The sequence below is a fragment of the Leiobunum rupestre genome, chromosome 6 (assembly GCF_980474605.1).
Source record: "Leiobunum rupestre chromosome 6, qqLeiRupe1.1.hap1, whole genome shotgun sequence".
NCBI lineage: Eukaryota > Metazoa > Arthropoda > Arachnida > Opiliones > Sclerosomatidae > Leiobunum > Leiobunum rupestre.
This window is the reverse complement of record NC_143389.1, coordinates 34,487,692-34,557,526: the sequence shown is the minus strand read 5'-3', so window position 1 is coordinate 34,557,526 and position 69,835 is coordinate 34,487,692. Positions and strand designations below refer to the sequence as shown.

General features: G+C 37.0%; 7 protein-coding genes across 13 annotated transcripts; 4 read left to right on the top strand and 3 right to left on the bottom strand.

The window, feature by feature from the left end:
- Positions 1-1,080: 1,080 nt before the first annotated feature.
- LOC149940700 (uncharacterized) lies at positions 1,081-2,142 on the bottom strand. Its single transcript, XM_090179354.1, has one exon. The coding sequence runs from the start codon at positions 2,140-2,142 to the stop codon at positions 1,081-1,083; it is 1,062 nt and encodes a 353-aa protein (XP_090035480.1).
- Positions 2,143-11,599: 9,457 nt separating this feature from the next.
- Positions 11,600-21,891, top strand: LOC149940699 (cyclic nucleotide-gated channel alpha-3-like). Of its 6 annotated transcripts, XM_090176931.1 has the most exons (25): positions 11,600-12,034; positions 12,418-12,458; positions 13,215-13,557; positions 16,016-16,078; positions 16,474-16,551; positions 16,616-16,720; positions 16,805-16,910; positions 16,972-17,004; positions 17,084-17,144; positions 17,286-17,385; positions 17,840-17,904; positions 18,109-18,187; positions 18,432-18,550; positions 18,636-18,728; positions 18,795-18,891; positions 18,948-19,056; positions 19,125-19,162; positions 19,226-19,335; positions 19,409-19,478; positions 19,547-19,602; positions 19,979-20,127; positions 20,256-20,314; positions 20,381-20,449; positions 20,539-20,584; positions 21,211-21,291. In XM_090176931.1, the coding sequence occupies exons 1-24, from the start codon at positions 12,017-12,019 to the stop codon at positions 20,566-20,568; spliced, it is 2,091 nt and encodes a 696-aa protein (XP_090033057.1). In that variant the 5' UTR covers positions 11,600-12,016; the 3' UTR covers positions 20,569-20,584; positions 21,211-21,291. The 6 variants fall into 6 exon arrangements, with proteins under 6 accessions (XP_090033057.1, XP_090033053.1, XP_090033052.1 ...); XM_090176927.1 differs by lacking the exon at positions 20,539-20,584 and having other exon boundaries at positions 11,609-12,034; positions 20,015-20,127; positions 20,381-20,416; positions 21,211-21,891; XM_090176926.1 differs by lacking the exon at positions 20,539-20,584 and having other exon boundaries at positions 11,609-12,034; positions 20,381-20,416; positions 21,211-21,891.
- A 7-nt stretch (positions 21,892-21,898) lies between these two features.
- Lamtor5 (Late endosomal/lysosomal adaptor, MAPK and MTOR activator 5) lies at positions 21,899-23,317 on the bottom strand. 2 transcript variants are annotated; one of them, XM_090176935.1, is made up of 5 exons: positions 22,704-23,041; positions 22,457-22,611; positions 22,335-22,396; positions 22,157-22,271; positions 21,899-22,099 (listed from the first exon to the last, which is right to left on the bottom strand). In XM_090176935.1, coding segments are annotated over exons 2-5 (249 nt in total). In that variant the 5' UTR covers positions 22,459-22,611; positions 22,704-23,041; the 3' UTR covers positions 21,899-22,029. The 2 variants fall into 2 exon arrangements, with proteins under 2 accessions (XP_090033061.1, XP_090033060.1); XM_090176934.1 differs by lacking the exons at positions 22,457-22,611; positions 22,704-23,041 and adding an exon at positions 23,124-23,317.
- Positions 23,318-23,483: 166 nt separating this feature from the next.
- On the top strand, positions 23,484-24,854 carry LOC149940697 (uncharacterized). The gene is made up of 2 exons (XM_090176932.1): positions 23,484-24,181; positions 24,241-24,854. The coding sequence occupies exons 1-2, from the start codon at positions 23,839-23,841 to the stop codon at positions 24,786-24,788; spliced, it is 891 nt and encodes a 296-aa protein (XP_090033058.1). The 5' UTR covers positions 23,484-23,838; the 3' UTR covers positions 24,789-24,854.
- An 8,750-nt stretch (positions 24,855-33,604) lies between these two features.
- On the bottom strand, positions 33,605-34,958 carry LOC149940696 (E3 SUMO-protein ligase NSE2-like). The gene is made up of 6 exons (XM_090176909.1): positions 34,863-34,958; positions 34,466-34,799; positions 34,302-34,405; positions 34,079-34,229; positions 33,836-34,007; positions 33,605-33,775 (listed from the first exon to the last, which is right to left on the bottom strand). The coding sequence occupies exons 2-6, from the start codon at positions 34,584-34,586 to the stop codon at positions 33,661-33,663; spliced, it is 663 nt and encodes a 220-aa protein (XP_090033035.1). The 5' UTR covers positions 34,587-34,799; positions 34,863-34,958; the 3' UTR covers positions 33,605-33,660.
- A 95-nt stretch (positions 34,959-35,053) lies between these two features.
- On the top strand, positions 35,054-50,675 carry Asap (ArfGAP domain of ASAP). Its single transcript, XM_090176908.1, has 27 exons — positions 35,054-35,590; positions 42,840-42,912; positions 42,992-43,078; positions 43,151-43,212; positions 43,280-43,354; positions 43,426-43,475; positions 43,546-43,621; positions 43,702-43,755; positions 43,812-43,897; positions 44,015-44,177; positions 44,352-44,522; positions 44,957-45,004; positions 45,077-45,116; positions 45,196-45,423; positions 45,494-45,627; positions 45,700-45,788; positions 45,861-46,041; positions 46,194-46,279; positions 46,336-46,519; positions 46,588-46,704; positions 47,165-47,296; positions 48,439-48,607; positions 48,682-49,035; positions 49,100-49,151; positions 49,237-49,313; positions 49,370-49,488; positions 49,552-50,675. Exons 1-27 carry the CDS (start codon positions 35,465-35,467, stop codon positions 49,759-49,761), a joined length of 3,243 nt encoding a protein of 1,080 aa, XP_090033034.1. The 5' UTR covers positions 35,054-35,464; the 3' UTR covers positions 49,762-50,675.
- Positions 50,676-62,701: 12,026 nt separating this feature from the next.
- LOC149940694 (arfGAP with SH3 domain, ANK repeat and PH domain-containing protein-like) lies at positions 62,702-64,695 on the top strand. Its single transcript, XM_090177655.1, has 5 exons — positions 62,702-63,055; positions 63,120-63,171; positions 63,257-63,333; positions 63,390-63,508; positions 63,572-64,695. Exons 1-5 carry the CDS (start codon positions 62,728-62,730, stop codon positions 63,779-63,781), a joined length of 786 nt encoding a protein of 261 aa, XP_090033781.1. The 5' UTR covers positions 62,702-62,727; the 3' UTR covers positions 63,782-64,695.
- The last annotated feature ends 5,140 nt before the right edge of the window (positions 64,696-69,835 follow it).

Sequence of the window (69,835 nt, the reverse complement as noted above, 5' to 3'; positions counted from 1 at the left end):
CAGCGCTCTTAGATCTCTTCGCTAGCGATGATTTAATTGGGATACCGCTAGCGACGTCAGACACGACTTTCGCTCCAGTATCGAGAAATTTTCTTCCTAGAAACTGGGCTCCGCGCTTCAAAAGCGGCATGGCACGACGAAATGCCGAAGCAAGTATGTTACCCAATCCATAGCCTCTCTGGACACCCACGCCGCGATACACGGGGATTGATCCGTATCCAGCCTGATTTAAATAGTACCTCTCGTAATCGCTTACGGAGGAAATGTATTGCGGCCGTCTCATGATGTTCGTCATTCGTTACTTTTCATTAAACTGAGGACTACTTGTTCCCGACACTCGCTATTATAGAGCGAGCCAGGCCCTCCGCGGTCTAAAATGTAGAGTAACGTGCACCTTTCCACGTTCAAATTGCACGGGGTTCCCCAAGTCGTCCATAAGATTAATCTCGATAGTTTGTATGTTGGAAGAAGCGGCGGGTAGGTAATGTGGACGAGAAAATTCAGTATTCACAGTTTCCCCGTCTTTTCCTTTCACGTTAATAATTCTTAAAAGAGGGACGTTCCTGTCCCCCACGATCGTATTTTCAACGATGTCAGAATAGACAAACAATGAATGTAATCCTACGTCCATATCTACGGTATAAGGGGCTAACGAAGATTTTCTAATTTCAAATTCACCTTCTTGCTTAAGAGAAAATCCCAACATCATCGCTATATCGGGAGGGATGATACAGTAAAAACTCTTAGTTATATGAACCTCAACTCGTTTCAGATGTTTATGGTATTTGAACTCGACCCTTTTATTCTCAAATTTTAAAATTTCAAGTAAATCTTCGATAGAAGAAAAATTTGCTCTAGGTATATACCTAAAATCTTCCAGTTTGATATCATCCGAACCAACTCGCACTACCCGTTCTTCTTTGATATTATTCCACGTTCTAGGATAACTTATTTCCGCTAAACCTACTTCGTAAGGTCCATTCAGCTGAACATTCTCCGGAAGGTAAGCTCTGAATTTGCTCAGAGTATTACCCGGAAAGTAATTCAGCGAAGAATCGGATGGTAGAGTGATATAGAAACTCATTCTAAGTCTACTTCTTGAACCCAACTATCAAATTGCGGTCCGTACCCCTTCCAGCGTACGAGTAACTCGACTGAATGATCAGATTTCCGTCGCCTCCTGAGCACTTTTTCAATTTTGAACGCGCAAGTGTCAAGATCTTTCCCCACCTTTTGTACTTCTTCTTTGTAAAAAATTCCTAAAATGGGCTCCGAATCTAGCGCCTCCAGTTTATATACCGGCGGTTGTCTCGGTATCTGCTTAATCACTCGAAATAATTCTTCCGAATAATTCGGGAGATATCCTTTTTCGAATAGTCCCTTGTTTTTGCTTATTCTGACAATGTCTCCAATTTCGAAGTCGTACTTTATCGGAGGACTAAAGTCTATATCTCCGTACAAATTTTTCCAAGTTATTTTCGAATTTTCGGGATTTACATTGACGGGTTTACATTTAATTGCTCGGTGATAACTGTTATTATAGGCGCTAACTAATTCTTGAAGCACGTCAACGTACTTATAAGTATTTTTCCTTGTAAAATATCGATACATTCTCGATTTAAACGATCGAATAAACCGCTCAACGATGCTGGCTTTCACTTCAGAGTTCGTCGCGAAAAATTCTATTTCGCGGGAATTTAATTCGGATTGAACGGCTTTACAAACAAACTCATTCCCGTGGTCACTCTGCATTCGCTTTGGTTTCCTTTCACCATCTAATATCTTTTTTAGAGCGTTCACCGGTTCGACGTAAGCGTACTTACTAAAAATATCAATACACGCGAGAATATAGCGATACCCATTGTTTAGCCTGGAAAGTTTCTGGAGGTCAATGAGGTCGGCTTGCCATTGATCGTCAATGCCGTACACTATCGTTTTATTTCGTTTGTATCGCCACTTTGCATTTTTATGTAGAGTATAGGTATCTTGGTTTTGTAAAAATTCCCTCACATTTTTCAACGTAACTTTGATACCCTTTTCTCGAGCGGAACGATATAGTCCGCGAACGCCAACGTACCCGCCAGAGTCCGCTACGTCGTAATAGATCTTCTCTAGCTTATCCGTAATTAGTGTAATTTCCATGTGTGGGTGTCGTGTAGTACAATATTAAGAAATCGAATAATTCGACTATTACAAAAATTAATATAATTAAAACGACGGTTAATAGTTTTGGATTTTTCGAAAATGATATAGTTAATGTGGATACGATACTTTCAGCTACAACTTCCGTGCAACCATCCATTATGAGATATGGGATTGAACTAAATAACAGTAACTGGTGGTTAAATGTTTTATTGGTAAATACATTCAAATCGTCACCCACTGATTTTGTCTAGGTGGTGACGTGTTAAAAGATAACGATTTTAAAGAACTTATTCTAGTAGGATTCTTGATATATTTTTTTGGTACATTATTGTTTTGCAATACTTCGTAGAAGTTCTTGAATCCCGTAGGGTCGGAATTTGACTTGGTTTTTCTAACCGCGTCGTAAATTAAATCGATTACGTTTGATCCAGAAACGACTCGTCCTCCAAATATCATTTCACCGAGTTCGTTCCACGAAATAAAACGTAATGTCCAATTGTACAACGATATCGCGTCGGTAAGCATACTTGACGGAATAGACGTCGCAAATTCTTCGTACCACGTTTTGTTTTTAACAGTCTGTTGTTTTTCAACTGGTTGGCGATTAGATATTATGTGTCGCTGCAAAGATTGATTATATAACGTTAATTTTTCGGATTCTGTCATATTGGGATCGTCGAGGATCGTTTTCATTTCTTTATCCAAGGATGGTATTTCACTGGGAACATCTTCGGGAGTAGCATTCTTCATTCGACGTAAAGCGTCTTCAGACACTAAAATCATTTTTCGGGCCATTTATTTATTAATGGCGCGGCTTATCGCAGCGCCGGCGACTGAGCTAACGATAGAAAGAAGTGGAGCTAACAAAAACGGGAGAAATCCACCCTTCTGAACTAGAATCTGTTTTCTTTTAGCGAGAGGAATTTTTGCGCAAAGATGATGTAAGGCTTTACGATGTTTCTTCAATCGACTCTTTTGTCCATCTGTTAACTGAATGTTCCCGCGTAGTACATTTATACAACATTCGACCAGCGCTAAGATGGCGTCGCGATTCGCTAGTTTAATGATAGCTTTCCTCTGTTTCACATTACACGTGCTCAAATATTTTAAAAAATCCAAGTTTTTACACACACGTTTTGACGTTGCTATAGTCATTTTGATTTTATTTCGGGATGAAAATCGCGGCTTCTTCTCCCGGTATGATCCCCGTTCGCAGCCGATATTCATCTGCGGTATTTGGTTTCAAGTCGATGAATAAATAACCGTATGGTTTCACCACGGCTTGACGAAACGCGTCAACAACGAATTTGGTATTAGCCGGTGAAATTTGTTTAGCGATATTTAGCACGCTGGAAACGTCTCTAGCCGAACGGAAAATGACGAGGTACTGTGAATTCAAATTGAGAGTTCTAACTTCTTTCCCGTGATAAAACAAATTTTGCATTAAAATCAGTACGGACGTGTTACGATGATGCGAACCTCGTATAAATAAATTTGTGACGTCTTTGTTATTCGCTATTTCACATAAGAGATCATCGAGAATTACAAAATTTCTAATCGTCGGATTTAAATTGTTTGGGTCTAATAAACCCTCGTGAAACTCTACGGTAGGATTATGCTCCAATACCGAATTAAATAATTTCTCTTGGTACTCAGTATAACACCAAACTATTCTTTGAGGTGGAGGAGCAATGCACGACTCATTATGTTTAATTAATTTAGCAAGGAAGTGGGACTTTCCACATTGCGTGGGCCCAGCGACGAGCCCGGTGAACGGATGTTTCATTACTGGTTCCATGTCTCTAAATGAGCTACAAAATAAAGAGCCCAGTTTTTAATACTCAAGTTTTTTATTGACAAATTCAAAAGTCTTCAGTTTTATACAACATTTTTTTAGCGTTGCACATTATGAAAGTCAATATAGTATCGCGAAAGTCCTCGCTTAAAAACGTGTCAAGTTTTAAAGTGATTTCGGAATAACTAATTCTATCCATCGCGTCAAACAAATGTATATCTAAACGAGAGTTCCAATCAATCATCAGACAATCGTGCTGCCTTTGTGAGGGATGATCAATTTTGCAACCTTCGCATTGCTTATTCACGTAGTCTGTAATCGCGGTCAGAACGACTCCTTTAATATCATTGAAGACGCGTTTTACTTCGTTGTGATACGTCATCACTTCGTCGTATTTATCCATCAACGTCTTCCAGGGGTATTGCGTGACAGTAAAGCCCTGTTTGGTTAAGATGCGCTTTCCGTAGTTGGTCCCAGTTCCAAGGATTATTTCTCTCACGTCCACTACCTTCCGCGTCTGGAAAATGCATAGCTCGACTCGTCTCGTTTCTGATCCTTCAAAGAACCACGTAGAATTTGGGATCGAATCGTCTTCCAAGAACGTAGTAATTTGACCGCTCGCTCTCCGTAGTTGCTTGAACTGACTTTCCGTCAACTCAATTCCAACACTACCATCCAAAGTACCGACGTGAATATGACAGTCTGGGGTTACCGATACCCCCTTCGTAGTAGAAATAGGGAAAACCTTACCGACGTTCCTAAAAGGGGTATCGAAATCGTTAGAAATCACTTAAAGTAATTTAATGTGGAAAGGTTTATACTTACATCTTCTGAGTATTCGAATTCTAAGGTGTAAGAGACTCAGGGATCCTAATTCCGAATGATATTTTAAAGGAAAATTCTGGCTTTTATAGTAAACTTTGTTGCACTTTGTACCACGCCTTAAACAATTAGGATTATACCACCACGTTCGAAACAGCAGATTAAGCAGGCTTTGTAAATTAAGGGTATATCCACGCAATACGCGATTGAACAATTCACGGTCAATATTCAAATCCTTGTCTCCATGTATTTTCTATGAGATACGGTACTCACAGCTCTCTCGCAGTACAATTACGACCGGTGTACGCATCAAATACCGTCAATATAATTCCCCATGTTAATTCTATGCGGCATGGTGGTCGTGAGATACCGTTAAATAATACTTCATGTTAATTCTATGAGGATTTACGGTCGGCGAACGCGTCGATGTTGAGCCGGTCCTTTTTTCTAGACACCGTCAAATAGTGCCCCATGTTATTTCTAGACACCGTCAAAAAGTGTCCCATGTTATTTCTATGAGGCACGGTGCCGGTCACCGTCAAATGGTGCCCCATGTTATTTCTATGAGGCACGGTGCCGGTGTCCCGGTGCCTCATTAGGTGTCTCAAACGCGTCGATGTTGAACCGGTACTTTTTTTTCTAGACACCGTCAAATAGTGCCCCATGTTATTTCTGTGACGTACGGTGCCCGGCGCCCAGATACCTCATTAGTGCCTCATAGATCGTTCTCTCATTTATAACACTACTCTAGCCTGTGGTTCAATTGAACCTTACGTAGAACCACTTTACTCGATCAAATTTAATTTTCTCGTCTGGCCGTCTAGGTTACGAAATTCTAACTAATTAATTATCAGGGTTACATCCATTAACTAGTTACTTTTTTATTGAAAAAAAAAGCGCATTACCGCGTTTACGAGCAATATGTCACCTAAAGATTAATTACGGGTAAACAGATAGCCTACGAAAAGTCAGATTTTTTTCTGAAAAACCTGATTTTGTCTACCTTTAAATTAATGTCGATGAAAATAACGTTTTATGGAAAATAACGAAAATAATTGAAAAAATGATCCGCGGTTGGTACCGACGATGGAAAGAAACGCGGTTCTTTGACACCAATTATTTTTAATTTTCAGATTTTTATCTTTGGTTTTTACGTTGTAACTGCTCTCGGTCTATTTTGACAGTCAAACTTGTTTTTGTACTGTACGTGTGTTTAACTTATTTTCTTCGACAATGCTCCGCTCTTACCTAAACGGAATTTTAATCCGAAAGAGTTGTTAGAATCTCCGTGGTTTGTGGATATCGAAATGAATATCAAAATACAATATAGGTATACCGGTTTTATATAGCTTATATAGTCTTTGGTTTCGATAGCGCATGCGCTGAAGATTGTATCTTTACTGACTCACAGAATTAAAATGGACGCCGAACGCCGAAAAGGTGGCCGGGAGTAGTGGCTCACTCCTGTAATCCCAGGCGTCCGGGAGGCAGAGTTTGTGGATGGTCGTGTGAGGACGACTACCAATTCCCCAACGGGTGGTCGGAATACTTCCGCCACGGGTGTCCCCACCCCTGTCCCCTCGTATCCCCCCGTTGGCGTGGCCCTGATTAATCAGATGGTGTTTCGCCGGGCTCGCGGTCTTCTCAGACTCAATCAGCCCTTTCTTCCTTGAATAAAAGAAAAAAAAGCCGAAGAGGTGCAACAAGTCGAACTTAATGCTTATATTTTCGCGTATATTCAACTAGTTAATGGTATTTTAGCATTTAATTTGTGGAGAAAATATGCAAAAACTATCTACGAAAGACGGTTCTGGGTAAGGGGAATATTTTGAGACGCGAGGAAAAGGGCTACTACAAAAATTTAATATAAGAACTGAGGGAATCTGACACCACATGTAAGCCTTGGCCATTTGTTATGATTGTACAAAGATTAAAGATTTAACAAACTCAAACTAGGTTTTTCGTATGTCCAAGGAACAATTCAACCACATATTAAGTCTCGTCAGGGAGAAAATAACTTAGAAGAAGACCAATTTCAGAAAACCGATATACAATAACAATGTTTATAAACTGAACGCGTCGCTTTTTAGGCCTAACAAATTGAATCAAACCGAGAGTAGTGAGCTAGTGACGTCAACGCATGATATTTACTGATAGGTTAGCACATTGCGTTGCGTTTTAAAAATTCGGAAAAATAGAACTTCCATTCCGCGCTTGTTCGCGGAATTTCGCAAGCTTTCCGAAAATATTTTTCCGCAAACGACGCGGAAACCCAATTCCGCTGTTTTTTAGCCCAGTGAAAACCAGGCTTAAATCGATCTGTATAGCCGCCAAAATTTTTCCGCAAACGACGCGGAAACCCAATTCCGCTGTTTTTTAGCCCAGTGAAAACCAGGTGAAAACCAGGCTTAAATTGATCTGTATAGCCGCCAAAAGGTTTCCGCAAACGACGCGGAAACCCAATTCCGCTGTTTTTTAGCCCAGTGAAAACCAGGCTTAAATCGATCTGTATAGCCGCCAAAAGGGGCTATACAGAAAGCGATGCGATATCTCTTTACAAGGAACTTTTGGAATTTCGCCCCGCCAAAAAGGGGCTATACCGAGGGGTCGGTCATTTGGCCAAATCCCGTACAAAATTTGGAAATAAATCCACAAATCCAAAATCCAAGAATTTTGCTCCCATAGACTTTGTATGACAAATCCACAATAACAAATCCTGGATTTTTAAAAAATCCAAAATCCCGTACACAAAACAGGCAAATGTCCGACCCCTCGGGCTATACGGAGAGCGATGCGATATCTCTTTGCAAGGAACTTTTGTCTTTCCAAGCAGATCATCCTCTTTTTTAAAACGAAAATATTAGTTATTCATTCTCGGGTAATTTGAAAAACGGAATGAACCTTAACTGAAATAAATTTACTCACCTGAAAATATCACAACCTTGTAAAGTCAAAATACGGATACAGAAGCTAGAAGCCTGCTTGATTTTGACGCTTCAAAAACTTTAAATCACGTAATCCCTATTATCATATGTAACATAATCACTCATAAGTAGGCCTATGCCATAAAAGCTTTTTCGTTAATGAAACCTTGTTCACGGGGTATGACGTAAATTACGTCACTTACAACTCCGTGACGAAATACACGTCATCAACTTTACTGATGGGAAACGGAAGTTAGTGAGAATTCCTCGCGCGTTTCTGGCTTTGCCCATGTCAAGTTTAGCTCGTGCCTCGCCATCACATGATTTCATTTCCATGGTAACCTTTTCAATAGCGCAAGGATTATAAAAAATTTCGCACTTTTGGGTCCGCTCATTGTATGTTCCGCGTGAAACAAGGTCTCATTGAATTTTTTTCAATGGAAATGTTATACAGAGGCATACTTATGAGTAATTATGTTACATATGCTATTATGGTATAACATTTTTCTATTCTTTTTCGTGTTCTTAGCGACATTTAAACAATCAACGGGGGGGGGGGGGTAATTCTTTTAACAATGTTACACTCAATATGCATTTGGATTATTTTGGCTACGGCTTGTTTTGAGTCAGGTGAGGGAGGATTTGGATTATTTTGGCTACGGCTTGTTTTGAGTCAGGTGAGGGAGGGTTTTATGATAGGTTTCTGTTACGGTTGTACTTTGGATTATTTCTGGCGTTGTTGGGTTTATCTCTAGATAATGTTATGCTATAATTCAGCGGTTCCCAAAAGGTGTATCGCGGAACCCTGGGGTTCCTTGGAAGGGTCACAGGAGTTCCGAGAATTCGCAGTGAGGCCATCTTTGTTTGTGTCAAGAGTCTTTTAAAGGAAAAGTCCAGGTTGGGTCAAACTTGGGTTTATTTGAAAGATCATGTTTAAATATACTCAAAAATATCAGTCGTAAAATTGTATCTTTTTTAATGACGATAAATTAATTTTTAAACGAGCCTAATTTACCCGCCAAGCGAGCTGCCATTTTATTTATTAAATAATACAAAATTTATTAAAATAGTTTGATGTCGGATATTTATTCTTATACATCAATATACATATCGGGGGGACGTGTTCCACACGATACTTAAACTGATTGAAAAAGTTCCTTTGTTGCCCCCTCAAATGTACGCTTGGAAGCCACCATTCAAACCTAAAATTTTCGTTATTGCCATTTTAAGGTCACGCCGCTGTTCCCTCCTAACACCTTTAGAGCGTCTCAGAGCTTTAATCACTCTTTCTCGCACTGCAGATGCGTTATCTCTAAGAATGAATTCAGGCAAATATAATATAGACCTCGAATTCTAAGAGCTTTACGCTTGACGACGGCCCCCTAATTGTGTAATTTTAAGGTTATAATTTCTTTCCGTAATCTTTAAATTACTTATTAATAAATAAGTAAAATACGTTTGGATATTTTTTAAGTCAAAATATGTCATACTAAGGTTTAATAAGTAACTTATGGTATAATTAAAACTTGGAAAACTAAACTTAAGTAACAAATCAATAATTCTGGTAATTAGAATGAACCAACGTTAGGTTTAATGATTTAAAAGTAATATTGATGTAATGTTTGAAATTTGTAGTAATCGCAAGAATTAAAAATACATTAAAACGTGCACTTTGAAAAAATAGAAAACCTCATGTGAATAAAAAAACTTGTGCATGTGAAGTACCCCTTAACGCATTTTGGTCACCAAAGAAAAGCTATAATATACTAAAAATACATTTAGGTTGTTGCCTTAATACTTTACCTTCGTGATAATCTGATTCCTTAAAATGCAAACCACAAACCACTCTTCCATGTGAAGTGTAGTGTATGCTTCGTTGACTCCAAAATCCTTCCTAGAGATGCATACATTTTCATCTTCTTAAAAGTAGATGAACACAATGGAACAGAACAATTTGCTGGCCTTTTTTTAATTAACTAAGTTTGAAGAATATGACAAAAATTATGAGTAGTTATCATAATTATAGTCTTAAATAAGTAGAAAATACAGTTTTAATAACTTGAAAACTCATTGCCTGTACAAAATTTTAACCATTTATGGTTAGGCTTAGCAATAAAATTTTACCACTCAAAATATTGAAATATTTATTAAAAAATTTTTTTTTGAAATGAACACTCACCTACTTAAAAGGTGTAATTATTTATTGTTTGTTGCAAACTTCTCCAAATTTGATAAAACAGTTGAAAAAAACTTCACTAATGCAAATTCATCGCCATTGAAACGTATGTTGAACTTCCCGCCTCTTTGATATATTCTGGTTGTTACACCAGCGCTCCAAGCGACGGGAAATCGCCCTCGCGAAAATACATGGGGAGGAAATTCTTTGCCGGGGCCGCTATCGTCGCGAGCAGCGTGAGCGCGTGCAGGGGGCCGTGGGCTGGCAACGAAAGTTACGCCGGGGCCGCTATCGTCGCGATGATGTTTCGCAAACAGCGCGTCCTTAAAGTTGGTCGTAGTCTTATCTATAGTTGGTTATCATGGTAGCTATGGAGCTAATTGTTTCGGAGTTCAGGCAGGAAGTGGGTAAACGCTATTGACTACGGGCAGGAATCCATAACGCTACTTGCAATGAGTATCTCCCCATATCTCCTGTGGTATTTTGTGGCGGAACATTGTGGGAGGGGCTAAAAACGCTTATACCGCCTTAAATGACGTCAAATTCAGTGACAAACAAAGGCTTATAAGCTCCGCCTACTATGTTCCGCCACAACGAAGCCGTTATTCATTCCAAGTAGCGTTATGGATTCCTGCTACGGGCGAGGCAGTTATTTCGAATCTAGGGTATACGAGGTTGATATTATCTTTGATTCAGGTACCATGAATATGGGGAGGTAGTGATTCTTAATTCCATCTTCGCATACTTTGTAGTAAAAGTGCGTCCGTTTCACATTTTTTGTGGTATTCTTTCGGCAGACGATCATCATCTAGTTTTATTTCTTGTGATTAACAAACAGACGAACTTAGGATACAATTAAAGAAAAAGTAGATATATGCAGCTTTGCTATATTCCCATATAATTTAGTACCCGAATGCATTCCTATTTATCACTAATCGTTGGTTAGCCCACTATAATACTCATTTCATTACACTGATAACACCCGCAGCTCACCTTTTGTCTACTACCATACGGCGGTAGTATATGCTCTCGCAAAACCTACCGATTTGGTCTCTTATTGCCTACAAACGCCTGTAGAAGTGTTCTACAAGCAATACATCCGCGTTCAAGGAAAAGTCAACATTCATAACCCACAAATATAAACACGCCCAAACCAAAATATCAAACTAAACTTAACCAACCACCGGATTTCCCGAGAAGAAGGCCTATACGCAATATTTATCATTTTTTTTCTTAATTCATTAATTATACACGGAACACTATCGTAATTTCCTTTTGATAAGGATAGAGAGAGATGAAACCCATATAATGGTCCAATCATAAAGCGGTCGATGTTACTATAAATAAGAGTGTTGGGGGTCGGAATCATTATTACGAGACGGAAACTTCAAAGCGTCAATAATGCTATGAACCGGCTTTAAAGAGGAAAGCGTTTGTTCTATATTCAAACGAATAAAGGTTCTTCCGTCCTACCGCGGAAACTCTTTCGGACGGCATAATCTTATCAAGATTATCTCGAAATAAACAAACGTAGATAGTGATTAATATAATAAGCCCTCGCTCTTCTTGAGGATGCTTTTAATATAGAGACATCCGCGACCAATTGGCCAGAATAGTCGGCGAATGATGGCAGACGACAACCCTTCCCGAAAGCGATCCTTGACGCGAGTTCCCGGGTTCGATTTCGACGACAGCGTCGTCCTCGAATCGGATTCGACCACCGTCATACAACCTGACGATTTGACGGCATCTTTTCGCAAGTATTTTTTCTATTGAATAAGCATCTCCTCTTTGCGTTTTCCTCCGCTGTTCCTCGTTGCGTACGTAAGTTTCCAAGTTCCCCTTTCCCCTCAGATCTCTCTCTCTCGTTTTCTCGATCCTCAGTGACGATCACTATAGTAACGGAGAGTTAGCCCGGTTGCGGTAGCGATCCTTCTCGCTTGTCGCCGTCATCCTCAAGCTGTGCTCAGATTTATTTGAAGCGACCGCGAAGGAAAACGTCTCATTATTTCGCTCGTTCCGCGTATATTTTATATCCGACTAGACAAAGGAAGATCGCCGGACCTCCGAGACCATTGGGGCCACTGGGCTGCCGTGACCGGCGCTGTAAACATCCGGTCGAGAAGCGGAAACGATGATGCAGGCCAGAAAACGATGGAGCCGAGCGTACAGGTAAAAGACACAGCACTCGTTAAAAATTCATAAAATATACCAGCGAGCTCTTCTTTCTCGGTTGCCTCCCGTTTTTATTAGTTTCGCGTGAAGAACTGAAATCGTGCGCTTGTACGAGTGGATCATGACTACTAAGTTAGAGCTTTAGTTTCGGTTAAACGTCTTTTATCAATATTAGATTTAAAAAAAATTTAATCCACTGTTAAGGCCAAAATTAAAATGAATAGGTCAGATTATTACATAATAAAATTATTTCGCGATAATTTCGATCGAGATGGTGGCCATGGCTAAAAGGCAGGTTATACCGAGGGAAATTGGGAAAACGCTCGACTTCGTCACGTGAAAGCGAGTTGTACTTCATTAAAATCGTATTTTTTTTCCAGACACGTTGTGTACCCTCAACTATGGAGACAATTAGCGAGAAGTAAGCCCGTATTCATTTAATCCACTTTGAATATAACCCCCGTTCCTCCCTTAAAACACTTTCCCGTCATTTTTGACTCGCGGCCACATCGAATTATTATCTCCTCTCTCTTCTCAAAAATTTTCAATTTTGCTTTTGATACGAGCGCGACTTTATATAGGGGAAGAGATTTTTTGTTTCGGTTTCTCGAATATTAATTATCCGCGATATGGAACGTGTTATGAAATAGGCGTCGAAGTGTTTGCCCAAGATCTTAAGCGGATCTCGTTATCAAACCTCTCTCAGACTTTGCCGACGCTTTTATCGAGTACGAGTATAGAAAGTACCAAACTGAATACCGCTTCTAATCCTAAAATGAACGAGATGAAAAAATAGGGAAGGCTATGTTGTGGTCGTCCGCGCGAAGGGACCCGACAGATAAAAATAGCGCGCTGGGAGCCTTCGCTGAGAGGTCTGAGAGTATCGCGGAAAAGATGAGCGGAGAATCTCCGCGCCGATTTATTTCAAAACCAAACGACGCGACTTTCACAGCTGAGTCTCTATCTATCTCGACTCTCCTCTTCACGTCACATCTGTCTCTTTCTCCTTCGCTTTTTTGATCTTTCTCGCACTCTTATTATTTTACGTTTACACTCGATGCATTTCTTCGTAGTCTTTAGTTTCGTTAATTAACACTTTGATCATGAACCCCCGGTACTTGTTATTGGACTGATTGCACGTTTGGTCTGGGCTGCGTGATGCGATGATGGTTATCAGAAGTTGCACGTCGCTCAATTTGGGCAATCCGTTCGTGACTAATCCCGTTCCCGGAACGAGCTCCCTGCCCTCCTCCTCCTCTTGGCCACCGTCCTCCGCCGACATTAGCGTAAAATTACCACAACAAGGACGACAAGTTGGTTCTCCCGAGAATGATCACCTGCAGCGCGACCTTCTTCCTTCTTCTCGCACCTCCTCCTCCCCCTTCCCTCGTCACGTTCAAGGGTCATCCTCGACGGTGTTGACCGGAAGTTCCAGCGGCTTCTCGCCGGCTTATTCAAGTACCAGCCCCACGAGACTGCGATCCAGGCTAGTGCCACAAGCGTCTTTGGCCGCGCCCAAAGTAAGTTGTTTTTTTCAACGATGTAAACACCGAACGTACGTCTAGCCAAGGACTTTACCCCGAAGGTCCTTACGGAAATGTAAGATTTAGAATACAAAATTGATCTCCTTCATTTGTCTTATAGGTTAGATACTCACTCGATAATGCCGATTTTAAAACAACTATTTGGTGATTCTAAACAACCTGCATTTTTTCGAGCCAACTTTGCCCGATATATCACCATTTTAATTAATACTTTATCTAAAAATCTTTTAGGGTTTACGAATTAAATTTCTTATCAATAATTATCTAAGGGAAATCAATTTAGAAGTATAGCAAAAGTTTAACCATTACGTAAAGTGCAGTTTATCGATAAATGCACATATCATGTTTTCATTCGGGTAACCAGAGTTGACCTTTAAAGATGATTTCTCCCCTAACACGGTAGAACATCGATACAAGCATTTGTAGAATACCAAGAAGGCACAGGCCATAATAAGTAGAATGAGGCAACCTGACGCGCACTACTCAAAATTCGATAAGTCCCAGTCGCCCAGACAAACTTTAAAAAAAAACACTTTATCAAATGTACCAAATTTCCAATTTTAATGCTATGTATTAAAGGAAAAAGAAATACCACATAAAACATTCTAAGCCATGGTTGAATTGTGGAAAATCATGTATGAGAAACATGTAATATTCAATGTAATATCCCAAAGTAGACCGAACAACCAAATAAAGATTTCACGTCTCCATCTCAAGTTAAGCAACAATAATTTACAATTTTTATCCAAACGGTTTTGAAGAAATCAAATACCCAATTTTATGGGCCTCAATTGCCGAAATTTATATTGTAACCGCGAGGATTAGATAGTTAATATAGATAAATCATTATTATTGTTACCCATAATAGTTTCAGATGCTCAATTTTGTTGGACTCCGACTGCCTAAAATGGTATTCCGATCGTCAGAGCACGGTATTTCCTATCGTTATCATTTCTTGCCCTTATGGCTTAATTTTATGGGACCCTGATTGCTAATCAAATGGAACGACGTCTCAATCGCATTATGATTTGGGGAGCGAAAAATCCCCATTGATCCCATCGACAGCATAGTTAGAAAAAGGGAAGACGATAGCTGAAATCACGAATGTATTCATTTCAACCATCTGATAGAAAGGGTAATCTGCTTTTTACTTAATAACTTAAGCCAATCAGGAGAAAGACGCTGGTCGTTGACTTTATCTACAAAACTTTTCGGGGATTACGCGTTTTACCGGTGAAGAAAATTACTTGTAATTCTTAGACAAATTCCTGTACTAAAACAAAATAAGTTGATAACCATAAATAAAGGTAGATCATGTTAATATTTTTACTTATTTTCTTTCCATCGAAAAGATGAGTATAAAAAATTTACTAAATAAATTGTGAGCTAAGCCTTGACAAGTTTCGCAACATTTCCTTTAAAAACTATTTTTGAGCGACGGCGCGTTACCATCGTCATAATAATGAAGCTCCTCCCTTCCTAGCGGGATTGAGGGTAGACTACCTAATGCAGATCATTATTGAAATTAATACATTCACGCTGTAATATTTTAATTAAATAGTTTCTAATCGATTTCTACGATCATGAGACCGAGATCCAAATAAGTTGCCGAGCAACGTAATTGAAACTAATTTTTTTGCGCACTGGTTAGCTATGAACGTGAAGAGTGGTCAGCTTGCTAGTTTTCTGGATAAACCAGGATACATTGGATGATAAAACCGCAGTCGTAAAACCCCATAGAACTCCAGTCCATTTTAAATATTTAGTGGTGGCGTACACTGCTCGAGCAAAAAAAAATAATTATAAAAAGCCATTTTGAAGATTTCTGGTGGTTTTCTGAGGGTCATATTAACTATTTTGAAATAGTTTTCAATCGCTATAGTTTTAAACGCAGTGTGACCGTGGCTCAATAACAATGGAACAATGAAATGTTTATCAATTGCCTTTAAATGTTTCGCGAGAAACTGTACGTTGTATTTATAATCTTAGGTACGAAACTCCCTTTGATAAATAAGCGTGGCTCCAGAATGGCACGGTTAAATAGAGGGAACTCAAAGCGACCGAACGACGCACCAATTAAATTTTTATCAAGTACCGTTGACGAAAAAGTTACGATTCACGGGGAACCATTCCGATCTAGCGCCACGGTGCATTCACCATCAACACCATCGTCAAAATAATCAGCTTCTTACTCCTCTCTATCTAGAGGGAATGAGGCTAGAAATAGGTCAGATCACCTGATAATGTTATAAATGTCTTATAGTTGGGTTCCAAATCGATAGAAATTTTGGGGGTTTACTTGGTTTTGGTCATATTGCGCTGAAAGGTCGAACCTACCACAACTTAGAAAAATCTTAACATACGAATTCATATTGCGTAAGAATCTCGAATTTCCGCGAAACTTCTTAAATTTAAACCTCTATATATAAAACAGGAAGAAGATATTTCTTCAAAATTCTTGTTACATCCGGATGGGAATGCCATTTTTTATTGGACGGTACGTATATCCATCGTACCAAAAGTAGCATCAAAAGACCATTTTGATGGTACTGTTAAGACTCAAGAATGTATTAAAGGTCACCGATAATATGGAGCCGCAACTATGGCCTTTGTTTTAATGACTACTGCAAGGATCCCCCCCCTTTACCAGGAGAAAGGGGGAAAGATAACACCAGGAAAGGCGGAGCGGCGTGGTTTTTCACACAGTGGCGCAGCTACATCCCGGTCGACTGGTTAATTTGCCGCCCGAGGTGTCCCGTCCCCTCTACTCCCCTGCTAAGCTACCGTGGTATCACGATGCGAGCAGGGTGCTGCCCACATATTCACCTGAATACATTCTTGGTACAGTATATACAGGTAGATTCGGATACTTACCCACGTATCTCCACGTAGGGCGTAGTGGCGATGGCAACTGTCTTTAACACGTGGACCGTTTTGTTGAGAATAGCCTTTCCGGAGGTCATAGACGAGGTTAGGTCGAGTACAAAGCACGTGGGTTCAACCGGTAGTTATAAATTAAGTAACACTTGTACAGGCCGAAATGGACCTCTTGTACTGGTGCGATATTCTGTCCGACGCAGTCTACTTGTGCGACATCAGCGTACAAATGAGGACGGCCTTCATGAGAGACGGCATTCCCGTAAGACACCTCACTCGCCATCGACTTCCTCCAACCTTTTCCGTACACCAACCTTAAACAAACTAGAAATACTTTCATTAACAGGTGTACGACTCGGAAATAATTCGTCACAATTACGTCAGACAAGCCGTCTTTATCCGCGACGTCATTGCCATTTTTCCGACCGAAACGATTTCCATCATATTGCCTTGTGAGAACAAAACACGCGTAATTCTCCAAACTCTTTAGTAATTTGTTATTTTCCCCCGCAGATTTTTCACCTTACAACATACCTGAGAGAGCGGGTAAGCCTACCAAAACAAACCGATAACAAAAAAGCGAAGTATAAGCCTAATAATTTAAAATATTTTGATAAATCTTCAGCCCGTCTGAACCGTCTACTGAAATTGCACTCAATTTATAAATTTTACGACTTGGCCGACAGGTAATGAGAAAAACGGGTCGTTTTTCTATAGGCGCCCTTCCCACTCGCCATCCTCCCCGAACCTCCATCCCGCATCGGTCTCCTTTGGAAAGATCTCTCTCCCATACAGATCTATAGTGTCAAAGCTCTTTGTCGTTGCAGCCGAACGAGTAATCCCAACGGGATTCGGGCTTTCCGGCTGACTCTCTCCTTAGCTACTGTCATACACTGGATCGGATGTTTGTATTACGTCGTATCCGAGGTAAGCCTGCCTCCGCCCGCGATTTTGCTATTTCTGTCCAACCCTAATAGACATCAAGCGCAAATATTTATACCAGGGGGAGGGAGAGCGGCCAAGAATCCGCTATCTATTCACTGGACTAATCGCGAAAGCCGAAATTCCCCAAAGGGAAGACGACGGAGAGCGCTTTCAATAGCCGACAATTTGTCGAAAGTCAACATCGCCTTATAAATTCGAGTATACGTGTCTAAGTTTAACCGTCAAAGGCGGGGTTCCTACGTTAGGTAGCCACCTGCCTCTCGCTTAATCTTCGGGCGGATTTTATAATGAAAAAGGTTTTATATTCGAGGTGGAAAAAAGGGCTTTAGAGCGAAAAATCCGCGTACAATTTTTCTTTTCATTCCGAACGCGTACAAAAATTATATTTGACAAAGTTGCGATCAATTTGTATAATACGCAAATTTAAATTTTCCAGTACGAAGGTTTGGGGATTAATCAATGGGTTTACACCAACAATACCGAGAAACAACGTTTCCTAAGGTCTGGGACTACTATTACATTGAACCAGAAGTAAATGAACCGCTGTAAGGCGTTTGCCCCATCAGCGCCTTTACAATCGAATCTTTTCTGAACGGGAGCTTGGAATTTTCTTCGACCCGAGAGATCCGTGCTAGGGTTCATTTACTTTCGAATGAGCTTCGGTTGACTTTTGGAATGATTTTGATTAGATTAAATGGTTTTTAGGAAATACGTGGTCTGTCTCTATTGGTCCGCCATGACTCTGACCACAATAGGAGACTGCAGTCCACCGGAAACGGATCTGGTAATAATTTAAACTTCGCAGAGAGTTTATAGTATCTCCTTGGGACTTTGGCGAAGTGCCATTATTAAAGGGAATATAACGTCAAATCTTTCCTAAGGTTTTTCACATTTTCGGCTTTGTTGAACGTTTTGTTTCAGAGATAATCCCAAAATCGTTGGTTTCTTCCGTAAAGAACGCTTTGGCGGTTATATTCCTTTTAAAGGGAGTTAAAACCATGCTACAGCGCTAATTTAATGAAAACTAGGAGTACATCTTCACCGGACTGACATTTCTGATCGGCGTGTTCGTCTTCGCGACGGTGGTGGGCAACGTGGGAGACGTCATCGCTAATATGAACGCGACGCGTCAAGAGTTTCAATCCAAGTGCGTCAATAAATCTTTTTTACCTCATTTGACACCGCGAGACAGTTTTGGAAAAAGAACCCCTACCGCTAATTTGACGTTTTAGGATGGACCAAATCAAGCTGTATTTGACACATCGCAAAGTGCCGGCTTCCTTGCAAATTAAAGTCAAGAAATGGGCCGAATATTCCTGGTCAAGGTAAATAATGATTATACGAAACCAATTCGAATACGGCTTACTATGAAAAGGCGTTGTTATTCCAAGGACTCAAGCGACGGACGAGTACAGGCTTCTACACATGCTACCCGAGAGACTGAGGGCCGAAATCGCCGTACACGTACATTTGGACACACTTTGCAAGGTCAGCTTCGCTTTTACGCCAAATTTCACTATTCCTACATTTTCGCAAATTAACAGGTAAAGATATTTCAAAATTGCGAACAAGAGTTCCTGTGCGAGCTCGTTCTGAAACTCAGGTCCCAAATTTACTCCCCGGGTGATTTCATCTGCCGCGCTGGGGAAACAGGTATTTTACAAGTAAACGAACTAAACACGCTTGCCTGGGTACTTATAAGTTTCTCTCATCTTTGGCAGGACGCGAAATGTACATTATTAATCATGGCAAAGTTGAGGTACAAAGCACCTTTTTGCGCCGAAATTTACGGTTTGGGAACTATACCTTTCCCCTTACGTAGGTAGTCGTGGCCAATCCAATTAGTGGCGAAGAAGTAGTCGTTGCTGTTCTAACGGAGGGTAATTACTTTGGCGAAATTAGCTTGCTTCGGTTGGACGGGGTCCCAAACAAGTAAGTCTGATAACAATGGGTAAAAACCGCTCAAAGGTTTTCGAGATAACAATCGTTTTTGGGTCAAAATTAGGAGAACCGCGGACGTTCGATCGGTGGGCTATTCGGAACTGTTATGCTTATCTCGAAAGGATCTCATGGCGGTAAGAAGATTACGCCACTTAACAAGAGCGGCAATTATAACGGAGCATTTTTCGCATTCTTATAATAGGCTCTTGTGGAGTACCCAGAAGCTAAAACGGTTCTGGAACAACAGGCCAGAGAAAGGTCAGATTGTTAAACTTACTATCACCGGGAGTATATAATATATCTATTACGAGAGAAGCATTCATCTATCTATCATAGTAATGCTTGAAACAAACATCAGCTCCCATTGAAAAGTGTCTCGCGAAGGTACGCATTGGATACTTCTCTCGTAATATATACATGTATACGATAAACTTCCGCTATCACTAATGATATAACCGTTATTCATTATGATTTTATACTTTATCCGTTTTTCACGCGAATTACGAAGTCGATATTATTAACGGTAAAGACCATAATTATAAATCAACTCGCGAAAACCAACCCTTTTTCATTTCCCTCCGTTCATTTTGATTTGGTTAGTTTATTGATTGGGAAATTAATATTTTGATCGCAGAATTAAGACTAATTTACAAGCGAAACGCACTTTTAGCGTGGACAATCTGATGGGAGTGACGGCCGATTTGATGGGCGAGCCCAGACCGGACAACCCTAACGAAGGCCTGATCCCCCAGGACCGCGTCAAATGCAATGACGATCAAAAAGGTTCATTTTTATTTTGCCATATTGAATAGATCGTCATTTAATACAATATCTAACCGTCCCACGATTCCTACGCCCCTTTCGCCTTCGACATTGATTCTTGTTTTCGGCCATTCATGCTCTCTTTGCAGGTATAGATTTGGTCGAAATACGCGCCCTCATCGAAAATTTGAGGCAGTCACAGAACGAGGTATTCGAGGTTACCTTCAAGTTGAACTTAAACGTGGCTAACTTACTAACAATAGTTATTATTTAGGGTCCAATTCAAAAACTCCACGAATTACAATTGGAGGTGAGTTTCTGGTTTTACAATTTTGCTGCGAGCGTAAGCATGACACTTCTCGTTTTCCCCAATCTACTTTTTTAATAATGGTCTGTTTCGGCAATGACCATAAAAATCATTACGTGGCTAAGAACCGAGAACTTTCCGAGAGCTGTCACTAGTCTTTGGACGTTTCAGGTAAAGGTACCCGAGAAATCGCCACCAAGCACCAACAGTAATCTGACGGGTAAGCTAAGGCTTACTGAAAATTAAAACGATTTGAACAGTAAAAATAACTTTAGCAAAGCTCCTTCCGAATCTTCGGATTTCGCAATAGCTCATCGACAAACAATCATAAACCGAAATCGTACAGTGTCATACTTATATTTATTACGTTACTTACGCTACGTGCAAAAGTGACATAATTACCAAAAGTGTGACAATCCCTGTACTTTCGTATGCTAAAGGTTTAATGAATGCTCGACTCGAGATCGACCACATAAAAGACTATTTATTGTCGCCTTTCTGGATCTTTTTTTAGTCTATGGTATTATATCGTAGGTAGATGGCGATAGAATCTCCACAGAACGACGAAATATCAAAAAATACACTAACTTTGACCAGTGCTACTTAGTTCCTCCGTTCCTCGCAACGAGGCGTTATTTGTTGGTTTTAACTTCCTTCCCTCCCAACTTGTATTTCGCTCGTAACATTCATTAAGAAATAGGTCCGATTGACACACTTTTGGTAATTATGTCACTTTTGGCTACGTGGTATATACACCTTCATTTCACTAAATATCGTCGTATTCTTCCAAATTTCAGTGCCTGTTCAAAGACGAGGAACTGAGGAAGGCGAAACGAAAAATAGTTGCTCTCGAAGCCACAGTGTCCGAACTACTGAGACGCCAAGGTTTGTCCTACGAGGGCATGAATCAGAACTCAGGAAACGGAGAACCCGGGAATTTGACGCTATCCCCGGAAGTGACGCGAACGGCTAGAGAGGAATTGTCGGGGAACGAACCTTGGGGTCACGAGAGAACAATACCGACGTCCCAAGAAGTCGGGGAAGTGGTAGAAATACTTTCAGTTCCCGGCATTACCATCAACGACACGTTGATCGAACAAATGCCTCGGTTCGCCGAGACGCGTCGCTCTTTCTATCGCGGGACCGGTCCGTTCTATTCGTTGGACGAATCGCTGAGCACCGCCGAGGACCCATTCCTGAGCGCGCCGCGACATCGACAGTCTTTCGGTCGGAGGGGATCACTCAGCAGCATAGCCTCTGACCTCTCAGACAACCAATCCAGAAAAAGTAGCCTTCGCAGTGACGTGACCGGTGATGAAGACGAAGATCCTGACAACAGCGACTACGATTTCTGATGCGTTAATTCGGGACACTGCTAATAATTCAACTGTTACAAGATAAAATATTTATTCTTGTCAAAAATACTTTCCCATTTTTCCATTATATTTATTATGGCGTTGTCTGTTTAAATAAAATGTTGTAAACTCATCGAAAGATGATTTATTTTTGGTCATATTGCGTTATTTAAACTACTTTTTATATTAAGACATTATCAGGTACATATTCTTAAAATAAAATTTACGTAATAAGAAAACATTGTAAAGAATAGAGAAAAATTAGATATTTGCGGAGGGTATTTTATAGATAGCCAGTGTAATTTCATCTTTTGTTTGAACCATGACATTGCTAAAAGATAGGAAATTAACTATTTGCAATAGCGAAGAAACCATTTTAGTGCATTACCAACGATCCGATTCCAAGTATATAATGGGAGTAGAATTATTGGGTTCTAGTAAAGCAGCCTGTTGGGCTATAGCTGAAAATATGCCAGCTGATTTTGCCAGGGCTTTTCCTTTTGCTGAAAAGAAATTACTCTTTCTCAATCATTATTCCTAAAATGGGGCCTAATCCTATTATTTACATGCGAGACACAATCCTTGTTTATCTGCGCATAATGCTCCCGTAACTCCTGGCGTTTTACACCTAACAAATAAAATTCTATAAGTAAATTAATAGTACCACATTAACAATATACATTTATACATCAATTATGTTTCAAATCATTGATGAGCTAATGCATTGTAGCTAATTAGCTACCAATTTTTCATTTGTCATTTAAAAGAATGAGAACTGGTAACAAAAACTTTGCACCAAATTGATGTGTTTTCTTCATAGCCAGTTTCATAACACTACCAGCGCTTTTAAAATAATGAAAAAGTTGTGGATAAATCTGCTACTCCTACTTACCCTAACTTTGATAAGTAAGTTTTTAGAGTATCACTTTACATACATGTGGAAGAGAGAAATTTCAAACTATGAAGATAGAGTAGTTCCCAGATTTCCACAGCTTTCTCCAGTGACACAAGCTAGAATAAAACCTAACTTCGTCTTGCTGCTTAAATTGTAAATTCTACAAGATAATGTGGCCTTCTAGCTTTAATGTAAATTTACACCACTGTCTTACTTTTACAATTCTATGGGACTGAGCTAGTTGCGAGGAATTAATGATTTTCAAGCAGGAGTGCCAAGACTCTTCTAATAAACCTCTGCCTTGTGACGTTTAGAGAACCATAATATATTTTTACTTTTATTAATCCAAGCTCTAAGTAAGACTAACTTCTTAAGAGTTGAGAAGATAAATTGAAAATTCTAAAGTAAAAGGGAGTTTTTCTGGATTTACCGATACTTAACAAATAATAAAAATACTTACAGCTCTGTTAGACATACATCCAGAGCTTTCTCCATTTTATATAAATAATTTCAAATAAAGTTACTATTTAAAAAAAAATAACATTAAAAAACTGTTCGCACTTCTCCGCCTACTTGCCAAGGCATCCGCAATGTAATGTCTCTTCAAGTTGTCGTTGTAGGCTGGGCCCTGGGGGCGGACGACTCGGCGGACGAGCTAGCAGAAAGTGGGTACGTTCAGTAGAGCTCATCGACTAAAAAGCGCTGTTTCTTTAAAACTGTAACCGCTGAGCTCTGTCGTCATAATGACGTAGAAATTTGTTGAACGGGTATTGTTTAGTAATCGATTCTTTTTAAAATGGCGGCAAATAATTTTTCCGGGCAAGAAAATCGAAAAAAACGAAAACTTCTGTATTTGATCGTAAATGAACTTGTTACCGATGAAATAATTGAAAATGGTGGTGTTAATATTTGTTACACTCCTAACTATTCTAAAAAAACTAAAAATTGCGCCGCATTAATTGCAACAACATTCACTAATTCTAAGCCTCGGTCTAGACCTGTAAGAATAACAGACTATGTGGAAAGTGTAGTACCATATTATACAGAAAAAGATTTTAAATCTCATTTTCGAATGAGCAGGACCGCTGTTGATGAATAAAAGTAAACAAAACTAATTTCAATTTGTGCATTAGGAATTAATCAATATTTATGGAGGAGCTGTTGCTAATGAAAAAATGTGCGTTGCCATACCAATAGAGAAACGGGTGTTAGGTTCGTTGTGGCTTCTGTCAACACCTGAGTCATTCAGGAGCATTGGAGATCGTTTCGATCTATCAAAGGGAAACGCACATTATGTGTTCATTGAATTCGTTCGAATAGTGTCAAAATTAACACAACAATACATTACATGGCCTACTACAGAAAAAATGAACCAAACAATGACAGTCTGTGAAACAAAATATGGTTTCCCTATGACAGTTGGTGCAGTTGATGGCTGTCACATCGACATAAAGGAGCCAAATGAAGATAAAAATGCGTACTATAATCGTAAGAAGAGAACATCGATATTATTACAAGGTAATTTAATTTGGATGTGAACTTTTGTTAAAAATATTATAAATATTTATTTTTCATAGGCATTTGTAATGAAACATTAATATTCATTGATTGTTGCTGTGGATGGCCTGGTTCTGTCCACGATGCGAGAATGTGGCGTTTGAGTGCGATTTACCAGTTCCTCAAAAATGGCTTAAGGAGTGATGATAATGGGCACATTCTGGGTGACAGCGCGTACCCGCTAGACAAATTCGTAATGACTCCTTTCAAAGAAAATGGACATCGTACAATTCAGGAAAGAGCGTACAATACTTGCCATAGTTCAGCTCGCCAGATGATAGAAAGGGCATTTGCGTTGTTAAAGGGCCGTTTCCGCAGACTAAAATACTTAGACATGTCTTTAGTAGCTGAAATTTCAGAAGTGATTATGACTGCATGCATTTTGCATAATTTTATTTTGAGGCACGATGGAGATGATGATGTGGGTGATTATATAGATGAAAATTTTGAACATGTAACAGCTGAAATAATGGAAGAGGCTGATAATACTAATTCAGAAGCTGCAAAGATGAAAAGAAATGATATTGCAAGAAATATAAGGCTTCCCAGACAATTGCAAGACATTTAAAGCTGTCTTAACACCTATGTAAAATTTGGTTATGCATTTGCGAAATAAATTTTATTATTTCTTGAAGTTATTTGAGCTTTGTTAAAAATTACTTAATAAAGATAGTTATCATTTCTACATTTTCATTAACGAATCAACCATTTTAGACAAAACTTCATTTTTTTTATCTAATCTTTTCAAAAGTTCATTTTGAAAAGTTTGGGTTTGTATACCAATTGTTTTTGCTTGTTCTAAGCAAAATCTTGCAAAACTTTCGTCTAAAAAATAAAACAAAATTAATTATAACGTAGTTCCTTTCTACATCCATGATAAAATTAACCACGTGAAAGCATGCCCTATGACAGTAAACAATAACAAACGCCAAGGCTTAAAGATATACGATGGATTACATTAAAAAGACAAGTGTTATAATTAATATATCAAACAATAGAATACCTCTTAATATCCTTGCGTGATCTCCGGGTCTCACGGCAATCATATAACAATTTTTATCATTGTCAAGGAGCGCTACTTCAATTAACTGCTCTTCAGAAGAAGTCGCCATTTTCTTAGATTGGCTACGCGTTTTACGTCACACTAACTAAAAAACCGACTCTTCGAGCCGATGACTTGATGGCTCATCGATGAGCCATCGTGACGTCAAACTGGAAACGCAAAAAAGCGTACAGTGAAAAATCGATGTCAGCGCTTACTCATCGGTGTCAGCGCTGAGCTCTGCTGAACGTACCCAGTAGTTCAGTTCAGTGATGCCAGGTCGCGAAAATGAAGTTTTCCTTTCCAACCCTGGAAATTTTCCTTTTTGGACTAAAATTTTCCTAGTGTTCCAAAACACTAAAAACAATAGGCGCTTAAATAAAACATCTTCCCAGAAATTGCCAAGAAGTAATATTTCCGACAGCCAGGACTCATAAGTTATTATTTATATAGTGCTTGGTGAAATATTAGAAAGCTGGAAACTTTCTCGAACGTAACATCGGTTTTATGCTAAGCCTTAACATGCCAAAAAAGTTACCTGGTTAAAAGGAAACCCTTGTTGCATACCGTACTGCAAAAGTAATATGTTTAGTTCTAAAGGAATGAGTTTTCATCTTTTTCCAAAAGATAATTTTATACGAAATGAATTAACTCTGCCTCCATGAGAAGCAGATTGCCCGGTATTATAAAAATATTACATATAATTTTAATTATTTATACCATAAGAGGATGATAATAATAATAATAATATTATCTTCTTATACTTAGTTTTAAAAACATTATATATGTTACCTTAAAATATATTATCGAAAATAAACATTAGTATGTTCCTTATACACGTGAGCCGACGCGTTTCTTATCTGACGCAAAATTCTCATGAGGGCAAAAACGCGTCTTCAATTGACTTAAATATGACTTTGTGGCTAGCCATTCTAACCGTTTAACCGACCGACCGGAAATAGCTCCTTCCCAGAAGAATTTGGAGAGGGGAGTAGAAACCGAGTATCTTTTATTGAAGCGTCCATTATATTTACGTAAAATAAAAATAACCAATGTACTGAAGAAAATAATACTTTTATTTTCATCTCGCAATGAATAAAACTAGGAACAATTTTACCAGTATAGGGATAGAGCGGATAGACGTTCGGAACTTCAGACTTGTTCCTGTTCCTGTGGGCCAGTTGGGCCAGTTATTTAGCAGACGACTTTCCAAATTTCGTTAAAAAAAGGAAATTGCAGGGGTGTCGGCTAATTTTTGGTCAGATTTCCCCTGTCCCTTTTTACCATTTTTAGGGGTCAACATTTTCCTAGATTTGGAAAATTTCCCTCAATCTGGCATTACTGATTGCCAACGCAAGGCTCGTAGAGAAAAATACAACGGGGGCGCATTCGGGAAAAAATGTAGCTCTTCCTGCGCAGTCGCGAGTGACGTCTCTGGAGTTCGTGTTTTCGACAGATCGAATTAGAGGGTGCTTTTAGTTTACTTCCATTTGTCTGTCGTTTCTTTTTTCTTTTTAAATATTCCCAAACGTTAAAGGCGGGTTTATAAAGGAGCGAGAAAATCCAAAGAATCTTGTGCATGAAGCTGAAAGCTGATCGACGCTATCGGAAAAAGCTTTCGGAATCTGCCTCTGTGCAGTAAGCTACTGTTTACAAAAGCGCTTGTCGTACTGAGCCCGTTCCTGAACTTTACGTGATCACGTGGTTTGTTTAGAATAAATGGCAGCTACGAAAAAAAAGTCGAAATATTGCTGTGCTGAATTAAATTTTTTTATTATTGCTTCAAAAACGAAAATTGCTAATTTTAAAAAAAATTAATTAATTAAATTAAAAAATGCAAGAAATCCACGAAGGTCATAAAAAGGCTTGCATTATTATTGGTTAAATACGACCACGTGATTTCAAGCGAGAGCCGAGACCCCAGAAAAACACGCGAGAATATCAAACGGAGTTTGATGCCGCCAGCGTCGGAATTCGGCGTAAGCTGTCTGCTACAGCAAGTAGGAAATTGGCTCTCGCTTCTTTGTAAACGCTTACGCGAGAGCCGACGCCGACAAAAACGTTTCAGTTTCTACAAAAAGCTTCGGCTTTTCGCTCGCTTATAAACCCGCCTACATTGAAGTAAAAGTCGCTCAATTTTAAATTAGATAAACCAGCAATTTTCAATTTCAGTTTAATTTAATTTTATATCCTTTTACTTTTCATTATTTTTGTAATCTATTATATTATATTGTATTATATTATATTATATTTAATTTAATTATGGAACGACGAACCGTGGTTCGAAACGTCTCTATAATAAAAAAAATATCTAAAGATCCGTAGGGCCCGCGAGGGTGGGGGGCATGAAATATTAACTAAATAGGGGCCCTTTCGTTTTAAGTATTAGTTTTTAAATAAATTTAAAAGTTAATCTTCAATTATTGGTAAATATGTAGAAATCTGGCACGTACCCCCAATATTTTCGGAGAACTTGTGCTCAACCTCACTCAATATCCTACTGCGGGGGGGGGGGGAATTTGGTCGTTACGCCACTGAAAGTATCTTCTTTTGAAATTTTTATATGTTTCTTAAAATTATACAAAAAAGTCTTTATTCTGTATTCATTAATGTTGCTAAAATAGAGAAGGGGCAGAGGATATTTTCGAGGGGGCAGCGGGGGAAAATCGCAATTTCATTTGGGGGAGTAGGTTGTTTTTAGAAGGCAGGCTACGGGCCTGATCACGATTAAAATGATTTCAAATTGATCTGCCATGGATCCACTCAGGGGCGTATGAACCGCGAGGGGCAGGGGGGGGGGGCAATGCCCCTCCCTAGAATTATGTTGGGAGGGGCAACTAATGTTATTGCCCCCTCCAACATTTTGGTCAGTTGAAATTTTCAAAAGGCTCAAATTATCATTTTAAAAGCATATACAGTTTATAGAACCAGAAATACATGAACCGAAAATATCAACGTCCTATTCCTCTAACACGGTAGGCAAGTTCCTATTCCCCCACTCTATTTAGTAAGGAGGAGAAAACCCCCCTTGAAATTCAGCCTCTCCCGATTTCACCAAGGCTACTTGAGTACGCCACCTGGCTATTGATCTTTCCTCTCACTAGATGTCGAAGTAATCTACCCGTGATGCACTAGAATTTTTCCTCTCCCGCGGGCGGGCTGAAATCCGTTCGGTTTTTATTTCCTCCCTCTCCTTGTACTATGGGAAAATGCCCTCCAATAAAAAGGAGGTCGTTGATAATTTCGGTTCATGTATTTCTGATAGAACCTCAACTGTGTTTAAATTTCAGTCTTTTTCCACCAATTTACATAGTAGTAAACAGTACACATGCATTCGAAGAAGCTACACCCCATTAAAAATTCAAAACCATTCTCCAGACCACTTTTCGTTTATCTTTGCCCCCTCCAACTTCTAGAACGTTCCTACGCCCCTGGATCCACTATAATAGAGAAAGTTATCAATACCTCAAAATTGTTATTAGGAAAATTAATACTTACCAAAACATCAATTATTTCTTGAACAATATATTTCGTTTGGTTTTTTTTGATTTCATAACGGCGACAATTTACATTTGTCGTTGTTTTTTATCGCGACCAGTTAGAAGAAAATCCTAAAAAGGAGTGTATTTTTTTTTTCGTTTCTCAACTTTCCTCGGTCTTCACAATAAAAAACGAGTTTTTCTCTAAATTTCAATACGTGGTTAGCGTATGCGGAAGTAAATCTTACTGCCAGGTGACTTAAGCTAGAGGTATCCTAAACCCATCACAAGAGTATCCCACCTGATAATAGATATTAAGTGCGGTGCATGGCTGGCGCTAGGATTTTTACTCCAAAATTTGTTTTTTTTTGGAAATAGTCAGATAGTTTTAGTTAGGCACCCGTTCCGGCGGGCTCCTTTCGGAGGCCCGGGCCCGGGGTACTTTTTGCCCCGCTTACCCCCCCCCCCCCCTAATGCCGGCCCTGGTGCGGTGTGCCTTCATTCCTTACTGAGTAAACAAATGAAACAAAATAAAACTCCAGCGATGTCACTGGCGTTTGGGCAGTGAGATACATTTTTATACTCGATTCTCACGACAAAAGGGAGAGCGACGACTTGTTGCCTGACATCCAGTGACGTGTTTTTAGGGGGGAAACGGGATATCTTTCCCCGTTTTTTTTAACGGGAGTGTTTGTTTTTTTTGTATGAAAAGAGACTGTATGCGCCAACCTATATAACAGATTTTTCTAGGAACCTTGAGTTATGCCTAGAGTGCTAAAAACCTACGAAAAATTTCTACCTGCCAGCTTTCTACTTTTTGTAGTAATTCGTAATTGGATACCATGTTAAACAAGCTAAATAATTGATTTTTAAAAAACCACAATTTATTCCAAGGATCTTTATACGATAATTTTCAATAAAAGAAAAACCAGGAAACTATATAGGTATACACTTGGAATGTCTAAGGAAGATTTTTACGGCCGTGATGAAGCTCGTAGAAACGGGCGTGTCTTAAAGCGGGAAAACTTACAAGAAAAACAGTTACTCTCGCACCTCGCTACCCTAATAGCATATGTAACATAATTACTTATAAGTATGCCACTATAGCTCTATTTCTTCACTAACGGTTTGTTTCACAGATATTGCGTCACCCGTACCCTACTTAATATTTGACGTAATATTTGATGTCATCTAATCTCAAATGCCGATAATTCCGTCGTATAATTAGCTCTACGTCTAACCGACGGCCATTATTTTAGTAAAAAACCGGTTTGAACAACCAAGGCTTAGGAGCTAAAATGAACTACAATATAGTGTCAAGTTCTGTTAATGTAATTAATTTGCAAATTAATGAAATTCTCGGAGACTCACGTTCTAAAATAAATTTGCATTGTCAAATAAAAGAAGCAAGTTTATTGGAAAGAATAGTTGAAATTCAGGTTGAGCTTTTCTGGCGCATCTACAAGATTGGAGTCTTTGCAGATTCTTTTGAGCCTAGGCCTAATTCTTCTAGGCTTGATATGGGTTTTAATCTTGGATAAAGGAATTCCTTTATCCAAGTTTTAATAACGCTGGTGGAAAATTCCACTTCGACGACTTCGACTTGTTCCATTTTCGGAAAGCGATCACTTATTGGTCATTTTCCCAAGGAGGATAGGAAGGGAGGCGAAGTAAGAGGGATGAACGCACCAGCATCCTTGTAAGAAGCTTAGCTCGCCAGATTGCGGCCGCTACGCTATGTGTTGCCGCCATTTTCCCGAAATTTTCGAGCCGAGCGCGCGCTTAACTTCTTACAAGGATGCTGGCGCGTTCATCCCTCCTACTTCGCCTCCCTTCCTATCCTCCTTGATTTTCCCCAACCTTTTATTTTTCTAAATTACTCATAATTTAACTTCATCCGCACAAACCGAGCGAGTTTATAAATTTCAATAAAGCTACATTGGGCTGACTAAAATTCCGACGCAAAAAATTCCTTCTCAATTTCGAGGTTTTCCATTGGCTTAAATAAATATGTTACTAGCCAATAGTGTGACTCCCGAAATTACTATGATGAATAAAAAGGTTCGTGGTGAAACAAACCGTTAGTGAAGATTTTTGAATGGAATAAAGGTACAGTGGCATACTTATGAGTAATTATGTTACATATGGTAATAGTAACAAAGTCGATACGTTGTCTGCTAGAAGGAGCCAACGGTTAAGTGACATCGTGCCCTCTCAACTGGCTGTCAGCCTATCTTAGTGACCGGAAGTTCCACGTAGTTTTCCCTTGAGCTGCTTCTGTTTGGCTCCCTGCTTCCTCCGGGGTCCCTCAGGGATCGGTCCTTGGGCCGCTCCTCTTCATAATTTACATCAACGACATTGGGGATAATGTTGTCTCAACCCTCTACATTTTCGCTGATGATGTGGCCCTATCCCGGGCGATCTTTTCATCCCATGACTATCAACTCCTGCAAGGGGATCTCGACCCCATCACTACATGGAGCAAACAATGGACGCTCCCTCTGAACACTGCAAAATACGCCATGCTCTGCCATCGTCGCTCCGGTCAACCACCCGTGGTGCCCGTCTATCGCATCGATGGTGTCGCGCTCAAGGTTGTCACTTCTCAGAAATATTTGGGCGTCACCATCACCGACACCCTGGAGTGGGCTACCCACGTTGCACGGGTCACCTCCCAAGCCGCTCGCGCGCTGGGCTTCATTAAGCGCCATCTGGCCCATTGCTCTTTTTCCACTAAATTAAGACTCTGGGTATAAAAACTTATGTCCTTCCTATCCTGGAGTACTGCTCGGCGGTCTGGGCCCCCAACTCGGCAAGCGGGATCCATTCTAGCTTATCCAGCGTCGTGCTCTTCGTTTCGCGGCGAGCGTTGGCTTTTCGTGGGACACTTGTATGACAAACGTTCTAACTAATTTCAAATGGAACAAGCTCGCTTCACGCCACCGTTTTAGGCGCCTAGTTCTGGTAAACTCTGTCGTTCACTGCCACGGAGGTGCCCTTACGCCTCTTTCCGCGGTGGCCTCTCAGTGGTTTCGTAAACCCCGTGGTCTCCGCACGGTGTCTGTGGTGCCTCCGGGATTCCGTATTGCGTGCCGCAAGGACTCATTCCTTACCTCGTTAATTCGGTACTGGAATTCCTTGCCAGATCATCTTAAGGGCTTTCCCGTGCAAACTCAATTCCGGAAGGAGTTGGCGAACTATCTCGAACTCTATGACTAAGTGTCCATAATCTCTCAAGCTATTTTATTTCACAATTTTATTACCCTTTTTCGTTGTATGTATATTGTTTTTGCTTATTGCCTGTACATATCTCATTTCTCACTGTCTTGACGTGATGGGTCTCTGACCTTTTGTTGAGCTAATAAAGAACTAAAGAACTAAAGAACGGAACAAGTACGATTTTAGCGCCATCTATCCTCCCTGATCTCAGCCTACTCTCTGCATTCAGCCATTTCAAATCTTTATTTGTGTAGATGGCGCTAAAATCGTACTTGTTCCGTATTGGGTCCTCCATGATTTTACCCCCATTTCACCCCCCTGGAGTCTCGGTTCCCCTGCTTGGACACATTTAGCGCGTAAATTACGACTCCCTTTCTCCCTGGTAAAAGCCTCACGAAAAAACGCGCTATCGAGAAACGCCGTGATTTCGAATCTAGGGTACGTAGTTATATTATCTTTGGCACGAGAGATCAAAGTTGGCCGTGGTAATATAGACGGCGCTTAAGTACTAAATCCTTTTGATAAAAATCATTGAGTTTGGAATAAATAGAGGTACAACTAAATCTGGCTGGCGCGGGACCAATTTTGTTCAATAAGGAGACTTTATCAACTTTATCATTCTACCGTGCGGTATCTGTCTCTAGTGATGGCCACTATATGGCAATTGAATTTTTGCGCGAATCTGACGCGAAATTGAAATGTATGATTTCTCCTAACAAACAAACCTTTGAAGTTGTTTAAAAATAATTTTATTCTGTCAAAACGATCCTTTTTAACACAAGCTACGGTGAGTTAGCTAATAATTATTTATTTTTAGCCATATAACTTTACAAAATATAGATGGCGCTACCGCCTAATTATAAAGATGAATTTCGTAGTCTTCTCAGAATAGGTCCCGCGTAACCATGGCAACCGAAATCTTAATTGTAATTCTAGCAGTATTATTCCCAATTCAATGGATAAAATTATATAATGTAAACTGCAGTAACTGCTTCTCCAAAGAACTACACTGAACTGAACTGAGTTAAGAATATCGTCGTCTGCCTAAAGGAAGTTCCTTATTTATTTATTTATTTATTTATTAACAGAAAAATATCTACCAAGCCAGCAAGGCTTTTGTGTAGATTTCAAATACATATGCGTGAAACAGATACAATAGGATAAACTATACAGAAGGTGAGATCATAACGCGCGGTTAAAATGCTCATTTAAAAGTGCACGGAATTTAGGGAGGGAGGGTTCCGATACAATAGATTGGGGAAGGGCATTCCAGTCATTGATTACAGAATTAGAGAATGAGTTTAAAGGAACAGTTGTGCTTGAAAACAAATTTAAGTTTTATTTATGCAAATTTTCCTACTTGTGTCTATATTATTAAAGATAATACTCCTATAATTTGAATGTTGAATTTCCTATAAATTTTTTTGGGTTTATAACAGAGCTGTTAAGGAAAACAGGAGCAAAAAAAAAAAAGTGATCATCCTGCCTCTGCTAACTTTTAACAAGTGCTTAGTTTGCCACGTAATTAATCATTTAAGCTTTTTTGTGCCAAACTTTTAGTAAAAAATATAGAAATTTCAATTCCTATTTCTTTGGTCTAACAAGCACCTGACGAAATAATCATAAACATTTTAATAAAATATGTTATTAATTGTTAAACACTTTTTACATGTTTTTATTTTTGTTTCAATATAAATCCATCAAACATTTTGGTTTCCTTTATTTTTTCGATCAATCAAGATTTGCATTTCTAAATCTGGAATAAGATCTTCAATTTTTAACTCATGAGTATTTTTGCAACCACCATAAGGACACCTGAAAAAATAAATTTTAGCATTAATGCTTATTGTATGTAATTATCTAGAAATTATTTACTTTCTCCTGGGGCGATTGGCATAATTGAAAATAACATCCTTTTCATATATGTGGTTACAATAACGATTTTTAACAACAGTTTTGATTTCCTGCTGAGTGATAGGATCTTTAGTATTACGTGTTACATCAGTTACTGTCATTTCTTCATCAGCTTGTTCTGTATTATCATTGCCTATATAAAATTTGCATTATTCCATTAAATTCAAAGGTTTGAATAATAAAAGTTAGAGAAGCAAAAAGAACCTTTAAGTTGCCTATTGATAAAATTGAGAAGTTCATTGCAGCCAATTTTAATTTGGGTATCAGAAGAAATATGTTTTTCTGCGTCTATAATATTGGCTGCCAGTGTTTCTTTTAAATCAATGTCTTTATCATCTGCATTGATATTTTTAAGCTGCAAGTAATTTTACAGTTTAATTCCTAATTGATTATAAAGTGACTCACAAGTTCACAACTGGTGAAATACATTTGTGGCTGTGTTCTTGGCTGCTTGGATATGCAATTTAACTTCATAATCCAGAGATGCAATTTCTTCCGCTATTTCTCTCAATTCATTAATTTCCGTAACATCTGAAGATTAGTAGAAAGAAATTAATTTCGTCAGATGTCCATTTTTTGGAGGAGAATTACTTTGATTTTCTTTTTCAGAATTAATGTTTTCCTTAGCTATAGTAGTGATCAGCTCAAAACCAGCTACAAATTCATCTTCTAATCTTTCAAGTAAACTAATTTCTCTTGTAAAGCCAGACATCTTCGACTCTTCCTAAAATGATTTCAGACTTCTGTCTTTGTTCAAGAATCAGGATTCAAGAACGCTCACAATAATTATTTTCCCGCGACAACTTGTCATTAATTTTGAAAGCCGTGTTAAAGTCCCCACAGCCAGCTTTTTACGTTCAGTCTCAGCAAAAGTGTACCGTAAGCCGCTGGAAAGCAGGACCATGTAATATTCGACTGGTGTTAGCTGTTAAGTATTTGAGGAAAATTATTTATGACGATTCTATTAACTTTTAAATTATATTCTTACTTTATAAATTTAAAATGCTTGAAAAGACATTTTATTCAAATAATTTTATATACTTTGCTCTTCACAAAATATTTTTCGAAATATTGTTCGTGCTTATCGTCCACAGACGGCAGCAGAGAGCTGCCAGAGACTAAAAAATATCGTAAGGAAAGTAACTTTTTAGCCCCGCCCTTAATGTACAGTAAGTAAAGAAATTTTGTCATTATAGGTGCCTATCCGCGGTCGGTGACTCCGGGAGTCTGAATTATACAATATCTTCGTTTTGTATTTCTCAATTACTTCGGCGAAATGTTTTGGAAAATGGTAAATATTTCGATCTTAGTGGTTTTTCTAGCCAAGTGACAATGATGTAGTTACGTGTACGCGTACGTTTTAGTCCGTGTATCGGTTTAAGAGGCTGTGTGAACTTGCTTGCACTTGGTAAACGATTTGACTTAGCCTTGGCTTCCGAATTTTCGAAAGATTCAAATTTGTGGTAAACTAATATTGACTCGCTGGAGTCACTGAAGTGTTTCCTAAATTCAACTTCGGCTTTAGCCTTAGTTAGCTAAATTTATAGTAAGTTGTCTTCTTTTGAGACGCCCGTATAAAAATTCCCGATCATGCCTGGGTTAATGAGTGTGGCGGAATTTGTGGCCGAGACGCAGGAAGACTACAACTCTCCAACAACTTCAACCTTTGTTGGAAAATTACCACAATGTCGTCAAACAGTCAATCTTCTGGAGGAGGTGAGCGTCATTGACCAATTACCTATTTTTTACAGTGAATCTTTTAATAACCTTTAGTTTTCAATGTATGGTGATATTAAGCTGATTTTGGTTAGAAAAGTTGAGTTTTCATTGTAACCGTTGGTCAATATCTTTCTAAGAGACTTATGCTTCGGAAAGTACATTGTCACGAGTATGTAATTGTATTTGTGATCTAAACTTATTTCCTTTACAATTTTGTCATTGTATAAAAATAGGTAAAAAATATGGTTTAATGTATCCACTAAGGATAAATGAAAACTAATTGTTTTTAAGAAACTTAATTTCCCATGATTTTCTTATTGTTACTATAAATCGGTAAAATTATCCCAGATAAATATACCAGTACGTCCCTACCCTTGTAAGATAGGTTGATATGTCATTCTCAAAGGAAATAGCTTTAAGCTATGGGTCTAGGACTACTTCTGGTAATTCTTTTGGGAATGCCTTTAGGCATTGAGGAAGCGCTAATAATATTACTTTAAACAGGTTTCCCGATACCGTTGCGTAACTGATTAGCGTCTTTTCCTCCCCTCTGCTTTAAAAGAGAATATAATACATTCCTCAAGGCCTATGTGGGAACCTCTGTTTCTCTATTTAGCTGGTAATCAATCTCTGTAATAGCCATTATAACATTTCAAAGTTGTTAAATCTTAACTGCTTGGTATATAAGCATATATCCCACCTAGATAGACCAAAACATTACTCCTTTTTCCGTTTTCGATAATGTCTTTAAACATTGAGTCACTTGTTTAAAAACGATAAAAAGAGGATTACGCGGCTACTTACTGATTCCCTAGAAATTAAGTTCCCAATCCAGTTCCGTTTTGTTCAGAGTAACAGTTATCTCGTTTTCAGATTAATCTTTTTACCTAGTTTTATTTTGGGCTACCTTATCAAGTGGGGCTTGTCTCTCTTTTCTTTAATAGCCAAAACCCAAGTACTAAAAACGTTTAATGACTTGGACACCGATTTCAGTGTATACACACATTTAAAAAAAGGAAAATGTGAGGACCGAGTTCAAAAGCTGACCTTTGATTATACGTGACTTCGGCACCAATAACGTGACAGCGTTCGCGAAGCCTGGAACAGGTTAATTTTATAGCAATTGCAGATAAAAAGACCAGAATGTAGTTTAACCTTGAATTTACTTATAAAATAAATTCATGGTCTTACCAAGTCTTCCCAATTAACCTTTTAGTTAAACAAATTATTAATGGGTAGTCTCTATTTGGTGAAAAACCAGTATCGTTTGCTTACGTCACAACACAATTGGCTCATGAGAAAAAAATCACAATGTTTATTGTCAAAGAAAATTTTCAAAAGTAATTGCAACTAAATAATATGACTGTCAATATAAATTCTACATCCAGTAACGGTAATCTAAAACGCTTAATTTTCTATGAAGGTGCTGTTTTTTTTTTCTCAGGACGTCAATTGCGAGTCGTTATTAAATAAAATAAAAGATATCAGAAACTAAAATAGAAATTATCAGCTGTCGAAGTTGAAAACGATCTTCTCCAAACGGGGGAGGGGTAAACAAATCGTAGCGTTTTCTTTGTCGAGGGTTGTTGTTTATTCAAAGGCTAATGTAATGACTGAGCTCTCCCTGCCGTCGCCCCTTAGAAAAACCCAAGGTTCGTATGACTTTGGAGGTGGGATAAAATAAGCTCTTGACGTCACAAAACTATCTGAGAGAAAAGCGCGACTCTAAACGAAGGGAAGGGATAACTCGACACCTTGTGACGTATATCGCATTTGTGCCGTTTGTTTCCCTCTCTTGGTCAAAAAAATCCTAATTCTATATAATATTGTTCCATAAGTATGACACTTCATTTTTTACGTGCCAATCTGAGAGTACAACACAAGCCGCCTTAACAAAGCTCTCGCTAGAGCTCAGAAGCTGATTTGGCTCCTGTGATGACGTCACTCCGAGAACAGCTCTCAGTAAAATACTTACCAAAGAACCGCTAATTATAGATATATATACTTATCGGAAAGTTAAAGAACTATAGAGAAACAATTTCCTCATCCTGGTTGTAACCGTGAATTATCCAGGTTTAAAAATAAAAGTGCTCAAATTATAATAGTTCATATTTGCGAATGTGAAGCACGTATTGTTGCTAAGCAGGCTTGTTTTTCTCACGGAGGGTTTCTCGTCTTTTTTCCCCAAATTTCCTGATAGGAAACTATGAAATCCGAATTTAACGCCTTTTCTTTAGCGTTCGTTTTCGGCCAGGGTGTTTTTTTTTTCTTGTCTCGGATCTTGAATCTAGCTTGACCTTATTTTCCCCCCAATTCTTTACAGCTTTTTTTCGTATCGCGCCCCAGGTGTGTTTGTTAATTTTTATCGATGTTAAATAGACATTAGCCCGAAATTCGCGGTCGCTTTTAATTATGAGAATGACCGCAATTTTTTTTAAGTGAATCACTGCCGATCGGGAGATACTACCTAAATATTGGATAGTGCTCGCTGTCAAGTCCCGGTTCGATAGTAAGACGGGTTAAGCCCGCGATCGAAAACGTATACGAGGAACGTGAATTAGTGAGGACGTAGCTTCGTTGTGAACAGACTGTTCTAACTACCAGCGTTTCCCATCGCGGATTAACCTGTCTATTTCGAAACAACAAAATAATTCGATCAAAGATGGTTCCGACCCTCCTTCGGTTTATTCCACTTGTCTGGCAGAGAGACTGAACGATATTGTATGTGCAGGGTTGCCACGGTACCTGGAAAACCTGGAATTCCTGGAAAAGTCAGGGAATTTGGATATGGGTATAAAAATCAGGGAAAAGTCAGTTAATTTTAAAAATTAGTCTAAAAATCAGGGAAATGTCCAGGAATTTAATTTCGGTTGCAAATAGGAAACTTTTTCAAAAATATAGGTTACAAAATACAAAATCTTGGCACAAAATAAGTCGGGAAAAATCTGGGAATTTGATTGTGAAAAAACTGTGGCAACCCTGTATGTGCCACGTTAGTAAAGTGGCGCTTAGGTACCGAATTATAAAATAACTATCTTCATAAACAAGCGAGTTTTTATATAAATTCATAATTATTTTTCCTAGTGAGCGTTCCAATTTCGAAAAGACATGGTTGCTCAGTGTAGCTCCGAAGACTAGTGAAAACTCGCGGAAAGTTGTCAGTTCTTAGCCACGTTATGATTTATTTAGCTTGTTTATTAAAGTCGGCTAATTGGTAATGCCAATAATAATTTCCGTTCGAATTACTGTGGAGTACAAATGGCCACATCCTGTTTCCACGAAAGGGCCTAGCCGCTCCACCCAAAATGTTGGGTCCTTTGCGTGTAACGGTGTCTATGATTGAGTTTTTATTCCCGGGGAAAAGTCAGTTTGGACGGTAGAAAGATTCCGAATCCGGTGGTGTCACCCCCTACTGTACCGTTTCAAGTGCTTTTTCGTTATTATATATCCCCGTCCTAAGCGCGGTTAACCATAGCCGCCTAGATTAATCTAGGCGGCTATGGGTTAACAATCCTGGAGACAAGGACAGTAATTTAGGGAGTAAAAAGTTAATTTTCTCGGTCTCGTCTGCGGTAACCCCTCCCCTTCCGCTGAAAAAAGCCATTATCGATAAGATTTTCTTAAGTGTTCTCGGACTTCTCCTAGTACCCTTCTTTCCGCGAAAGGAAAATGCCAGGAATTTTAATTTCGGTAAGAAAGTTTGTTATTTCATGGAGCTTTTTCTACAATAATATGGTGTCCAAAGAAAATAAAAAACTTTTATGTGTTGGAAATAATATTCGAAACCTTTAAAATATGATAAAAAATTTTAACGGCATGTGTTTGAGAGTTAAAAAATACATACGTTAGCGGTCATTTTCCAAAATGGCAACGACGCAAGTTTCCCAGCGGTGGGGACTTCAGCTACAAATTTTTTCGGTGCCAACCTTATTAATAAAGTAGGCACCGTTTTTTACACACAATCCAAGGGATTTGTGTGTATTGGTTTCACGTACAGTGTAGCCGATGGCACCGTGTCGTACATAACTCTTTACCTAGTTCGAAGCTACATTTAACGGCCTCGGTATAAATCATTTTCGCGATTTTCGATTTTAAATCTAAATACTTTTTTAAATTAAGACCGACTTGATTGAAAATTATATTTTTAGTTAGTACTGATCATTTCTGAACTGCGTTTTCGGTTTCATTAGGAAATTTTAATTTTTAAGTGAGATTTCTGGCCAATTCGTGGGATCTCATAACCCGCGTACGCACTATTGTCATATTTGAATTGCGTACCATTTGAAACGGGCGCCATCAAACTCCAAAAAACCTGGCTACCTTATTTCCAAAACCAGGTAACTCGAAAAATTCGGCTTGTCTAAAAATTAATTTAAATGAACGTTTTCGCGTTTGCTACCTTATTTCCAAAACCAGGTAACTTGAAAAATTCGGCTTGTCTAAAAATTAATTTAAATCGACGTTTTCGCGTTTCGCTACCTTATTTCCAAATGCATGTAACACGAAAAATTCGGTTTGTTTAAAATTTAGTTTAATTTAACTCGTTCCCGTTTCGTTACCTTATTTCCAAAACCAGGTATCTCGAAAAATTCGGTTTGCCTAAAAATTATTAATTTAAAATTTTAAATGAACATTTTCGCGTTTCGCTACCTTATTTTCCAAACTAGGTAACTCCAAATAATAATTTGCGATAAAATTTATCTTGGGTTTATTAAGTTTATGTACAAGACGATTGAAAATAGGTTCAAATTTAAATTTAATATTTAAAATATATTTAATACATCGGGGGGATTGTGTGTACTTAAATGTCCATGACATCTTGTTTATAAACTTTATGTGATTGCTATTATATTTGGAAACCTATTATATAACCATTGAAATTATTTCTATCGGCATCTGTTGTCGAGTTTAAAAAAAAACAAGTTGACGATCTGAAGTGTGGGGATATTTTTTTTATACCAATTTTGAACTTGCATCACAAATAGGGATTGCAATCCAGCAGGGTTTTCAATCCAGCTGGATTTTTGCTGGACCGACATCAATCCAGCTGGATCCAACGCGGATCCAGCAATTTATATATTTTTCAAAAAACAAAAGAATTTTAGCAAAAATGCCAAACAAGTTAGAAAGCCAAAATATACCTCTCCTCGGAAGTTTTCCATGGAGAACTAACCAGAGTTTTATATTTGAAAGGCGATGCTAGCGTTACCTGGCTGTCGCACTGTACTAAATAGCGCGACAAATTTAAACTTCTCCTATTATTCATCCGTGGTATGTCGATGATATTATCAGAAGAAAATAGGGGGAAGTACGCTTCTAGTCAGCTTTGGAAAGGCGTCACTTTTCACGAATTTTCGCGCCAAAACGGTTTGGCGGGAAATCGCGGATGAATACATCGTTTAAAAAATCAATTTTTCTTAAATAGAACAATTGTAACATAATGTCCTTCTCATTCTCTGCTAATTGAGCTAAGGCGTATTTGCTTTCGTCGTTTATAGCCGAGTTGAATCAAAACAAAAGTGGAACTACTTTTTCAGTTTGGTTTATTATGCGTAAAAAGGCATTTTCGTGGGTCACACGACGACTTCTATGGCTCAAAGCTACAGATACGTACTTCCCCTATTTTCTTCTGATATTATTTATTTTCAATTAGTAGACGTGGCTCAGCTGTAAAAGATCGGTGTTCTAAAAAGCCACCTTTTGGGATTTTTGTCCAGGCCAGTGGAAAATACTGGCAAATAGTGGCTAATAAAGAAAATATGCCTTTTGAAAAGAGAATAATTTGAAAATCTAATTATTAGATATCAATAAACTTTAGGACTAGCACAAATTATCGCAACTATAGGTATAGATATTTGTATCTTATAGCCCAAATTGCAAAAACTTTAATGTTGAAATCTTAATAAAAGTAAAAAAATATATTAAAGGATTAAATTAAATAATACAAATCACGATTGTATAATTTGTAAGGCACGTGGGTTGGGGGTATCTATCTACACCAATTAGTTTAGGAGATTCTTGTTCACATCTTGGAAGAATAAGGCAGACAATTACAAATAAACCAGACTATTGTAAATATTGGCAACTAGCTACATTTTATTAAATATTAAACCACATACATTAATACGAGAGGCCTTTTTTTAAACTTTTCTGTAAGTACAATCTCAAGAAACAAATGCTATTGATGGTCTTGTCTCACGCAGGGCCGTAGCCCACCTATCGAAGACGCAACGTTCACTTTTAGGCCATTCGCGGCGCGCGAATCGCGATTCACGTGCCAATTATTTAAAAGTTAATTACTTGCGAATCCGCATCGCTGGATCCAGCACTTGAGTTACATGACTTTGGCCGATCGCAATTTTTTTAAATTAAACTCGAGATAGTTGGTCGCATTTAGTTTATTTTTATATAATTTTTACAAAACTTTAAAATTGGCCTAATTTAGATCTATTATTTTCCAATTTTATACAAGTTTGATCAAATTGACCAAAATAAATACTTTGTTTTTCGCAATTTATCGATACATTAATCCAATTTTACACAACTTATAAATTTCCGTCAATTCCTATGAATTTTTATTGAAACTACTGTTTTTGATAAATATTTTTTAAATTTTACATTTTTTTTTCAATTTTTAAAGAAAAATTATTTTAATCAATTTTGAAATATAGTTTTCAATGTTTGTATTTTTTTTGTTTTTCTCACATTTTTTCAAATTTTAGCCATTTTATGTTGTCAAAAACATTTTTCGTTGCCATGGCAAAACCGTTGCCCATTGAATAAAATCCCTTTAGGATTTTTCAAGTTACATGAAGGTCTAGCAATCCCCCGAGTTTGAACAAAATCGGTGTGTAAGTTGTCTATGTGCAAACAATTGCTGTTGTAAAGGGCAAAATTAGAGTATTCAGTTCTCTGAACAAGTTTTCTTAATTAGTTCATAGCTGTAGGCAACCTTACTCCACCAAAAAATCTGGAAAGCTGATTTTATCGTTTTCCAAAAAAAATTAATTTTCAATTTTATATATCTTTGACCACACTAATTTAACCTAGAGGTTTTTAAAAAAAAAAATATTGCCATGTTTATCCAACAAATTATTTAGGTTTAAGTTTTTGGTTTATCTATATCCGATTATTAAATTACTTAAAACTAGGATTTCCCCATATTATGGTTACATAGATATTTAAACTCTTTTTGAAGTAGGATGTAGTGATGGAAAAAAATTAATTATGTATTATGATATCATAGACTTTAGATTTTGACCGGGATGGGCTAACCAAAATGAAGAAATCAGTCAAAGATATCTTCAACAGTGGCAATGGTACTTAATTATTACAATTTAAGTCTTGATTACACCCTGTTGGCTTGATGTAATTGAGGATCATAATTTCCTCTTGCAGCCCACGTAGACAATGAAATGTTCCTTTCCCGAGCCTTAGAAAGGCTAGGTGCCAATGCACTGAGTAAAGATCAAGAAAATGATATAGGTGAGTCTTTCCCCTGGTTTATACCCCCAACCCTTTATAATTTGACAATTTTCTTTATAATAATCCCAAAAGGTGCTGCATTTATTAAATTTTCCGTTGTTACCAAAGAATTATCCGCATTAATGAAAACATTGGTATTAACAATTATAACAAGACTTTTAATAATATTTAAATGTTAAAACTCAAACTTGGTATTTTTAGATGCAAAACTTAAACAACATAATAATGTTCCCATTAGACAACTTGCTCAAAGGAGATTTGAGAGGAGTTAAAGGAGTAGGTTTTCTTATTTATATATATATATAATTTGATTATATTGATTTATGCATAAATTTATTCTAAAATAGGATTTGAAAAGGCCTTTCGATAAAGCGTGGAGAGATTACGAAACCAAAATGTAAATTGAAGCTTGAATAATTTTGTGTATTTAATTTGAATTTCTGAAAGCTACACTTTTTAACATTTAGGACAAAAATTGAAAAAGAGAAAAAGCAACAAGCGAAAGAAGCGGGTTTAATTAGAACAGAAATATCACCCGCTGAGGTAACCCCCTGATGTTCAAATATTTATTTTGAATATTGAAGTCCTGTGGGCAAACTTCAATATTTTTTCTTTTTGAATAGATTGCGGATGAAATGGACAAAGAAAGAAAAGTTTTTCAACTACAAATGTGTGAAGTAGGTAGTTTTTTTTTGTTAGTTACCTCTTTTTAATTTTTTTACACATATTTCAGTATTTAATTAAAGTAAATGAAATAAAAACTAAGAAAGGAGTTGAACTCTTGCAGCATTTGGTTGAATATTATCATGCTCAAAACAAGTAAGGCTTTATACATTTCTGAAAATAATTATGAACTTATGATAATATTCATGATATATTCGCATTCTAATTTTTAAAATTTCCTAAGCTAAGTCTAATCTTCAATTACTACTTTAGCTACTTCCAAGATGGCTTAAAAACTATAGAACATTTCAATGGTTACATAAGCGAACTAGCTTCTAATTTGCAACGAATTAGGCAAAAGCAAGATGAAGAAAGGAAAAAGCTGGTAGAACTAAGGAATACTCTTAGAAATTCACCATCATTAGATGTGCGAGAGGTTAATTTTAAAGCTTTTTTTTGCACATTTTGCTTAGCCAATAATGATAAAATCATCACATTTTTCAATTCAGAGTGTTATAATAGCTATTTTTTATTTCGCTACAATTAATATTTTCTTTTGCTCACAATGTTCCTGTTGAAACCTTTTAACCAATTTATTTGCACATTACAGGCGAACAATCTCCAGTCAGTGTACAGTTTGCATCAGTTGCAAGGGAATAAACATTACGGTTATAACAAAATTGGTTATTTGCTCAAAAAATCAGATGGAAAGATGAGGAAGGTTTGGCAAAAACGGAGGTGCGAAATTAGAGATGGTTATCTATTCATTTCTCACTCAGACGTAAGTCTACGTTAGTTAAATTTGGGATCCTTTAAGCATTATACGTAGTATTGGCTGATATCGTAATTTAACCGATTCTGATACCATTGTAGAATTTGCGAATTTACCGATACTGATAAATTTAACCGATATTGAAGATTCGGAAAATCCATTACCTATACCTAACTGATTATTACTGATACTGAAATCTTAAATCATTATTACCTTAGCTTACATGAGTGGGGTAAACACATGAATTAGCAAAGCCAAAGGTCAAGGTTAACGGCGCCATCTGCCTTGTTTTTGAGAAAATCAGTTTTAATATATCGGATAAAATTGCTATTTTTCACACGCTTATTTATTAATCGAGAAAATCGCGATATTGGTAACCAATAATATTATTTTGGTTTCAGTCCATCACTAATTATAAGTAATTTCTTTAATCTCAATTTTAGGAAACTAAACCACCTACAAAATTAAACTTATTAACGTGCCAAGTTAAAGTATGTGTCATTTTATGTTTTAGTCTTTTAACCAATATAGAACTTTACAATTTCAAATTCATTGCTTTCTAGACAATTCCCGATGAAAAGAGGTGTTTCGACCTAATATCTTGTAAGCTGATCTTTTGTTGTATCAGGCTTAGTAAGCGGATACAAAAAATATACGATGAAATTTTACTCCCTCTTTCCAGACAATCGTACCTATCATTTTCAAGCTGATGATGAGAATGAGCTGGAGGCGTGGATGGCTGTTTTAATAAATTGCAAAGAAGGAGCGTTACGGAAAGCTTTCGACGATTCTGGTCTTGTGGGAGGGGGGAAAATTAACCACAGTTTATTAGAATTGCAACAAGGTATTATTCAGCAAATTCAGAGGATGCCGGGAAATGACAGATGCTGCGATTGCAGCTCAACCAAAGGTTGTTGTTTATCATTTTCAGCATTACTCTACTTTTTGCATGGTGACTAATTATGCTATATTTCCCTTAGATCCTACGTGGCTCTCTACAAATTTTGGTATTTTAACTTGTATCGAGTGTTCTGGCGTTCACCGAGATTTAGGAGTACACATATCGCGAATTCAGTCTTTAACTTTAGATAATATTGGAACTTCGCAGCTATTGGTATGCACTTTTGTTTGTTAAAAAAAAGGAACTTTTCAAAAAGTAATTTAGTTGTAATGAATTGTTTAATAGCTGGCAAGGGTTGTCAGTAATGTAGGCTTTAATGAAATTATGGAGGCATCAGTCACAGCTACGAGGAAACCAACTCCAAATAGCACAATGTATGTTAATTTTATTTTGTTATACATTTTTGCTGAAGTTTATCCTGAAACTTTATAATCCTCATTTTGTAGGGAGGAAAGATACGAATTTATCAGAGCCAAATACGTAGAGAGGAAGTTTTGCAAAAAATCTGGTCTGGATGCTGCTGGTATTTTACGTTCTTTAGACAGTGCTGTTCGATCGAGACAAATATTTGCTCTGCTTCAAGCTTTTGTTGATGATGCTGATTTGACTGCTGTTTTACCTACTAGCGTAAGTTAATCTATTTTTTTAAGTCATAAGGTCTGGGGTTGCACAATGGACCTATGGCTGAAGTGCATGATTTGGCGCTAATTTGTCCCATCTCCCCTTTCAATAATAATAATACTCTATTATTTTTGTTGCGTTTTAACTTTTTTTTTTAGGCTAATGGAGAGACTAGTCTGCACGTTGCTTGTGTTCAAGAAGATGGTTCTACACTCCACGTGGTGGATTTTCTTGTTCAAAATAGGTGAGAAGAGAATCTAACTCGTGGTACTAGGTTTCTTTATGGTTTTTCTTTAACAGTCGGAGCTTGGACAAGCAAACCAAAGGTGGAAATACTGCCCTACACATTTGCGCAATGCACAATAAGACAGAATGCATGAAATTACTTCTCAGAAGTGGAGCCAATCCCCAAATTGAGAATGTTGACGGCAAGATGCCTTTAGATATTGCCAGAGAAAATGGAAATCATATTTGCATTGAACTTGTGAGTATTTGGCATCAGGCTTACCTTAAAAACATGTAGAAATATTACTAGACTATTTTAACATTAAGTTGGAGCATGCTCTGCAAAATAAGAAGGCTTTGTTTGAGAATGTCAACATGGATTGGCGTCTCTCTCAAGAGGATGGTTTGACAGATTTTAGTGACGATGAAACAACTGATGATCGTGTAAGTTTGACTCTCCAAAATTTTTTGTTTACAGTTCATTTTCTCTATTAAGTTTTACTTCGTGAAAATGAACTGAAATAACTTCGAATGGTATATAATTTCCAATCCTATTATTTTGATGTTTATTATTGGCAACTAATTTATCATGGGCTTGGTGCCCATTTTGCTCTGTTATTTTTACAATTATAGAATTATTCAGCTCCATTTTGTTTGTATTAGCATAAAAGAGGAAACAAAATGAAGCAAATGATAATATGTAAAGTTAACTTATCTTTAACAGGTCCTAAATATCATTTTCATATCTAAATCATTCATTAATCATGGTAATTGTGAATTTGTTTAGTGCTTGAGTGTTGTTGTGTTAGGTAATTTTTGTCACTTTGAGACTTTTTCGATCTGAGGAAACGAGCTTTGGTCCCATTTTCTATGGCGTGGTCCTTTAGTTTTTGTCTCATTTCAGTCTTCATGGGTTTACACCAGTTACAAACAGGCTGTGAATGGCACAACTTCTCGGCCTATGTCTCGCATTCGGAAGTTTTCCCTCTCCTCTCTCGACCCGAGAGATAACGAAGACCATCTATTAGTTCCCGGGGTAAAATGATCAAAATTATAACAAATACCATGGAAAAATTCCAGTTTTTGGCTTAAGCTAATGGGAGGGTTTTTTAATAATAAATCTCCACCCATTTTTAATATGTTAACCTTTGTCAGTTATTTGGCATGAGTGGCTTGTGCTACCAACCATCCAACCACCTTCCCTTTTCAAATCATTAAACATCTTTCTTCACCTTTTTTTTTAAGCATTTACATTTATTACGCCATTTAGTTGGATCATCCCCTTCATTAGGTTTTATTTAGTCTAATTTGCATTTAAATTATACGTATTATTAATAGTGTTAGTTGATATCATAATTTAACCAATTCCAATACTAATTTTAATTTTTTAAACGATAGATTATTTACTGATGGCGAATTGCTACCAATACTGGCCAAATTCCAGTTATTTGGCTTTCACAAATGTCCCATCCACCCTCAATTCTATGAGAAAATCATATTTTAAGTAATTGTTAGAAAATCTGTATTGATAATTTTTTCCTATCAGTTAATTTAATACGAACTGATTAATGGGTTTTTTGGTAAACAATACTGATATCCTATTGCTTTGTTTTTATGATTTTATTTATTTGCTAAATGTTCTATGTGCAAACACGTACAAATATGAGCCATTCGGTATCTGTTACTTTATAAGCCTTGTGGGTATTATAGTTGTAATCAATGGTAGAGCTTTATAGAGAAATCTTGAACTCTTCTTTTGCATTTTTTATTAAATATTGATAACGATATAACCAGCTAATTGATGGGAAAGTTTTTTGTAGTTTTGTACTCTGATTTTGGCTTCATAACAAATTGTTATTTTTTATGTTTGTTAAATCAAAGTCCCACCCTCCTTAAACCTGTAAAGGTTCTGTTGTGTATGGATGCTGTTGAATGAATCTTTCTTTACCTTACCTTTCCTTCCTACTTGTATGATCCATTTTAATACCTCAATTCATCACCACCCTTATTTTCCTATACAACCAGCAATTATTCTGAAATCATTTATTCATAGTCATTTCTTATAACCACCTTATTCAAGAGGAAAGGCTATAATTTGGTTGTAAGAAGTGTGACTTATCTAGTTATTTGGCTCTCTCTCTCTCTCTCTCTTAAGTAGAACCACCTTTTTTTCTTTAGAATCAGTCTAGCACTACAGATAGAAGAACTAGATCACGCCCGTCTAGTGTCGTAGGCAATGAGTCACCAACGGGCCGTTCTGGCTCTGTCAGCGATGTCTTAAAACACAGTCCTCAGTCAACTCCCAGACCTATGCCTCCTCCACCTCCTCAAAATAAGAAACCCATTGGTACATAGTTTTCCTTTACTTTTTTAAATATTTAAATTCCAATTTGGTTTTAAAAATTAGTTTTTTTTTCATAGTTCCTGGTCTAAATTCCCATGGAAGTATGAAAAAGAGAGTAGCGCCCCCTCCACCTTCCACCAATCAAACTAATGGAACAAGCGGTTCTCAAGGTCATTCCAGAACGCCTTCCGATCCTGGTGTGTCGCCTGCTACCTCGGGCCATATGCATCGTAGAAATCACTCTACGGATCTAGTCAGTTCTTCAGGCACAAATGCTAATATGGTCGGAGTCATGAGTAGCTCAAGTTCAAGTTCGGAAGGAGGAACTCCTGTCAGTGGAAGCATCTCTAGAGCGCACAGTTTAAGTCAACCACATTCGGAAATGAATGGTAGCCTACTTAGATCAAAAGTGCCACATGGAGTGCCTTTGGGTAAATATGATTATTTTATTGAGGGTTATAGGTAATTTTTATTAATTCTCAATTTTTGTTGAAGCTGGGGCAAAGTTAGTGCTGCCAAAACCCGTTGAATTTCCGGTATTGAAAAGGTATATAGAAAATATCTTTGTTCTTCTTCAATATTATGATATTTGGTAGATTATTTTGAAACTGCATTATTTATAATTAATGAAGCACAACAGACAGAAATTCTGGATCAAACTATGGAACTCTACAAAGACCAAAAGTTCCTCCTCCACCAACCCCATCAGGTATAAGAAGCTAATTGTACTAATTTTGGTGCGAAATTGACGTATTTTTCATACAGTGCATAGCACTCCTAAGTCACAAAGATTGAGCAATGGTCAGTCTACGGAAAGCTTAGCTTCAATTACTTCAGATTGTGAAAGCGTACAATCACAAATACCAGTTCCTCCCCCAAGAAAAGTGAGACTGTTATTTTACATTTTTTAATTTCGGTTTTAAACGTAAAATTTGTCTCATTAACAGAGACATGACAGTTTGAAACCCCGACGATGTAGGGCTCTCTATGATTGTGATGCGGATAGAGAGGATGAACTTTCATTTAAGGAAGGGGAAGTAATTACCATCCTAAGTGAAACTACCGACGATGACGATTGGATGGAAGGAATAATCGAAGGACACCCTGAGAGGAGAGGAGTCTTTCCTTCTAGTTTCGTGCATGTCTTAAAAGATTAGATATGTAAATATTACAGGCCCAGGGAAGTATTCTTTTAGTTCTATTTTTGGGATACTCTCTAAGTCTCTAATTATTAATTCCCACAGAGTTTTTAATTATTTTCCCTTTTAAAAAAACGTATTATAGATCTGTTTACACAGTTGCGTAGTAAGCTTATAAGTATTTTATTACGTGTTTTATCGTTGCTAAGCAACTCGGATTTCTTTATAGCCACTTGTGATACAAAAAGATAACATGGAGATTGATATTGGTGCTCATCACCTGTTTCTCTTTTTATTAAATTTACTGATTGTTTTTAGAATTCCATTTCTCATTCAAGGTGATACCAAAGGGGCTTAAAGATTATAACGGCTCTTTTTTTTTAACTTTGCCTACAATATTTTCCCCTAAAAACCATTTGTACCTCTAGAGCTTATTTAATGCTTAATATTTTAGAATTTTTAGTGCCTTTCTACCTTTGCGAAAAAAACGTTTAGTCAAAATTTATTTTAATAGCTTTTAGATTTAAAAAAAAATTATATAATGCTTCAAAATTCTTTGTAGCTATATTAAAAGATTAATAATATCAGAAGTATATAATGTATCTCTTACAAGTGATAAGTACTCATCGTCGAAGACCATTAATAACATTAACCTAAATTAATTACCTTCTATGGTTCCTGCTGCTTTTTCAAAATGTTTGTTGGAAAACCTATTGTAGGGCAGGAAAATACAATTTTTTTTGGCCTAGAGGGTTACTCCTTTTGTAAGAGATTTATTGTATACGTATGGTAATATGGTATTTTTTCTTCCTTTCAAAACTAGTCAGTTATCTTTTATTTTGTGAGGATAAGAACAAAAATTAAACATTGACAACGCGTGAAATGGTAAAAAAATCCTCCTGTGATCAATATTAGTATGTATATATATATATATATATATATATATATATATATATATATATATTATATATATATTCCTAAAAGAATTATATAATTACGAGAAATATATAATATATATATATATATATATATATATATATATATATATATATATATATATATATATATATATATTTCTCGTAATTATATAATTCTTTTAGGAAAAGACATATATTTACGATTTTTCCCTTTAAAATCCATTTGTAAAAAAATAGAGAAAAAAGAAAGCTTATTAATAAGTAGATAAAAATTGTTCTAGGCTAAACTTTTATGAAAAATACGCGAAAAGACCTGTTCTTTGAAAGAGAGCACGTTGCCCAATTTTTACTAGTCTTTTTAATACATAATAAAAAAAATGAAAAAAATCTAAAAAACTGTTTTTACTTTGTGAAGGAAAAATTATCTCCTATTTTGCATAAAATAAAAAAACACAAAATTAGCTGGACATTTTTATTATACAGGGTTCTAAGGAGAATGTTTAACGGGTAATTAACTCTTACCATTCCTTCTACATTGTTTCTGGTAAACCATTTTAATACTCATAGTACCTGCATTGTAAATAACATTAATAGTAGTTTCCTTTAAGTCCCTGCCTTGTATATATTTAAAAACTATATATACATGTATATTTAAAACTGTTTGGAAATGCAGTAATACACGTAATATTATGCAAAAAAACATCTGGGTAATTTCAAGTAAACGAGTTAGATAAATTGATCATATATTCCGTGGAATGTCTTCCAAATCTTTTATTATTTTTCCAACTCTTTCTTAACTGTTTACTATTTCCTACTGAACAAAAAATACTGGTAGTTAAAATTCATTGCATTAATAACGTGACTGTGTATTTGTATAATAAAAAGAAATATTAACAGTAACTGTTTTTGTGCGGTGCCTGAATGTAATGTGTAAATTAACATAATATGTAAATTTTTGCATTTCGCTTGTGTATAATATAATTTTATGCTCCTTTGTTTCATTAATTCTTGCATTAGAAATGAAAGTGTTTTAAAGAAACAATGGTCTTGTTATTCATTCCAGTACTCTAGACTTTTGTACCAGAAAATAAAAAAACAGAAAACAGTCTGCAAAATATTTTATTTAAAGAAAGTACTCTAGGTGGGCTAGAAGACTAACAAGGAGACGACCCGAGGTGTTACACACCGATTTTGTTCAAACTCGGGGGATAGGTAGACCTTCATGTAACTTTAAAAATCCTAAAGGGAATTTATTTAATGGGCAACGGTTTTGCCATGGCAATGAAAAATGTTTTTGACAACATAAAATGGAAATTTTCCCATTGAAAATAACATGGGATTTTGACCGATTTGGGGGAAAATAAAAAAAATACTAAAATTGGGTAAAATAAAGAGATTTCGCTAAAAATTACCAAATTGGGTAAAATAAAGAATAATCGCCAAATGACAACGATTTTGATAATTTTGGGCTATTATAGCTAATTTTGCATGCCTACAATTAAATACGGATGAAAGCGAACAAATTTGGGTTAATAACAACGAATAAAACAATTTTGTATTACACTTTTTCTTAAAATAATCAATAATAATAATTTAAAAATTTTGCTAATTTTGTTTTATTATTTTCCAAATTTGGAAAATAATTTAAAAAATATAAATAAATTTCCATCAATTTATATCAATTTTGATCGTTTTGGATCGAAACTATTGATTTTTATAATTTTTTTCAGTGTTATTAACATTTTTCAAATTTAAAAAAATATTTCAAACAATTTTGAGATAGTTGGTCGAATTTACTTTATTTTTATATAATTTTTACAAAACTTTAAAATTGGCCTAATTTAGATCTATTATTTTCCAATTTTGGGATTTTTTAACAATAGGTACTTTTGTTTTTTTGTGTTTTGTTTTTGTTTTTTTGGTTTGCTATTTGTCAAGGATTATAGTAATGCAAAAAGTTTTAACCGCAAGTTATTATTTAAAAAGATATGTTCAATGTAAAATTGCTACTTGCTAGCAATTTTTACAACGGAAAATACGGGAAATGAGCATTTCCCCAACTACTCATTTCCCCAACCAAAAATGGCCATAACTCCAACTGTTCATTTCCCCAACTAAGCATTCCCCAACCGGTCATTTCCCCAACCGAGCATTTCGCCAACAAATTTTTTTTACGGAGTTGGCGTAATGAGCAGTTGGGGAAATGAGTTGCCCATTCCCCCAACTCGCAAACCCTATGCATTTCCCCAACCGAGCATTTCGCCAACCAATTTTTTCACGAAGTTGGCGTAATGAACAGTTGGGGAAATGAGTTGCCCATTCCCCCAACTCGCAAACCCTATGCATATCCCCAACCGAGCATTTCGCCAACCAATTTTTTTACGAAGTTGGCGTAATGAACAGTTGGGGAAATGGGCGACTCATTTCCCCAACTCGCAAACCCTATGCATTTCCCCAACCGAGCATTTCACCAACTAATTTTTTTTACGAAGTTGGAGTAATGAACAGTTGGGGAAATGAGTTGCCCATTCCCCCAACTCGCAAACCCTATGCATTTCCCCAACCGAGCATTTCACCAACTAATTTTTTTACGAAGTTGGCGTAATAAACAGTTGGGGAAATGGGCGACCCATTTCCCCAACTCCCCAGTTCTCAATTCTAGTAGGAAGTGGCAGAGGTAAAACGACTACAGGGTTAATCGATAACGTATCATTTTCGCACGGTGTTTTCGAAAACATCTTATAGTAATAACAAAAGTAGCTACTTTTGGTAATAATAATAATAATAATTGAGCCTTCTTGGATATTCCTACTAACGAGGAGACTACCCGAGGTGATTATCACCGATTTTGTTGAAACTGTGTGGCTACGTAGACCTTATGGTAACATGCAATTTCAAAAGGGAAAAGTTGCAATGGGCATTAGTTTTGCCATGGCAACCGAAAATGTTTTTGACAACACAGTATGTATAAAACGAGAAAAACGATCACTACAGGGTTAATTCCATAGAAATCTTATAAAGTAGAATCATAGAGAATAATTCCACGAAAATGAAAAATAGTGAAAATGATGTTGCCGACCAATCACTGTTTTAAGCGTTTAAAGTCCATTAGGATTTGAAAACTAAGAGTAGATAATATACAGTGTAGAATTTGTATGGGTATGATCAGGAAACTATATAGGTATATACTTGGAATGTCTAAGGTACCATTGGCATGGTGTTACGAAAGCGTGTCGAGAAAAAGGCGGCGTTTAAATGACGTCGAGTGTAAGACATATATTAACACATTTTAAATTTATTGGCTCGTGATTTGCATTGAAAAGAATGCGTGACCATGGTAACTAATAGGTGATCTTCCCGCGCAAAAAAAAAAGGCTTATCAGAAAGTGGATTTCAAAACCCCAATTTGTTGTGATACCTAATTTCAGGTATTTATATGGTTCAAAAAGAGAAAACCAGGTAAGATAACATATAATAATCGGGACTATAAGTTTTCGTCGAATTAGGATAGCGAAGCACGAGATTTTATCTCGTGAGTTCTCCGGCTTTAAAGGGATACTGAAATCGGTAAATAACTTGCTTTCTATTGATTTCTACGTGAAAAATAAGTCTGGCGAATGGATCGGTTGCATAAGACTTTGGCGTTTCTACCAGAGATTCTCATTTTACCGGTGTTCAACTGCATTCTCGCAGAGCCACCAGTACAAGAAAACCAAGACAACCTTCCTCGTCTAAGAGAGTTCTGCACGAAATGATGTCGTGATAAGACATAACTTTATAACTTTGTTATCGTGACGAAATTAAATCGTAATACTTTTAAAAATGTTTGGTGCTGTAAATATAAATGGCCGTTTCATTTTCATTATTCATAACCTTTTGGGGCCCCCTAGGTCTCACCCCCCCCCCCCCCCGGCACCACGGGGTCTGCGGGGGCAAGGTTAGTAAAAATTTTTAAAACAAAATTGCGGACAGGTTGTCACGTTTGGGTAGTTTTGGTTTACGCGTCGTTGATTCTGGGTCTGTTCCCAGCCTTCTACTCTAGTATGTGACGTCAGTCCGTTCCATAAAAGCTAGCCTTCCCAAAGTTGCAGTGACGTCACTCGGTTCTAGCCAATAACCTCTATATTCGGACATTAGACCCCCTCAGGGCCGTCGAGAGCGGTTCCGGGCCCCGGTAACATCTTACCTCCGAGCCCCAAAAGAGAGCGTATTTCTTAAAATATCGACGTTTCACGGAAGAAGCATAGTCAAAAAGTTTAAACCCGGGCCCCCTAAGACTGTACGGGCCCCGGTAATTTGGACCGGCTTCCCCCTCTCTTGTCGGGCCTAGACCCCCTTGTGCGGGGGCGCTATTTACGCCAACGAATATATGCATTGGAGCCTTCAAGTTATAAACACTAAACATAAAAATTAAAGTTATTTAAATAAATCTTTGTTCTAACGTTGACCAACCTAAGTAGGCACGAAGTCATAATCTCTTATTGATTTTTGAAATTATATAATTAATAGACAGTTTCAGCTAACCCATTTTTAGACGTTCGCGTAAACGCCTAGAAATATGTTTGCTGAAACTGTCTATTATGTGGTTTCCGCTATAATTCCGAGATGCTTATAATCTCTTTTTGTACCCGTATTGTCTAAATTGGAAATAGAGTCAATCAACGTTTCAAAACGACTAGGACTCTTTAGGAGCAAATAACATATAAGACAGTTTTTGTAAAATTTACTAACATATTTTGGCCTCTAGTATTCGCCTAAGAGAATTGAACTCATTTTCCATGTTAGTAATTAACTCATCTATATCCAAGTCTGAATATAGAAAAAACTTTAGGTTTTTACTAGACATATAATTATTACTAACATAAAGATTGAACATCAAAGGGCCTAAGAAGGAAGCTGCCTCGCGGGACCCCGGACAAAATTTTCCTCCGCCCTAAAAACTTGCTGAATTGTATAGGATGCTTTTTAACGCTGCTTTGAGCGGGGATTTCGCGACACGTCAACTTAGCGTGGGCACGTATTCTAGGATTGAAAATCTAACGGCAGTCATATTTTGCCGGTGATTTTAAATTTAACCACTCGTCCGATTTTAATTTTGAAAACAGATTTGGATTCATATGCCTTAGTCACATATGACTTACACAATCCCTATATAAAAATGTTTTTTTAATAAAGTGTCCCTTGGATATCCTGCCCGGGGAGGGGTGGAAAAGGGCCGCAAAGCTTGTCGTTACGCCACTGCATTTGGTCACCAAAGGCATCCATATTTATTTTAATCCCTACACTTCTTACATTTAATTTTTTTTAATTTATAATTATTGTAGGCCTATATAGGCTTCTGGTACTATATATTTATTGCAATTAATTAAATTTAATTAAGCTTTTTTACAGATTGGACACAGTTGACTAGTACAAAACGGATTGTAAAATTTTATAGCGCTCACCCGGAATTAATAAATAATAATTACGCGACGGCACAATTTCCGTTTCCTGATGACGTAATAACACCAAAATGACGCAATCGCTGTGAAACAGACCTTCATTAAATAATTTTATCCAGTGGCATACTGTTAAATATATTGTGTATTTTTATAATTATTGTAATTTTGTATGTAATTGTTAATTTTAATATGTTGAAGTGTATTCATTTTTGTAAAATCTTGTAGGCTATCGTGTTTAAAATGTCAAATATTGCCAATATGCGTTGGAAAATTTCCTCTTTCTAAAAATGGTCCTTTTTAACAATACAACAATGTAAAACGCGAGAGTGCCCTTCTGGGGGTTTTTCCGAGGCGATAGCGTTGGGCCATCCCTGCCTTGAAAACCCATAAAGAACGGATATTGAAGGCAGGGGACATGGAGTCGTGGTGTGTAGGGGAAGCACCGCAAATTGACGAAGGCTGAACGACCTAAAGGAGATATAGTAAAAATAAATCTTCTCATTAAAACCAAAAAAAAGTTATCGAAAAACAAAAATAATATGCTCGCTAGTAGAAAACAGTTAAAATATCGCTTTAGGTAATTTAGCCCAATTTAATTAGACTTTTCAGTTTCAACCTAAATAGTTAGTGCCGGCCTTAGAGTTTGCGAGGCTCCGTTCAAAATCAGCTTGCGAGGCCTGATTTTGGAGAATTTGTTTTGTGATAAAATACACAAAATGCAGGGTTTTGAGGAAAATATTTTACGCTAAGTTCTTTTACAAATTTTAGGTTAAATGTGTTTAATCATGAAATTATTAATTCATTTGAAATGTCTTAGACAAAGGTGTCATTAACACTGTGTAACTTTCATCGGTCAATTTCTTTTGGCATTTTTTATTCGCTCAACCAAAGGCTCAACTAATAGTACAGTGCGAAAATCAAAAATTGTACCGCTTTTACACGGTTCAATTATTATTTGGGAAAATGAAGATTAAAGAAATTTGCCACAATAGTTGTAATATATAGGCGTCAACACTAAAAATTTCAAATAAAATTATAAACTTCCGCTGTAAATTGAAAATATTTATTCCTTTAATTTCCCCAGTCGCTAGTTTGAAAATGCGTTACAGATCTGATCTACGTAATTATCTTACGTAAGACGAATCAAAACCCCGACTCTTCTTACTTAATCTAATTTGAGAGTGTGAGCCTCCTATAAGTATTTTCCGCAATATAGACTTTGCACGATGATATCAGATCGAGCATCAGATAACGTGACCAATACTTTTTCCCATTGAAACAGAATACAGTTATGGCGGTCATGATAGTTATTGTTGTAATCTTGGAATCGACTGTTGCAGTCGATTTGAGGCAAGCGAAATATACTTCCGCTGACAAGAGGGAAGACTGTAAAAGGCTTGACGTTGAGGTCAGCGCGAAGCCATGTGCACAGTGGCGCGTTTATACCACTTGAGGCCCAAAGCGCAGTTTGATTTTGGGGCCCCTGGTTCAACAATTAAATTTATTAAAAACTACCAGCCGATCATAAATATTTTTCATATGAAAAAGAAGAAAATTCAGCTCATTTCAATGGCTCGAAATGAGGCCCCTAAAAATGCGGGGCCTTAGGCGCGCACCTAATGGGTAAATCTCCACTGCACGTGCAGTTGAGTGTGTCGCACGTGACTACATGTCTTTATTTATGTCTATGGTAGCCACCTAGTTTCAACAAAATCGGTGATAATCACCTCGGGTAGTCTCCTCGTTAGTAGGAATATCCAAGAAAGCTCATTTATTATTATTATTATTACTATAAGATGTTTTCGAAAACACCGTGCGAAAATGATACGTTATCGATCAGGGTGAGAAATAAGGATTTTTTTTAAAACTGGACCTGTGGCCAGTAGAGCCTAGATAGTTTAATTAAAAAACTGGCCACTGGCCATTTACCATTTTTAACCTTCAAAATCAGGCCTTCATATTTTAACGAACTAAAATCTTGAAGGGAAAAACTTTGAATTATTTAAGTGGTCCCTAGGGCCACTAACACCCCGAGCATTTAATTTTTAAACTGGTCCCGCTAATTTTTAAACTTGCGATTGGCCTGTGATAGTGCCTTATTTCTCACACTGTTATCGATTAACCCTGTAGTCGTTTTACCTCTGCCACTTCCTACTAGAATTGAGAACTGGGGAGTTGGTGAAATGGGTCGCCCATTTCCCCAACTGTTCATTACGCCAACTTCGTAAAAAAATTAGTTGGTGAAATGCTCGGTTGGGGAAATGCATAGGGTTTGCGAGTTGGGGGAATGGGCAACTCATTTCCCCAACTGTTCATTACGCCAACTTCGTAAAAAAATTAGTTGGTGAAATGCTCGGTTGGGGAAATGCATAGGGTTTGCGAGTTGGGGGAATGGGCAACTCATTTCCCCAACTGTTCATTACGCCAACTTCGTAAAAAAAATTGGTTGGTGAAATGCTCGGTTGGGGAAATGCATAGGGTTTGCGAGTTGGGGAAATGGGCGACTCATTTCCCCAACTGTTCATTACGCCAACTTCGTAAAAAAATTGGTTGGTGAAATGCTCGGTTGGGGAAATGCAAAGGCTCTTGCGAGTTGGGGGAATGGGCGACTCATTTCCCCAACTGCTCATTACGCCAACTTCTTGAAAAAATTGGTTGGCGAAATGCTCGGTTGGGGAAATGCTTTGGGTTTGCGAGTTGGGGAAATGGGCGACTCATTTCCCCAACTGCTCATTACGCCAACTCCGTAAAAAAATTGGTTGGCGAAATGCTCGGTTGGGGAAATGACCGGTTGGGGAAATGCTTAGTTGGGGAAATGAGTAGTTGGGGAAATGAAAAATTGGTGAAATGGACGGTTGGAGATATGAGAAGTTGGGGAAATGAACCCCACGACATATTTCGAGATTTCTGTATGTGTTGGATGAGGTAGGACTGTTGACGAGGACGATTCTTTAAATTACTAGATTTTAATACTTTTTGGATAAAGTAGGACTGATGACGAAAAAGAAAAAAGCTGAAATGCAAAACAGTACTAACTTTTAAGGGTTGGGGATTTTTCCCGTATTTCAACGCATTTTAGCCTTTTTTAACCATACTAAGTCATATTATATGTCGTCTGTGTGATGTTGACTTATACAATGTCGAATGTATTCTAAGTATTGGCGCCTGACGGCGCCGCGCACTCACTTCGCTCGAGCGCTGGGGGCGCGCGGCGCCTCCCCAACCCCATACTAAAAAAAGCTATGGGCCATCTATAACGCAACCTAGAGGACAGCACCAAGCCTGACGCATCAAGTATCGTCAACCCGATATTAATCCAACCTAATAATATAAATAACCTAACCCATTATCCCCGCCAAAACCCCTAAAATGCATTGAAATACGGCGAAAATACCTGAAATAAAAAAGTAAGTTAGTATGTTTTGCATTTCCACATTTTCTTTTTCGTTATCAGCGTCACGTTATCCACAACGCATTCAAATCTAGGAATTTAAAGAATCGTCCTAGGGAAAATTCACTGTAAAAGGCCAATGTTTAAAAATGCATATCTTTGTTAATATTCATTTTCGCCAAAATAAAATGAAAATTAAAGTAATCCCCATCTTGCCCTCTATCCAAAAAAAATATATAAAAAATCGGGTGGGGGGGCAGCTATTCTACACTTAACCCAAAATTGCTGGCAAATAACAATTTTATATTTATCATATCTTTCTAAATAATAAATTGCGCTTAAAACTTTACGCATTACTGTAATCCTTGACAAATAATAAACAAAAAACAATAACAAAACCAAAAAAGCCGTAAACACATTTTCGGTTTGCATACGTTTTAAAAATGTAGTAATATCTTGTCGTTAAATCTAATTCGTCATCAGTCCTACCTCATCCAACAAGTACAAAAATCTCGAAATATGTCGTATTTTCCTAGGTAAAAATTGCTGGCAAGTCACAATTTTAAATTTATCATAACTTTCTAAATAATAAATTGCGGTTAAAACTTTTTGCATTATTGTAATCCTTCACAAATAATACATCTAAAAAAATAAACAAAACCCAAAAAAAACAAAAGTACCTATTGTTAAAAATAGCCGGACTTTTTAACAATAGGTACTTTGGTTTGTTATTTGTCAAGGATTACAGTAATGCAAAAAGTTTCAACTGCAAATTATTATTTAAAAAGACATGATCAATGTAAAATTGCTACTTGCTAGCAATTTTTACAACGGAAAATACGACATATTTCGAGATTTCTGTAGGTGTTGGATGAGGTAGGACTGATGATGAGGACGATTCTTTAAATTCCTAGATTTTAATACTTTTTGGATAACGTAGGACTGATGACGAAAAAGAAAAAGACTGAAATACAAAACAGTACTAACTTTAAAGGGTTGAGAATTTTTCCCGTATTTCAACGCATTTTAGCCTTTTGTTAACCATTCCATGTCATATTATATGTCTTCTGTGTTATGTTGACTTATACAATGTCGAATGTATTCTAAGTATTGGCGCCTGACGGCGCCGCGCACTCACTTCGCTCGAGCGCTGGGGGCGCACGGCGCCTCCCCAACCTATGGCTCATCTATAACGCAACCTAGAGGACATAAGGTTATGTATTTGTACCCCGCCGTTCCGCTGGGCACTACGGCGGCACACAAGACAAAGAGTCATGCCGGACAAAAATGCACTTTGCGAAACAAACGTTCGGCCAGTGAGACAGCCATAAAGACAGGCTCACATATGGCAAACAAACGCCCTCATCATGGCCCAACAAAAGGCGACACCATGGGCTGCCCTAATTCCCACCCTCGCACAGCTGAGGACTAGAGTGACTTCCTCTTCCACCACACAAATCCTCCCCAGTAGGATATTGAATGCCAAGTATGGAACACCCCCGAGGTTCCAGTGACCCAGCGCCCCGATCACGAGACACCTCCTCGAGGACTCCAGTGACCCAGCAAACCGGGTGTGGACCGCCCCCAAGAGCCCCGCGACACCGAACGCCGGGTGTGGAGCTCCTCAAGAGCTCCAGTGACCCCATCAAACCACTGGATAGGAACAGTGTACCTGTGCAAATCAGCCGCAGGTTATTAGCCATACGTTGCCCGGCTCTCGCCACGAGGAGGCTTTGCAGTCAGGATTTAAGAGAGCCTAGAGGACAGCACCAAGCCTGACACATCAAGTATCGTCAACCCGATATTAATCCAACTAACCTAATAATATAGATAACCTAACCTATTTTCCCCGCCAAAACCCCTAAAATGCATTGAAATACGGCGAAAATACCTGAAATAAAAAAGTAAGTTAGTATGTTTTTCATTTGCACATTTTATTTTTCTTCAGCAGCCCCACGTTATCCACAACGCATTAAAATCTAGGAATTTAAAGAATCGTCCTATAGAAAATTCACTGCAAAAGGCCAATGTTTATAAATTCATATTCATTTCCGCCAAAAATAATTAAAATTAAAATAATCCCCATCTTGCCCTCTATCAAAAAAATATATATAAAAAAATCGGGTGGGGGCAGCTATTCTACACTTTACCCAAAATTGCTGGCAAGTACCAATTTTATATTTATCATATCTTTCTAAATAATAAATTGCGCTTAAAACTTTTAGCATTACTGTAATCCTTGACAAATAATAAAACAAAACCAAAAAAGCCGTAGTAGAAAACACATTTTTGGTTTGCACACGTTTTAAAAATTTAGTAATATCTTGTCGTTAAAACTGATTCGTCATCAGTCCTACTTCATCCCACACGTACAAAAATCTCGAATTATGTCGTATTTTCCGAGGTAAAAATAGCTGGCAAGTAACAATTTTAAATTTATCATATCTTTCTAAATAATAAATTGCGGTTAAAACTTTTTGCATTTTTGTAATCCTTGACAAATAATACATCTAAAAAAATAAACAAAACCCAAATAAAACAAAAGTACCTATTGTTAAAAATAGCCCCAATGGTAGTCAAGTTTGATCCATTGAGTTGGGAATAATACTATCTAGAGCCCCAGTTCAAATTTTCCCCATAGGCTTTAACACAGCGTTAGTGAAGATAGGAACGAAAATCGTGGGAGGGTTATCAACTACGACAAAAGCCACCTATGAGCGAAAAATGCAACTATTTAAATGAAAACTTCTTCGATGGCCCCTGCCGCCACCTATTAGCGACTTTGTGAACTATTATAATTTTAACTTTTGAATTGAAGAGGGAAAGCGACGCGTTTTTAAGAAAACTTTTGAAAACGCGTTTTTTAAATTAAAGTCATGTATATCTGAAAACTCTTTATTAACACAATAAAGGTTTCTTTTGTGAGTTCTTTACTATTTTTTCATCGATTTTGAGTGAAATTTTAAGCATAATGGGTAAGAAATGTGCAGTTTCGTCTTGCGAAAATAATGGAAGAAACAAAAACGTTTCTTGGCATAAGTAGAAGTAGCACTAATATTCCAAAAAAATAGAAGACATTTTTATTCTAAATTATTCAAAATTACAAAAAGGTTTTCAGGTAAAGTGAATCCTTTGTTGCAAAAAAGGCTCACAGCCATTGGAAGATTTAAATTCCAATTTGGTTTTAAAAATTAGTTTTTTTTTCATAGTTCCTGGTCTAAATTCCCATGGAAGTATGAAAAAGAGAGTAGCGCCCCCTCCACCTTCCACCAATCAAACTAATGGAACAAGCGGTTCTCAAGGTCATTCCAGAACGCCTTCCGATCCTGGTGTGTCGCCTGCTACCTCGGGCCATATGCATCGTAGAAATCACTCTACGGATCTAGTCAGTTCTTCAGGCACAAATGCTAATATGGTCGGAGTCATGAGTAGCTCAAGTTCAAGTTCGGAAGGAGGAACTCCTGTCAGTGGAAGCATCTCTAGAGCGCACAGTTTAAGTCAACCACATTCGGAAATGAATGGTAGCCTACTTAGATCAAAAGTGCCACATGGAGTGCCTTTGGGTAAATATGATTATTTTATTGAGGGTTATAGGTAATTTTTATTAATTCTCAATTTTTGTTGAAGCTGGGGCAAAGTTAGTGCTGCCAAAACCCGTTGAATTTCCGGTATTGAAAAGGTATATAGAAAATATCTTTGTTCTTCTTCAATATTATGATATTTGGTAGATTATTTTGAAACTGCATTATTTATAATTAATGAAGCACAACAGACAGAAATTCTGGATCAAACTATGGAACTCTACAAAGACCAAAAGTTCCTCCTCCACCAACCCCATCAGGTATAAGAAGCTAATTGTACTAATTTTGGTGCGAAATTGACGTATTTTTCATACAGTGCATAGCACTCCTAAGTCACAAAGATTGAGCAATGGTCAGTCTACGGAAAGCTTAGCTTCAATTACTTCAGATTGTGAAAGCGTACAATCACAAATACCAGTTCCTCCCCCAAGAAAAGTGAGACTGTTATTTTACATTTTTTAATTTCGGTTTTAAACGTAAAATTTGTCTCATTAACAGAGACATGACAGTTTGAAACCCCGACGATGTAGGGCTCTCTATGATTGTGATGCGGATAGAGAGGATGAACTTTCATTTAAGGAAGGGGAAGTAATTACCATCCTAAGTGAAACTACCGACGATGACGATTGGATGGAAGGAATAATCGAAGGACACCCTGAGAGGAGAGGAGTCTTTCCTTCTAGTTTCGTGCATGTCTTAAAAGATTAGATATGTAAATATTACAGGCCCAGGGAAGTATTCTTTTAGTTCTATTTTTGGGATACTCTCTAAGTCTCTAATTATTAATTCCCACAGAGTTTTTAATTATTTTCCCTTTTAAAAAAACGTATTATAGATCTGTTTACACAGTTGCGTAGTAAGCTTATAAGTATTTTATTACGTGTTTTATCGTTGCTAAGCAACTCGGATTTCTTTATAGCCACTTGTGATACAAAAAGATAACATGGAGATTGATATTGGTGCTCATCACCTGTTTCTCTTTTTATTAAATTTACTGATTGTTTTTAGAATTCCATTTCTCATTCAAGGTGATACCAAAGGGGCTTAAAGATTATAACGGCTCTTTTTTTTTAACTTTGCCTACAATATTTTCCCCTAAAAACCATTTGTACCTCTAGAGCTTATTTAATGCTTAATATTTTAGAATTTTTAGTGCCTTTCTACCTTTGCGAAAAAAACGTTTAGTCAAAATTTATTTTAATAGCTTTTAGATTTAAAAAAAAATTATATAATGCTTCAAAATTCTTTGTAGCTATATTAAAAGATTAATAATATCAGAAGTATATAATGTATCTCTTACAAGTGATAAGTACTCATCGTCGAAGACCATTAATAACATTAACCTAAATTAATTACCTTCTATGGTTCCTGCTGCTTTTTCAAAATGTTTGTTGGAAAACCTATTGTAGGGCAGGAAAATACAATTTTTTTTGGCCTAGAGGGTTACTCCTTTTGTAAGAGATTTATTGTATACGTATGGTAATATGGTATTTTTTCTTCCTTTCAAAACTAGTCAGTTATCTTTTATTTTGTGAGGATAAGAACAAAAATTAAACATTGACAACGCGTGAAATGGTAAAAAAATCCTCCTGTGATCAATATTAGTATGTATATATATATATATATATATATATATATATATATATATATATATTATATATATATTCCTAAAAGAATTATATAATTACGAGAAATATATAATATATATATATATATATATATATATATATATATATATATATATATATATATATATATATATTTCTCGTAATTATATAATTCTTTTAGGAAAAGACATATATTTACGATTTTTCCCTTTAAAATCCATTTGTAAAAAAATAGAGAAAAAAGAAAGCTTATTAATAAGTAGATAAAAATTGTTCTAGGCTAAACTTTTATGAAAAATACGCGAAAAGACCTGTTCTTTGAAAGAGAGCACGTTGCCCAATTTTTACTAGTCTTTTTAATACATAATAAAAAAAATGAAAAAAATCTAAAAAACTGTTTTTACTTTGTGAAGGAAAAATTATCTCCTATTTTGCATAAAATAAAAAAACACAAAATTAGCTGGACATTTTTATTATACAGGGTTCTAAGGAGAATGTTTAACGGGTAATTAACTCTTACCATTCCTTCTACATTGTTTCTGGTAAACCATTTTAATACTCATAGTACCTGCATTGTAAATAACATTAATAGTAGTTTCCTTTAAGTCCCTGCCTTGTATATATTTAAAAACTATATATACATGTATATTTAAAACTGTTTGGAAATGCAGTAATACACGTAATATTATGCAAAAAAACATCTGGGTAATTTCAAGTAAACGAGTTAGATAAATTGATCATATATTCCGTGGAATGTCTTCCAAATCTTTTATTATTTTTCCAACTCTTTCTTAACTGTTTACTATTTCCTACTGAACAAAAAATACTGGTAGTTAAAATTCATTGCATTAATAACGTGACTGTGTATTTGTATAATAAAAAGAAATATTAACAGTAACTGTTTTTGTGCGGTGCCTGAATGTAATGTGTAAATTAACATAATATGTAAATTTTTGCATTTCGCTTGTGTATAATATAATTTTATGCTCCTTTGTTTCATTAATTCTTGCATTAGAAATGAAAGTGTTTTAAAGAAACAATGGTCTTGTTATTCATTCCAGTACTCTAGACTTTTGTACCAGAAAATAAAAAAACAGAAAACAGTCTGCAAAATATTTTATTTAAAGAAAGTACTCTAGGTGGGCTAGAAGACTAACAAGGAGACGACCCGAGGTGTTACACACCGATTTTGTTCAAACTCGGGGGATAGGTAGACCTTCATGTAACTTTAAAAATCCTAAAGGGAATTTATTTAATGGGCAACGGTTTTGCCATGGCAATGAAAAATGTTTTTGACAACATAAAATGGAAATTTTCCCATTGAAAATAACATGGGATTTTGACCGATTTGGGGGAAAATAAAAAAAATACTAAAATTGGGTAAAATAAAGAGATTTCGCTAAAAATTACCAAATTGGGTAAAATAAAGAATAATCGCCAAATGACAACGATTTTGATAATTTTGGGCTATTATAGCTAATTTTGCATGCCTACAATTAAATACGGATGAAAGCGAACAAATTTGGGTTAATAACAACGAATAAAACAATTTTGTATTACACTTTTTCTTAAAATAATCAATAATAATAATTTAAAAATTTTGCTAATTTTGTTTTATTATTTTCCAAATTTGGAAAATAATTTAAAAAATATAAATAAATTTCCATCAATTTATATCAATTTTGATCGTTTTGGATCGAAACTATTGATTTTTATAATTTTTTTCAGTGTTATTAACATTTTTCAAATTTAAAAAAATATTTCAAACAATTTTGAGATAGTTGGTCGAATTTACTTTATTTTTATATAATTTTTACAAAACTTTAAAATTGGCCTAATTTAGATCTATTATTTTCCAATTTTGGGATTTTTTAACAATAGGTACTTTTGTTTTTTTGTGTTTTGTTTTTGTTTTTTTGGTTTGCTATTTGTCAAGGATTATAGTAATGCAAAAAGTTTTAACCGCAAGTTATTATTTAAAAAGATATGTTCAATGTAAAATTGCTACTTGCTAGCAATTTTTACAACGGAAAATACGGGAAATGAGCATTTCCCCAACTACTCATTTCCCCAACCAAAAATGGCCATAACTCCAACTGTTCATTTCCCCAACTAAGCATTCCCCAACCGGTCATTTCCCCAACCGAGCATTTCGCCAACAAATTTTTTTTACGGAGTTGGCGTAATGAGCAGTTGGGGAAATGAGTTGCCCATTCCCCCAACTCGCAAACCCTATGCATTTCCCCAACCGAGCATTTCGCCAACCAATTTTTTCACGAAGTTGGCGTAATGAACAGTTGGGGAAATGAGTTGCCCATTCCCCCAACTCGCAAACCCTATGCATATCCCCAACCGAGCATTTCGCCAACCAATTTTTTTACGAAGTTGGCGTAATGAACAGTTGGGGAAATGGGCGACTCATTTCCCCAACTCGCAAACCCTATGCATTTCCCCAACCGAGCATTTCACCAACTAATTTTTTTTACGAAGTTGGAGTAATGAACAGTTGGGGAAATGAGTTGCCCATTCCCCCAACTCGCAAACCCTATGCATTTCCCCAACCGAGCATTTCACCAACTAATTTTTTTACGAAGTTGGCGTAATAAACAGTTGGGGAAATGGGCGACCCATTTCCCCAACTCCCCAGTTCTCAATTCTAGTAGGAAGTGGCAGAGGTAAAACGACTACAGGGTTAATCGATAACGTATCATTTTCGCACGGTGTTTTCGAAAACATCTTATAGTAATAACAAAAGTAGCTACTTTTGGTAATAATAATAATAATAATTGAGCCTTCTTGGATATTCCTACTAACGAGGAGACTACCCGAGGTGATTATCACCGATTTTGTTGAAACTGTGTGGCTACGTAGACCTTATGGTAACATGCAATTTCAAAAGGGAAAAGTTGCAATGGGCATTAGTTTTGCCATGGCAACCGAAAATGTTTTTGACAACACAGTATGTATAAAACGAGAAAAACGATCACTACAGGGTTAATTCCATAGAAATCTTATAAAGTAGAATCATAGAGAATAATTCCACGAAAATGAAAAATAGTGAAAATGATGTTGCCGACCAATCACTGTTTTAAGCGTTTAAAGTCCATTAGGATTTGAAAACTAAGAGTAGATAATATACAGTGTAGAATTTGTATGGGTATGATCAGGAAACTATATAGGTATATACTTGGAATGTCTAAGGTACCATTGGCATGGTGTTACGAAAGCGTGTCGAGAAAAAGGCGGCGTTTAAATGACGTCGAGTGTAAGACATATATTAACACATTTTAAATTTATTGGCTCGTGATTTGCATTGAAAAGAATGCGTGACCATGGTAACTAATAGGTGATCTTCCCGCGCAAAAAAAAAAGGCTTATCAGAAAGTGGATTTCAAAACCCCAATTTGTTGTGATACCTAATTTCAGGTATTTATATGGTTCAAAAAGAGAAAACCAGGTAAGATAACATATAATAATCGGGACTATAAGTTTTCGTCGAATTAGGATAGCGAAGCACGAGATTTTATCTCGTGAGTTCTCCGGCTTTAAAGGGATACTGAAATCGGTAAATAACTTGCTTTCTATTGATTTCTACGTGAAAAATAAGTCTGGCGAATGGATCGGTTGCATAAGACTTTGGCGTTTCTACCAGAGATTCTCATTTTACCGGTGTTCAACTGCATTCTCGCAGAGCCACCAGTACAAGAAAACCAAGACAACCTTCCTCGTCTAAGAGAGTTCTGCACGAAATGATGTCGTGATAAGACATAACTTTATAACTTTGTTATCGTGACGAAATTAAATCGTAATACTTTTAAAAATGTTTGGTGCTGTAAATATAAATGGCCGTTTCATTTTCATTATTCATAACCTTTTGGGGCCCCCTAGGTCTCACCCCCCCCCCCCCCGGCACCACGGGGTCTGCGGGGGCAAGGTTAGTAAAAATTTTTAAAACAAAATTGCGGACAGGTTGTCACGTTTGGGTAGTTTTGGTTTACGCGTCGTTGATTCTGGGTCTGTTCCCAGCCTTCTACTCTAGTATGTGACGTCAGTCCGTTCCATAAAAGCTAGCCTTCCCAAAGTTGCAGTGACGTCACTCGGTTCTAGCCAATAACCTCTATATTCGGACATTAGACCCCCTCAGGGCCGTCGAGAGCGGTTCCGGGCCCCGGTAACATCTTACCTCCGAGCCCCAAAAGAGAGCGTATTTCTTAAAATATCGACGTTTCACGGAAGAAGCATAGTCAAAAAGTTTAAACCCGGGCCCCCTAAGACTGTACGGGCCCCGGTAATTTGGACCGGCTTCCCCCTCTCTTGTCGGGCCTAGACCCCCTTGTGCGGGGGCGCTATTTACGCCAACGAATATATGCATTGGAGCCTTCAAGTTATAAACACTAAACATAAAAATTAAAGTTATTTAAATAAATCTTTGTTCTAACGTTGACCAACCTAAGTAGGCACGAAGTCATAATCTCTTATTGATTTTTGAAATTATATAATTAATAGACAGTTTCAGCTAACCCATTTTTAGACGTTCGCGTAAACGCCTAGAAATATGTTTGCTGAAACTGTCTATTATGTGGTTTCCGCTATAATTCCGAGATGCTTATAATCTCTTTTTGTACCCGTATTGTCTAAATTGGAAATAGAGTCAATCAACGTTTCAAAACGACTAGGACTCTTTAGGAGCAAATAACATATAAGACAGTTTTTGTAAAATTTACTAACATATTTTGGCCTCTAGTATTCGCCTAAGAGAATTGAACTCATTTTCCATGTTAGTAATTAACTCATCTATATCCAAGTCTGAATATAGAAAAAACTTTAGGTTTTTACTAGACATATAATTATTACTAACATAAAGATTGAACATCAAAGGGCCTAAGAAGGAAGCTGCCTCGCGGGACCCCGGACAAAATTTTCCTCCGCCCTAAAAACTTGCTGAATTGTATAGGATGCTTTTTAACGCTGCTTTGAGCGGGGATTTCGCGACACGTCAACTTAGCGTGGGCACGTATTCTAGGATTGAAAATCTAACGGCAGTCATATTTTGCCGGTGATTTTAAATTTAACCACTCGTCCGATTTTAATTTTGAAAACAGATTTGGATTCATATGCCTTAGTCACATATGACTTACACAATCCCTATATAAAA

Coding starts and splice junctions, on each gene's coding strand:
- LOC149940697 (XM_090176932.1), top strand. CDS start 23,839: ATGTGCGTTGCCATACCAATAGAGAAACGGGTGTTAGGTTCGTTGTGG. Junction 24,182..24,240: donor AACATCGATATTATTACAAG/GTAATTTAATTT, acceptor TATTTTTCATAG/GCATTTGTAATGAAACATTA.
- LOC149940694 (XM_090177655.1), top strand. CDS start 62,728: ATGAAAAAGAGAGTAGCGCCCCCTCCACCTTCCACCAATCAAACTAAT. Junction 63,172..63,256: donor GAATTTCCGGTATTGAAAAG/GTATATAGAAAA, acceptor TAATTAATGAAG/CACAACAGACAGAAATTCTG. Junction 63,509..63,571: donor CAGTTCCTCCCCCAAGAAAA/GTGAGACTGTTA, acceptor TCTCATTAACAG/AGACATGACAGTTTGAAACC.
- LOC149940700 (XM_090179354.1), bottom strand. CDS start 2,142: ATGGAAATTACACTAATTACGGATAAGCTAGAGAAGATCTATTACGAC.
- LOC149940696 (XM_090176909.1), bottom strand. CDS start 34,586: ATGTCTGGCTTTACAAGAGAAATTAGTTTACTTGAAAGATTAGAAGAT. Junction 34,230..34,301: donor CCAAGAACACAGCCACAAAT/GTATTTCACCAG, acceptor AATTACTTGCAG/CTTAAAAATATCAATGCAGA. Junction 34,008..34,078: donor TATCAATAGGCAACTTAAAG/GTTCTTTTTGCT, acceptor AATTTTATATAG/GCAATGATAATACAGAACAA.
- Asap (XM_090176908.1), top strand. CDS start 35,465: ATGCCTGGGTTAATGAGTGTGGCGGAATTTGTGGCCGAGACGCAGGAA. Junction 42,913..42,991: donor TATCTTCAACAGTGGCAATG/GTACTTAATTAT, acceptor TTCCTCTTGCAG/CCCACGTAGACAATGAAATG. Junction 47,297..48,438: donor ACCATCTATTAGTTCCCGGG/GTAAAATGATCA, acceptor TTTTTTCTTTAG/AATCAGTCTAGCACTACAGA.
- LOC149940699 (XM_090176926.1), top strand. Junction 18,892..18,947: donor ATTTGGACACACTTTGCAAG/GTCAGCTTCGCT, acceptor GCAAATTAACAG/GTAAAGATATTTCAAAATTG. Junction 19,057..19,124: donor CTGCCGCGCTGGGGAAACAG/GTATTTTACAAG, acceptor CATCTTTGGCAG/GACGCGAAATGTACATTATT.
- Lamtor5 (XM_090176934.1), bottom strand. CDS start 23,158: ATGGAGAAAGCTCTGGATGTATGTCTAACAGAGCT. Junction 22,397..23,123: donor GATGTATGTCTAACAGAGCT/GTAAGTATTTTT, acceptor TTTATTTGTTAG/GTGTAAAACGCCAGGAGTTA. Junction 22,100..22,156: donor TACTTGGAATCGGATCGTTG/GTAATGCACTAA, acceptor CCTATCTTTTAG/CAATGTCATGGTTCAAACAA.